The 72,089-nt window shown below is 43.0% G+C and overlaps 1 protein-coding gene across 1 annotated transcript; it reads left to right on the forward strand.

Annotated features, from left to right (window-relative positions):
• The first annotated feature begins 4,400 nt into the window (after positions 1 to 4,400).
• Positions 4,401 to 21,388, forward strand: LOC103006424 (carcinoembryonic antigen-related cell adhesion molecule 7-like). Its single transcript, XM_007168026.2, has 8 exons — positions 4,401 to 4,511; positions 5,462 to 5,821; positions 9,701 to 9,979; positions 10,854 to 11,132; positions 18,157 to 18,286; positions 19,006 to 19,058; positions 19,746 to 19,777; positions 20,800 to 21,388. The coding sequence occupies exons 1-8, from the start codon at positions 4,448 to 4,450 to the stop codon at positions 20,911 to 20,913; spliced, it is 1,311 nt and encodes a 436-aa protein (XP_007168088.2). The 5' UTR covers positions 4,401 to 4,447; the 3' UTR covers positions 20,914 to 21,388.
• Positions 21,389 to 72,089: the final 50,701 nt, after the last annotated feature.

The raw sequence follows: 72,089 nt of genomic DNA on the forward strand, positions 1-72,089 counted from the left end.
GACTGCATCTAAAGATGAGGGCTGGTGGCTAGTGGACCCAAAGGAGTGATTAGAGGGTTGGAACGTTCAGTCCCATCCTGCCACTGGACAGCCACATGCAAAAGAGTAAAACTGGATGACTATCTTACACCATAAAGAAAAATTAACTCAAAATGGATTAAAGACTTGAATGTAAGACCTGAAACCATAAAAATCCTAGAAGAAAAACATAGGCAGTAAGTTCCTTGACATTGCTCTTGGTGATGATTTTTTGGATTTGACACCACAAGCAAAGGCAACAAAAGCAAAAATCAAAAGTAGGACTACATCAAACTAAAAGGCTTCTGCGCAGTATAGGAAACAAACCATCAACAAAATGAAAAGGCAACCTACTGAATGGGAGATAATATTTGCAGTCATATACCTGATAAGGGGTAAATACCCCAAATGTATAAAGAACTGATACAACTCAGTAGCACAGAACCAAACGATCTGATTAAAAAATGGGCAGAGGATCTGAGTAAGTATTTTTCCAAAGAAGACATACAGATGGCCAACAGGTACAGGAAACAGTGCTCAACACCACTAATCATCAGGGAAATGCAGATCAAAACCACATGAGATATTACCTCACACCTTTTAGAATGGCTACTATCCAAAGGACAAGAAATAACAAGTGTTGGTGAGGGTGTGGAGAAAAGGAAACCCTTGTGCGCTGTTGGTGGGAACGTAAATTGGTGCAGCCACTAGGGAAAACAGTATGGAGGTTACTCAAAAAGTTAAAAATAGAACTACCATATGATCTAGCAATTCCACTTCTGGGAATTTATCTGAAGAAAATGAAAACACTAACTTGAAAAGATTTATGAACCCTCATGTTCATTGCAGCATTATTTACATTAGTCAAGGTATGAAGCGAACCTAAGTGTCCATCGACGGGTGAATGGATGAAGATAATGTGGTGTACATATATATAATGGAATATTATTCAGCCATTAAAAACATGAAATCTTGCCATTTACTACAAACATGTATGGACCTTGAAGAGATTATGTTAAGTGAAATGTCAGAGAAAGACGAATACTGTATAATCTCACTTATATGTGGAATTTAAAACAAATCAAAAAACCCCAAGCTCAAAAACAGAGAACAGATTGGTGGTTGCCAGAGGTGAGGAGTGGGGTGTGTGTGAAATGGGTGAATGGAGTCAAAAGGTATATATTCCGGTTTAAAATAAATAAACCATGGGGATGTAATGTACAGCATGGTGACTATAGTTAGTAATACTGTATTGCATATTTGAAAGTTGCTAAGAGAGTAGATCTTAAAAGTTCTCATCACAGGAATAAGATTCTATAACTATGTATGGTGACAGACGTTAACTAGACCTCTCATGGTGATCATTTTTGCAGCATATACAAATATTGAATCATTGCGTTGTACACTTGAAAGTAATATATGTCAATTATACCTCAATTTAAAATAATTTAAATTTTTAAAAAATAAAGCACTCACTAAAAAAAGGACAGGGTTCAGAGAGCTTCCAGACTGGTGAACACATGGAGACGTGGGAAGAGCAGAACACTCACAGAGCATGGAAGCTCTGTGCCTTTTCCCCATACTTTGTCCTACGCATCTCTTCCATCTGGCTGTTCCTGAATTACATCTTTTAATAATAATCCCATAATCTGGTAAGTAAAATGTTTTTCCGAGTTCTGTGAGCTGCTCTAGCAAATTAATCAAACCCAAGGAGAGGGCTGTTGGACACTCTGATCTGTAGCCTCTCTGTCAGAAGCACAGGTGACAACCTGGACTTGTGATTGGCATCTGAACCATCCTCCAGCATGGTTCTCCACACAGCATTGCTTCTGATCATAGCAAATGAAATGCAGCAGTGGGCCCATGCTCATGGAATTCACTAGTCTTACCATCCTGAAACAGCTGGCTTGACAGAAGAGTAGAGTGGTCTTTCGGAAACTCAATTTCAGCACCAGCTAGGTGGCAGTACCTTGCAGGGCCAGGGGAAGGTACTCCAGGAGGCTGGATATGCTCAGAATCAGTCCACTATGTGGGGCTGTTTCTCCCACAGCCAGGATTCTCAGGTCCGGGAATCAAGAGGTGGAAATGGAAGTGATGCCACTCACTTACCTCTAATGATCCACTAGCAAAATTTACACTTCCTGTTCCCGTGACTTTATGCTCTGCTGGCCTAGAGGTCTTAGTTCCCAAGGGAGGAATGCTTCCACCGGGAGACACAAAAATGATTCCACTGACGCATCAGGGTTCCTAGCTTTCAAGCTGTCCAAAAAGTGTAGAACCTGGAGAGTACCAATCTCAGCTTCAACCCCCTTTCCTCACAGGGATCAGGGGTCAGAAAAAATGAGAGAGACTAGTGAGGCCCAGAGATTGTGAGGGGGCAGAGATCACAGGGATAGCTGCCTAGAACGGAAGCAGGTGAGGTCACTGGCTGAGGCTGTCCACAGAGACCCAGGGAGAAGGTGGTACAGGAAAGAAACCCCAGGAATGGGGGAGGGAGAAGCAGAGGATCACAGGCGCTGTGGGAGCTACCCTGAGGCCCTGGGTGGGACTGTGTGTGTGAAGCCGCCTCAAGACCAGGGGCCTCTCCATTCATAGCCTATGTGTACAGAGAGCGCCAACAACAACCCTGGATAAAAGTGAACTTAACACTTGAGAGTTCAGCCGTGGGCATAGGGCACACATGAGGCCCAGCTCTTGATGAACAAGAGGGAACCAGCTCCCTTCTCACCTGACCCAGGTCCCAGGAGTGAGAGGGGAAGTTGACTGTCCATCCCTTCCCCCTCTGCTCCCCTGACACAGACCTTCCCCTCCTGACATGCCTGGTTCCCTGCTCCTCCCTCTTCTTCCCATAGACCCATCACCTAGTGCTCCAGCCACATACACTACTGTCTCCCAGGGATGCACACAGTATAACTTACTGGAGACAAACACAAACTCATATACATTCCTGGAAATCTGAGCTTGGTGACATCTCATTAAGGAACGGGGCTGGAGTTCTTGGAGCAACAGAGACTGTGACTCACAGAGCTGGAACATGATGGAGCATTAACATGATACGTAACCCATGTGAAAAGTTCATGGTGTTGAACAAACATGCAGAGCAGCACAGCACGGTAACTGCTGCACTTCCCTCCTTGTCCACCAGAGAGCGGCAGAGTTACTCCACAGGCTAGAGCTTCCCCAAGGGCCACAGACCTCCCTCAGCCCAGCAGAATCGCACCCTCACCAGTGTCACCTTAGTCCATAGCTCTCCTCGCGCTCTCCAAGCTCCCCACAATGGACAGTTCCTCCATCCAGCCAGGAGCTGGCCCACTTCACACCTTTAGGAAGTACTATTCCTTCAGGTCATCAGTGTGTGTCCCAGGAAGCTGTGGCCCAGCTAGACCCCCATGGAGAGAGAAGGAGCGTCCCTCTCACCAGGCATCACTCACTTTGCACCCTTTCCAGCCCCTCAATCCTTTCCTGGAGCCTTCTGGCAGGAACAGAACGAAACCTTCTCAGAGCATTTGAGAACATTGGAAAGACCCTCTGTGTCACAAAGGGAAATAATATCCTGGTTTGGGGACCTCTAGGTGTCTGTGTGGTGCTGACAGACCCCAGGCCAGAACGCAGCAGAGGCCAACACTGGGGCGGGTGGGTCGGCCTCTGGGGGGACAGGAGCCCCCATCAGCCTTGCTACTGACACTGTGCTCCGCAGCCCAGTATGACCAGCATCACCTGAGAGCTAGTTAGATACAGACTCCCGGGTCCACCCCACACCTGCTGAGGCAGACTCTGCGCTTTAACAGGATCTGCAGACCCTCTGTGCACAAGAGAGGGGGAGAGTCTACCCCAGCCCACATTATGGGGTCTCAGCCTGGCTGGGCATACATGTTACCTGGGCAGCTGCTGACACAGCATTTCTAAGGTGTCATGTGTGCATTCACAGTCTTTATAAAGTTCCACAGTGATTCCAGTGCACAGTGTGGGTGACATTCCTGTGACAAGGGTTCGTGATGTAGCCGCAGGGCTCCTGCTCTAAAGGGAAAACCCAGAAGGGGAAGGGGAGGCTGTGGGGGAGAGGCTGTGCACCCCAACTGCGAACTGTGGGGGACGCCCAGGACACTGAGCCCCAGGCTTGTGCTCCCCCAGCCAATGGCAAACTGTGTGTGTGTGTTTCTAGGCTGAGAGGTCAAGCTGAAAAAGGCAGAAAGAAGAGGGAAGAAGAGAGAAGGCAGGCAGGAATGAGAGGGGAGGGAGAGGGAGGGTTCTGGGCAGAGACCCCGCCCCCGGCCCATGTGACCCAGCGAAGTGCTCCTGCCCCAGGAGGAGGCCCAGCACAGAGGGAGGAAGGACAGCAGAGCTCACACATCAGACGGCAGTGCTTGTGAGCGGTTCGGGAGCTGAAGCTCTTCTCACAGAGAGAGGGACACAGCAGACAGCAGACACCATGAAGCCCCCCTCAGCCCATGCCCGCAGAGGGTGCATCCCCTGGAACGGGCTCCTGCTGGCAGGTGAGAGGGGACAGTTTTCAGGGTGTGGGCAGAGGTGGGAGAACAGAGACTGGCTGAGGTCTCTGGGGGAGACAGGGCTCTGAGAGGGGACAGAGGGCTTCTGTTTGGACCTGAGGAGAGAGGACATGGGAGCAGGGGAGGGTGGGGGGAGGGACTGAGCAACAGGAAAATCTCAATGAACTGGAATTGGTGAGGGGCAGGAAAACCTCAATTACAGTATATTTTCCAAATTATTCATCACTGAGCAGTAATTTTTCAAAACTGGTGACAATAACAATTTATGTCAGGGTGTCAATCCAGAAAAGAACGCAACCAGGAAGCTAAACACTGTCCTTACCCACCACCCTTAGAAACTGACAAATAAACACCAGGTGGTGGAGGCCCTGGGAACACTCATTCCTTCCTCACCAGGTATTTGGAGCCTGGTCCAGGCCCTGGGTTACAACCAGGATCAGACAAGTCCCTGCCATCCCACAGCTCACACTCTATGGGGAGGAAGATAGACAAGCAAAGAGATCTAGAATGTGCTGTCAGGTGCTGACAAGTGTCATGAAGGAAACGGAGCAGGGAAAGGTCAGAAAGTGAAGACGGAGGGTCTTTAGAGCAGGTGTCAGGGAGGGCAGCTCCCAACAGGCCCCTGAGTGTGAGCAAGCGTGTGAGGGCAGTGAGGGAGTGAGCCAGGCAGACATCTGGGGAAACAGAGGAAATAACAAGCTCAGAGGGGCTGAATTAATGGGGGTCATGCTGCTGACCCTGAACCAGTAGCAAACACACAGACACACACAGACACACAGACACACACACACACACACACACACACACACACACACATGCACTACAAAAACACACACCAAGGCTGAGGGATGAAGAGACCTGCTCAGGGCCCAGGGCCCCATTTTTCCATCCCAACACATAGGTCAGAATATTAATTTCTCTCTCTTCCCTCCTAGTCTCACTCGTAACCTTCTGGAACCTGCCCACCACTGTGCAACTCACTATTGAATCGGTGCCCTTCAACGCTGCAGAAGGGACGGATGTTCTTCTACTGGTCCACAATGTGACAGGGGATCTTCTAGGCTACAGTTGGTACAGAGGAGAAAGGGTAGAGAACAACCAACTAATTGCAACATTTAGAATAGACGTTAGTACAAATGTCACTGGGCCTGCACACAGCGGTCGAGAGACAATATACCCCAATGGATCCCTGCTGTTCCAGACCGTCACCCAGGACGACACAGGATACTACACCCTGCTGGCCACAAGGAATGATTTACAGACTGAAAGACTAGCTGGACAACTCCGCGTATACCGTGAGTGATTCCTCTCTGACCTCTGGGTGTTGGGTGGGGTGATTCTATTCACACGCAGAGGACTGACAGGCCGGGACTGTGTCTGCATCCCCCTCTGTATTACATCCCAGGTTGGGGTTGAACATTTAGTGCAGGACACACACACAGTGGAGACAATCTTCAAAGGATCAGAATTCTTTCGCAGAATCCGGACCCTGAAGACATTCTGTGCAGAAAGAAGGACCGGGCTGATGGGAGTAACACAGCAGAGGAAGATCAGTCTCAGTTCAACCCCCTGGGCCCCTGCCTGTGACCATGACGCTGAGGAAGACCCTGTAAGACTCAGTATGGGCCTGGCCTGAGGGCCCCCTGGGATCCCCACAGAATCTCAGCCTCGGGAAGCCCCTCCCCAGCTCCTCAGCTCCTGCCTCCAGTGACCCCGGAGAACATTTGCCACTGTTGGGTTTTAGCCTCCTGGACGGGGTTGACTGGGAGCAATGATTTCCCAGCTGCCTGAGTCCCAAGGCTTCAGAGCTGGTCACCAGCCAGGGCTCAGCCCCAAGAGCCACATTTGAGCAGGGGTGGAGTCTGGGCCTTCACCTGAGACTCAGCATGGAGAGCAAGACAGGCTAGATCCCCAGGTTATTAGCCGACCACCTGGGGGACTAAGGAGACTGCAGGGGAAGGTCAGCATCCTTAGGGAGGAACAGAGGAGAGAAGATGCTCCTGGCAGCTCCTTGACCACCAGGGCACAGCCCAGGGAGCCCTCTCCTGTGGATGCAACTAACAGTAGATGCAGTTTTTATGGTCAACTCCTCTTTGCTAAGCTTTAGGTCAGTTAATTATTAATGATTCAAGGTTAATACACAGGCAACATGGCAATCCTGAGACAATTTACCATTTTTTCTATTTTAATGAGGAGAAACTGAGTTAAAGGGAATTACGCTCACTGAATCAGAGTCACACAGACCACAACTGGCCAATCAGAGTCATGCCAAGATAACAGCCCCATCCTCTCCTCCATCCCAGGGGCCTTGTGCATCTTTGGACCCAGAAACCAGCTGTTGGTTCAGATCCTTTCTTCTTGGGCATCCCCAGCTCAGAGGGAGACTCTGGCATGGAAAGTGAAAAGAAATGGAGGGCTTCCCTGGTGGCGCAGTGGTTGAGAATCTGCCTGCCGATGCAGGGGACACGGGTTCGAGCCCTGGTCTGGGAAGATCCCACATGCCGCGGAGCAACTGGGCCCGTGAGCCACAATTACTGAGCCTGCGCGTCTGGAGCCTGTGCTCCACAACAAGAGAGGCCGCGATAGTGAGAGGCCCGTGCACCGCGATGAAGAGTGGCCCCCGCTTGCCACAACTAGAGAAAGCCCTCGCACAGAAACGAAGACCCAACACAGCCATAAATAATAAATTAATTAATTAATTAATTAATTTTAAAAAAAAAAGAAATGGAAAATTAATCCTGTTTACTCTAGAACTAAATTACCTGCATCAATGATCATAGTCAGTGACAGGAATGTCCAGGCCTTCCCTCTTCAGGTAGCCAATGCACAAGCTCCTTGCACTGGATGAGAAATCATTTATTTGTTTGTTTCCTAATGTGCTGGGTGTCACTCCCGCTGGAATAACATGGAAAGGACTCGGTTTCCTCACTCTCCAACCTACACCTGCAACCAGCACAGGGCCCAACAGGTAAACTCTCAATCTTTCTTTGATGAAGGAAGGATGGAAGGAATACGAATGAATGAATGACCTATAATCTCTTCAGGCACTGGACTCTGGATGCAGAATCCTAGGAGGTACTGGCCACACCTATTGCCTGTCTCTCCAGGGATGGGACCCATGTTCCATCCTCTGACCACCTGCCCCTAAAGCACGTTGGGAGCCAGGTCTCACGGTGACTGTGGGGCTGCTCGGCCAGGGGAGGGTTTTCCAGGGCTGCAGGGGTCCTGCCTCTGGGCAGCAGTGGGGCTCTTGGATCTTTGATCTTTGAAGGCACTTGTAATCCCCACTTTGAAGTCACTTGTAAATGGACATTTTTTGCTCTCTCTGCTGCTTCCGTGTCTCTCATCTTCCTCCTCCTTCTTTCCAGCCGGGACTGGCCCTGCTCCGGACAACTCCCCTACCCTTAAGCCTTCCACAAATACTCCCGCAAATGGCTGACTGCCCTGTTCCCGTCCTGCTAACACCTGTGGCCAGGCCCACCCTCCCGGGCAATAGTAAAGGACACAGAAATCAGTGGGAGCAGCAGCCTCTGCGAGGCTCCAACATGAGCCAGTTTCCCCAGGTCACCAGGAGAATGAGCTCCCACTTTGCCCTGGTCCAGGGCTCTTTCCCTCCATGATGCCAACAAGTGGAACATACCACGTAACAGGGTTATGCAACCCCTGAATCTAAGCCTTACATGACTCAACCAGGGGGTCAAAGGCAGAAAGACAGGTCTGCAGTCCCCAGTGGCTCACTTCACCTCTTTGATTTGTGACTCACATTCTCGTCCTTCTGTGGGCCTCCCGTTCCTCTCAGGGGTTCCCGAGACCTTCCCAGGGTGGGGCTGACAGACCCTCTGCCATCTGACTGCTCTACTGCCTACTTCGTTGTCCGTGTGTCCTCATGATAGCACCTGTATCATAGGGTGGGACACTCTCCGACGATGAGGTGCCCAAGCCACTGTCCTTTCACTTAGACTTGGCCCAACTCGGACAAATTTGATCCAGCTCTAGCTGTGTGTCCTGAGGTAGAAAGAAAAGAAAAGATGCCACATGCCAGTGGGGCCTCCTCCCCATTTGCTTGACTGTCCACAGAAATTGGTGACAGGGACCTCTTCTCCTAAAGTTATTAACATAACACAGAACGTTTCTACTAATTTAAATCATTCCTCTCTTTATAAAACAGAGACTCAGACCTCTCCCCGATCAATTCTGTCCAAGACTAAGGGCAGAGACATTGGTTCTGCTGCCAAAGCCAGCCAGCTCCTGCATGTCCCCCTCACTCTTTTTTTTAATATTTATTTATTTATTTATTTATTTATTTTGGCTGGGTCTTAGTTGCGGCATGCAGGATCTTTTAGTTGTGGCAGGTGGGCTTCTTAGTTGCGGCATGCGAACTCTTAGTTGGGGCATACATGCAGGATCTAGTTCCCCGACCAGGGATCGAAGCCGGGCCCCCTGCATGGGGAGCGCAGAGTCTTACCCACTGGACCACCAGTGAAGTCCCTCCCCCTCACTCTTTTCTAATCATTCCTTGGACTCGCCTAGCCTTTATGGGGTCACTGTCTTGTCAATCACCTTTAACACCTGTGCAGAACTGCCCCACCTCATGGCCCTGCAGCCTGAATAATGGACTGACCACCAGGCTTGCTCTGGGTCGTCCCGTGGGTTATTTCTGCTCAAACACCCAGTTCCAGGCCATGCTGCCCAGTTTTCTTGGGGTTTAAGGACTATGGCATGGCCCATCATTACCTATCTCTAGGGAACCTTGGAAATCGAGGACTCAGTGAAAACATATCTCCACCAGGCAATGTAGGTCTGTGCAGCTTGAAGGGTCTCGGGACCTGCATGTTCCAGGTGAACACCCCAAGGTCAGTCAGGTAGTGACCTGGTCAGTAAAAAACTAAATGAGGAAGCAAGGGGTCTCTGATTTCCAGGCCTATGTTACTGCTATCAAACCTTGATACATGACAGACACTTGAGGAAGTCTGTGCTTTCTCTCAGACATAGATCAGGTGGCCTTATATTCTCTGAGTTCAGATGTTCATGCATTTGTCTTGTGATACACAGACCTGCCTTATTCTTTAAGGACTCAGTTTGGCTCAAAGGTGAGAAATGCCAACTCTGATTGAAGATGACATTGGAGGAATCAAGGTATAAAAGGGGCAATGTTCTCTCTGTTGTCTTCACAGCGGTGTTACCCAAACCCGTCATCACCAGCAACAACTCCAACCCCAAGGAGCTGGAGGACACTGTAGTGTTAACATGTGGCCCTGAGACTCCGAACACCTCCCACGTGTGGTGGATCAACAATCAGAGCCTCCCCAACAGCACCAGGCTGGAACTGTCTGAGGACAACAGGACTCTCACTTTATTCCATGTCACAAGGAATGACACAGGACCCTATATGTGTGAAACTCGGAACCCAGTGAGTGTCAGCCGCAGTGACCCATTCACCCTGAATGTCATCTGTGAGTAACCTCTGTTCCTATGTGCCCCAGGCAGCCCGACTGAATCTCCACTGCCGGAGGCCAGACCACACCCATCCCTCTCAGGTCCAAGTACATGGACCCTCACCCCTGGATATCAGGCTGGCCATGACTTCCTGTCCCAGGCAAATCTGGGCAGGCCCAGCCTTGAGCCAAGACTGGGAGGCAACAGCTGCTCCTGTCTTGAGAGGCTCAGGGTCACCACCCTCTGATGGGAGAAAAAGTTAATGTCTCAGACTCAGGATGAGTGAAAATGAGGGGCAGTTATTGTTGGGGAATTTTAAAACAAGACTGTCCTTGGCTCAGAGGGATACTTAACCCTTCTACAGTCCAGGAGACTATGTTGGGCCAGTCTAAGAAATTATTTAACAGGAAGTAGATGCCTCCCCTACTTTATGGAAAGTTCCCTTGGCCCCAGAGATGCACAGAGCTGGCAAGCCTGCCTTCCCCAGTGTACTCGGAAGTGTATATAAGGAATGGGACCTGAATTATTTTAAAGTTAAAGAAAATTGTGGAAAAAGGTCAATGAAAGTTGATGAAAAATCCTACTTGATGTTGAAGATGCTAGACATATGGGCTGAGAAGACGCTCCTGGTGCCGATACTACAGAGCTGTCCGGGGAGACTGGTCAGGGGTCATCCTGGGGTATCTGGGTTTCAGAGAGGAGGTGCAGTCCTCTCCTTACAGATCATCAATGAAGAGAGCCCCATGACCTTGATCACAGGGTCAGGGCCATCCTCTGGGTCACCTTTACAGAGCTCACTGGGCCCCGGGGGTGGCTGAGACCTCTGAGGAAGGAGCGTGGCCCCAGGCTCCTGACCTATTCTTAGTCAGTCACCCCTCTGTCTCTCCACAGACCCAGTGGCACAGCCCTCCATCGAAGCCAGCAACACCACAGTCACAGAACATGAGAATACCGTGGTCCTGACCTGCCGCACAAATGACACTGGGATCTCCATATGCTGGTTCTTCAATGGCCAGAGGCTACTGCTCACAGAGAGGATGAAGCTGTCCCCAGACAACAGCACCCTCACCATCAACCCCGTCAGAAGGGAGGATGCCGGGGATTATCAGTGTGAGGTCTCCAACCCGGGCAATTCGAGGAAAAGTGACCCCCTCAGGCTGGATGTGAAATGTAAGTGACCACTCGCCCCCGTGCTACCTCTTCCCGGGAGAATTACTCTACAAACGGTGTGCAAAATGGATAGAGGTCACAGGGGGCAGAATAGCAGTTAAGAGACCATTATAGTAAACAGATAGCAAAATAGATAAAAGCTTAATCTCTAAAGCAAATATACTTAAGTTTCTTATCCTGGGTTTGGCATTTTAGTGTCTTTCACAAGATTCTTCTTGTTTTTTTTTTTTTCTGTTACCATTTTTAATGTGGTAAAATATACATAAGATATATGATTTTAGCCATTTTTAAGACTGCAGCTCAGTAGCAATAAGTACATTCATATTCTCGTGCAATCATTACCACTATCCATCTAGAACTTACCATACTAAAACTCTGTACCCATTAAACAATAACTCCCCAGTCCCCCAACCCAAACCCTGGCAACCACCATTCTACTTTCTTTGTCTCTATGAATTTGACTATTCTAGTTATTTTGTATAAGTGGAATCATATAATAATTATCCTTTTGGGTCTGATTTATTTCACTTAGCATTATGTCTTCAAGGTTCCATGCATGTTATAGCATATATCTGAATTTCATTCCTTTTAAAGACTGAATTATATTCCCTTCTATGTATATACCACATTTTGTTTATCATTCATAAGTTGATTGTCTTTTAAATTGTTTCCACCTTTTGGCTATTGTGAATACGCCACTGTGAACATGGGTGTACAAATATCTGTTCAATCCCTGCATTCAGTCTTTTGAGCACACACCCAGAAGTGGATTTGCTGGGTCAAATGGCAATTCTTTGTTCGACTGTTTGATGAACTGACATACCATCTTCCACACTGGTTGCACCATTTACGTTCCCACCAGCAATGCACAGAAGTTCCAATTTCTCCACATCCTTGCAAACACTTGTTGTTTTCTGTTGTTGCTGTTGTTGTTGTTTTATAAAATTTTTTTTTAAACTTTGGGTTTATTTACTTATTTATTTATTTATGGCTGTGTTGGGTCTTCGTTTCTGTGCGAGGGCTTTCTCTAGTTGCGGCAAGTGGGGGCCACTCTTCATCGCGGTGCGCGGGCCTCTCATTATCGCGGCCTCTCTTGTTGCGGAGCACAGGCTCCAGACGCGCAGGCTCAGTAATTGTGGCTCACGGGCCTAGTTGCTCCGCGGCATGTGGGATCCTCCCAGACCAGGGCTCGAACCCGTGTCCCCTGCATTGGCAGGCAGATTCTCAACCACTGCGCCACCAGGGAAGCCCTGTTTTTTCTTTTTTTAATAGCCATTCTAAAGGGTGTGAAGTGATATCTCACTGTGGTTTTGATTTGCATTCCCCTAATTATTGGTGATGTTGAGCATCTTTTCATGTGCTTATTGGCCATTTGTACATCTTTTAAAAAATTTTATTGGAGTATAGTTGATTTACAATGTTGTGTCAGTTTCAGGTGTACAGCAAAGCGATTCAGTTATACATATTCATATATTCATTCTTTTTCAGATTCTTTACTCATATAGGTTATTACAGAATATTGAATAGAGTTCCCTGTGCTATACAGTAGGTCCTTGTTGGTTATCTATTTTATATATAGTAGTGTGTATATGTTAATCCCATGCTCCTAATTTTTCCCTCCCCCCTGGACGTTTCCCCTTTGTTTTGTTTGTTTGTTTGTTAGGTTTGTTTTCGAAATCTGTGAGTCTGTTCCGGTATTGTAAATAAGTTCACTTGTATCATTTTTTTTAAATTACATTCCACTTACGAGTGATATCATATTTGTCCTTCTCTGTTGACTTACTTCACTTAGCATGAGAATCTCGAGGTCCATCCATGTTTTTGCAAATGGCATTATTTCATTCCTTTTTTTACAGCTGAGTAATATTCCATTGTATATATATGTACAACATCTTCTTTATCCATTCCTCTGTCAATGGACATTTAGGTTGCTTCCATATCTTGGCTATTGTAAATAGTGCTGCAGTGAATATTGGGGTGCATGTATCTTTTCGAATTATGGTTTTCTCCAAATATATGTCCAGGAGTGGGATTGCTGGATCATATGGTAATTCTATTTTTGTTTTTTAAAGAACCTCCATACTCTTCTCCATAGTGGTTGTACCAATTTACATTCCCACCAACAGTGTAGGAGGGTTCCCTTTTCTCCACACTCAATCCAGCATTTATTGTTTGTAGACTTTTTTCTTTTTAATTATTATTTTATTTATTTATTTATTTTATTTTTGGTTGAGTTGGGTCTTTGTTGCTGCGCATGGGCTTTCTCTAGTTGCGGTGAGGGGGGGCTACTCTTCATTGCGGTGCGCGGCCTTCTCATTGCGGTGGCTTCTTTTGTTGCGGAGCACAGGCTCTAGGTGTGTGGGCTTCAGTAGTTGTGGCTCACTGGCTCGAGAGCGCAGCTCAGTAGCTGTGGCACACACGGGCTTAGTTGCTCCATGGCATGTGGGATCTTCCCAGACCAGGGCTCAAACCCGTGTCCCCTGCGTTGGCAGAAGGATTCGTAACCACTACACCACCAGGGAAGCCCCTGTTTGTAGACTTTTTGATGATGGATGGCCATTCTGATCAGTGTAAGGTGATACCTCATTGTGGTTTTGATTCGCATTTCTCTGATAATTAGTGATGTTGAGCATCTTTTCATGTGCTTTTTGCCCATCTGTATGTCTTCTTTGGAGAAATGTCTATTTAGATCTTCTGCCCATTTTTTGAGTGTGTTGTTTGTTTTTTTGACATAGAGCTGCATGAGCTGTTTGTATATTTTGGAGATTAATCCCTTGTCGGTCACTTCGACTGCAAATTTTTTCTCCCATTCTGTGGGTTGTCTTTCATTTTGTTATGTTGCCTTTGCTGTGCAAAAGTTTTTAAGTTTAATTAGGTCCCATTTGCCAATTTTTGTTTTTATTTTCATTACTCTAGGAGCTGGATCAAAAGAGATATTGCTGCAATTTATGTCAAAGAGTGTTCAGCCTATGTTCTCCTCTAAGAGTTTTATAGTGCCCAGCCTTACATTTAAGTCTTTGATCGATTTTGAGTTTATTTTTGTGGATGGTGTTAGGGAGTGTTCTAATTTCATTCTTTTACATGTAGCTGTCCAGTCTTCCCAGCACCATTTATTGAAGAGACTGTTTCTTTGGAGAAATGTCTCTTCAGTTCCTCTGCCCATTTTTTTAAAATTTATTTATTTAATTTATTTATTTTTGGCTGCCTTGGGTCTTCATTGCTGCATGCGGGCTTTCTCTAGTTGCGGCGAGCGGGGGCTACTCTTTGTTGCGGTGCATGGGCTTCTCATTGCGGTGGCTTCTCTTGTTGCGGAGCACGGGCTCTAGGCTCGCGGGCTCAGTAGTTGTGGTGCATGGGTTTAGTTGCTCCACGGCATGTGGGATCTTCCCGGACCAGGGCTCGAACCCGTGTCCCCTGCATTGGCAGGCGTATTCTTAACCACTGTGCCGCCAGGGAAGCCCTCCTCTGCCCATTTTTACATTGGGTTGTTGTTGTTGAGTTGTAATAATTCTTTGCATATTCTGGATGTTAATCCATTAACAGATATATATGTTTTGCAAATATGTTCTCCCATTCTGTGGGTTGTCTTTTCACTTTGATGCATAAAAGTTTTTAAATTTGATGAAGTCCAATTTACTGATTTTTGTTTTTTATTCCTTGCTTGTGTTTTTGGTTTCCTATCCAAGAAATCATTGCCAAATCCAGTGTAATGAAGCTTTCAGCCTATGTTTTTCTTCTAGTTTTAGCTCTCACGTTTAGATTTTTTTTATGCATTGTGAGTTAATTTTTTTGTATATGGTGTTAGGTAAGGGTTCAACTTCATTCTGTTGTATAAATATCTGGTTTTCCCAGTTCCATTTGTTGAAAAGACTCTCCCATATAATCATCTTGACACCCTTGTCAATGTCATCTGACCATATATACGAAGGTTTATTTCTGGGCTTACTATTCCATTATTGTGCATGTCTGTCTTTATTCTAGTACCACACTTTTGATTATGTAGCTTTGCAACAAATTTTGAAATCAGGAAATGCGAGTCCTCCAACTCTGTTCTTCTTTTTCCAGATTTTTTTGGCTTTTAGGGGTCTCCTGAAATGCCATATAAATTTTAGGGCTGATTTTCTATTCCAGCAAAAGAAAAAACAAAGTTATTGGGGAATTTTGATAGGGATTGCAATGAACCTTAGATCACTTTGGGTAGTACTGTCATCTTAACCATGTTAAGTCTTCCAATCCATGGACATGGAATGTCTTTCCATTTATTTATGTCTTCTTTAATTTCTTTCAGCAGTGTTTATTTATAGTTTCTCAGTGTATAAATCTTTCACCTCCCTGGTTAATTCCTGAATATTTCATTATTTTTGATAGTATTGTAAATAAAATTTTCTTAATTTCCTTTTTGAATGTTTCATTGTCTGTGTATAGAAACAACTGATTTTTTTAATAGTATTTATTTATTTATTTTTGTTTTTGGCTGCATTGGGTCTTCGTTGCTGTGCGCGGGCTTTCTCTAGTTGCGGCGAACAGGGGCTACTCTTCATTGTGGTGCATGGGCTTCTCATTGCGGTGGCTTCTCTTGCTGCGGAGCATGGGCTCTATGTGCGTGGGCTTCAGTAGTTGTGGCTCGTGGGCACAGTAGTTGTGGCTCGCGGGCTCTAAAGCACAGGATGAGTAGTTGTGGTGCATGGGCTTAGTTGCTCTGCAGCATGTGGGATCTTCCTGGACCAGGGATCGAACCCATGTCCCCTGCATTGGCAGGAGGATTCTTAACCACTGCGCCACCAGGGAAGTCCTGAAACAACTGATTTTTACATGTTGATTTAGTATTCTGCAGCTTTGATGAATTTGTTTATTAGTTCTAACAGTTTTCTGGGGGATCTTTATGGTTTTCTACATATAAGGTCATGTTATCTGCAAACAGAGATAATTTTACTCTTCTTTTCCAATTTGGATGTCCTTTATTTCTTTTTCTTGCCTAATTGCTCTGGCTAATACATCCAGTACTATTTTGAATAGATGTGGAAAAAACAGGCATTGTTGTCTTGTTCCTGACCTTAGAGGAAGAACTTTCAATCTTTCACCATTCAGGATGATGTTAGCTGTGGGTTTTTTATATATGGCCTTTATTATGTTGAGGTGGTTTCCTTCTTTTCCTAGTTTGAGTGTTTTCATCATGAAAGGTTAGTGGATTTTTGTCAAGTGTTTTTTATTGATTTAACCTCCTTACTTTATATGTCTATTCATAGCCTCTATTTCTTTGTGATTTTACCTTGGTAGCTTTCATGTTTCTAGGAATCTGTCCATTTTGTAGAAGTTATCCAATTTGTTGCCAAATGCTTATTCATAGTACTCATATTTTGTAGAATTGGTAGTAATGTTCCCACATTCATTTCTGATTTTAGTAATTTGAATCTTCTCTTCTTTTCTTAGTCAATCTAGTTAAAGATTTGTCAATTTTGTTAATATTTTTGAAGAACCAAATATTGGTTTTATTGATTCTCTCTACTGTTTTTCCATTCTCTAATTTATTTATCTCCATTCTAACTGTTATTGTTTCCTTCATTCTGCTAGCTTTGGTTTGTTTGGTTTTTTTCCTTGTTTTTTTTTTCGTGTCCCTTAACTTGTAAATTTAGGTTGCTGATTTGAGATCTACTTTTTTAATGTAAGCATTTACAATTATAAATTCTTGCACAGGATTCTTGACTTCTCTGAGCCTCAGATTCCTCAACTGAAAATTGCAATAAAAGTACCTGCTTCATGGTTTTGTTTCAGATTTAATGTAATATTCAATTAAACCCACAGCAAAATACACACAAAGGAAAAATTTTCCAAAAATGTTAGCTACTATAATTACTACTATTATCATTAGGCTATGTGAAATTGGGTACTCCTAGAGTCAAGGACTACCTAACTCTAGATCCACCTCTTATTAGCCATATGACTTTGGGTTTTTCACTACTGGAAGCCTCAGATTTTCCATCTGTAAAATGGAAATAATGTCTATCTGACAGGGTTATTATATGAATTAAATGAGATACATGGGAAATATTATATATAGCACAGAACCTGGCACATAGTAAGTACATCATAACAATAGCTAACATTAGGATTAATTTTCAGTTTTGAGTTGAATGGTGAGGAAAACTGAAATAAAAAAGAACAAAGAGGCAAAAGGTAGGAAGGCATAACACAAAAGACCCATAGGAACATGTTACTGAGTAAATATGGAAGAGAGAAAAAAAGGAGTTGAGTGCAAAGTTTCATGTCTAGTATGTTAGTTTTCACCCCGTGAGATGCAGCCCAGATGGGATTAGACATACAAGACATTCATTGGGAAAAATGCCTGTGAAGGAAAGTGGGGCAGGAGTGGGAGGAGCCTGGGAGGGTCCTCAGACCATGATGCATATTGGATCCCTGAGAAGGAGAAAGGGAAGGAGGAAGTTTTAGGCTGCAGTGCAGTTCTAAGAGAGTGTCTGCAAATCTGGTGAGGAGTCCTTGAACTAAAGTCATCCATCACAAAAAAATCATTTCTCGCAGAATTGGGATTGATTTCATATTTCTGCTGGGAACCTGTGTGAAGGGTGGTCTCTGTGCAGAGGGGCAGTGAATTCAGAGGGCCTTCCATCAATAAATCCCCACCAAGACACCTAACAGGCACATATTCATGGTGGCCACACCTGGGCCACACCCAGAGAAAGATGTAATCATGAAAAGATGGGAAGCTATGACATAGAAAAATACCCATCAGCGCTTCTTCCATTTCCAAAGCCTTCAAAAATATCTGAGTGCAGAAAGGCTGCACTAGAATTGAGGCATGTCCAACCACCAACCTAGAAATACAGTCAGAGAGAAAAAAATTACAAAAATATAGTCGGCTAGTCACCTCACAGCAACCTTCCACAGAAATTTTATTCCTTGAAGGAACAAGTTGAGACTATTTCATATTGAGAGTTATTTTCCAGAGCACCCCCCACTGTAAAATAATGTCACCTTCATTGACTCTTCGTTTTTCTTTCGATGACAGTTGATTCAACACAAGGAAGTTCTTCTGGCCTCTCAGGTGGTGCTATTGCCGGCATCGTGATTGCAGTCCTGGCTGGGATAGCTCTGACAAAAGCCTTGGTGTATTTTCTGTACCTCAGAAAAACTGCAGGGTATGATGCCTTTCCTCTTGTTCTGCTTTCTCCGAGGCTAACTGCCATGCTCGGGAGAGAGAAGGAGACTTCATCTCTGTCTCTGGACCTGGATCTGCTCCTCATTCTTCCTAAAGTCTTTCTTCTTGGCATTAATTCCTGTGGGTCTCTTCTTCCCTGGTCTTCATGCTTCCTGTGCCCTACTCTCTCTTGGACATAGTTATTCCCATCCCCATCTGGTTTAGAGGGGGCAGAACCAATTATGTTCCTCTGTCCCCAGTCAGGGAAGCTAAGGTCCAAGAAGGAAAACTAATGAGGATATGAAAGAAGCAGGAGGAAGGGAGTCCTGTGCTCTGTCGACAACAGTAGCAGGAGGAGAGAGGGACAGGACAGGAAGAGAACCTAAGAAAAGCAGAAACAACCAAAGGCCTCCTGGGCAATAAATAAAGTGACAAAAAAACAGCATCTATCTATAAAAGGGGAAAGGTGTCAGGGTAGAAATAGAAGCAGTTGGCATGAATGGCCCTAAATGTGAACAGCCAGTAAGCAGGAGAGGAGTAAACACTAGAAGGGATGATAGGTAGATTGAAGAAGGAGGTCCTCAGAGGAAAGAGGACCAACCAAGGTATACATGAACATTGAGGAGCCCCAAGGCATCATGCTGACAGTGTCCTTCCTAATTCAAGGAGCAAAGACCCTGTGCCTGGGAATAGCAGTCACAGTGTCTGATATTTATTTAGGGCAAGTGACCAGCGAGACCTCATGGAGCACAAATCCTCAGACCACAACCAGAGTAAGTAAACCTGCTCACTTAGTGAGAGCTCGTATGTTCTACTATATACCCTGCCCTAGCAGGGAATCCCGGATTTCCAAGTGAATCCCTACCTTCTGAATTATTAGAGGGGATCTCAGTTTCCCAGTCTTACAACTGGCATAGGTCCTCATACCCTTCCTGCTGCAAAAGATTCCCCTGAGACACAGCTGGGGGAGAGGTACTCGCCCCTCCTAGGCCAGGCAAGCCAAGCAGGCCATGAGATGGACATGTTTCCAGGAGCCATTTCCTCATCCTACCTCCTTCCCCCTCCTGCCTCTATTACGGATGCGGGCATCTCCTTTGGTGAGGCTTTCCCTGCCTTTGGTGCTCTGGGTACTGTGGGCCCCAATGCCCCTCCTTGCCGCTGGAGCCTGCGGCTGAGACACACACCTGGGCAAAACTCAGGCCTTGTGAACTGGAAGAAATCTTCAGAAGTGCACTGAGGCCTCTCCCCACCCCTCCTTGGTCTAATGCCCTGGGGTCTGGACCACAGACTGAGGGAAGCGAATTCCTTAAGTCTTAATCATGGGCCACCTTCCCACCCCACCCTCTCACCACCTGCCACCTCCTTCAGCTAGAAGTACAACAGCTTAGGAACACCACGTTCTGAGGCAATAAGTCAGTTCTGCATTTTCATGGGTTGATAACTCTCCTTTGTTTCCCTAGGTGAGGGCCACTCTGACAATTCACCTAACAAGGTAAGCACAGCCAGTTTCACTGGCTCCTTTTCTCATGGAAATATCTCTATGTAGAATGGGTTATTCTTGAAGATACAAAAGTGACATCAAGTTTGGGTCAAAGTTCCTCACTTCAGCAACAAACAAAGAAGTATTGCCCCCACCAGTCTACCTCACTGCAAGATGTGAACTTGAATCCTGGCTGGGACCTTGGGCTGGTAACTTAACCTCTTTGATCCCCGGCTTTTTCATGTGTAAAATGGACATGCTGCCTCCTTCAAAGAGAAGTTCAAGGAATTAAATGACATAACAAAGGTGAAGCACCTGACACAATGCCCAGCTCAAGGAAGGCACTAGATCATTCTCCTTCTTCTGCCTCCAATCTGACCCTGCTCTTACTATCAAATGATAATTTCCAATCTAATAGATCTGAGGTCTTAGTTCCTTTACTTTCTAATAATTGTACTGAATTTTTCTCATCTTAACCTTCAATAGAATATACATTTATATTGAAAAATGCTTCAATCATAAGTATATTTTAACAATGTGTAAGTTTCTACGAGTTGTACATACCTATGTAAACAGCGCCCAAATCATTTTAAAAAAATCAACCCCCCCAACAAACACACACAAAAAACGCTCCAGTTACTTCCCTCCAAAGAGTAATGACTATCCTTATTTCCAGTGCATTAGATTAGTTTTACCTGATTATGCACTTACATAAATGAAAAATACAGTGTATATATGTGTCTGGCTTCTTTGATTCAAAATTGTTTTGTGAGATTCATTCATATTGTTGTGTGCCTTTGTCATTTATTTATTCTCATTGTTGTATCATCATATTCCATTGTAGCATTCCATAATCTATCTCTTCTAATGAACATTCAATAGGATGTTAATAAGCAGATAAAATGGGTAATAAAAGTACTTCTTTGAACTAAAAGTTTCAAAGTGGTGAAAGCACGTGGTGCTGAATCACACTGGACAAGGTGAGGGCCTGGCCTATGACACTGATTTAATTGACTGCTGTTCATTCCTTTCAGATTGACGAAGTTGCATATTCTGCCCTGAACTTCAATGCCCAGGAATCAAAGAAACCAACTTCAGCCTCCCCATCAGCCACAGAAACAGTTTATTCAGAAGTGAAAAATAAGTAATGCAACCAGTCGTGCTCGCTGCACTTATTCCAAGCTTCTCATCCCCATCCCTAGGAGATCCCTTTGCCCTCCGGGGAAAATGGGAAGTGTGTCTTCCCCCCCCACCTTTTCATCCCTAATGAGGCACATCCTGGCTGCCGGGTCACAGCCCCTTCCTTCAGTGTCAGTAGATGAAAAGGTACATCCAGGAGGAGGTCTGGAGGAAACCCAACCTTCCTTGTCATTGAACTTTGGCAAAGCAGACCTTGGGAGAGAGTTGCCAGAACGTCCACGCCTCCCCATTTCCTGACCTAAACTGGTTTTAAACTTGCCTATTCAGAGCACACTCATTCCTTCCCACCCCAGTCCTTTCACATTGGAGTTTAACTTGAATTTGCCATAACCTGGAAAATTATGTCCTTGATCCACTGAAACGCATGTGCCAGAAAAGGAGAGGAAAAGGAAAAACTTCTGCTCTCTGAAGCCCGGTGTGAACCCACCATTCACAGGAAAACACATACATAACCAATTCTGAACTGGGAAATTCTATACCTTTGTCCACTTTCAGGGTCGTCTACCTGCAGGACCAGGGCTAAACAACTTACTACTTAGCTAGAATACCACCTAAACCTTTGAAAGCCTGTCTCCAGAGAACCTACTAGAAGCAACTAGAAAACAACTTCTCAAAGTCCATAAGTGAATCCTAATGGAAACTGCAAAAAATGCACATACTGTTTTAATAACTTTATGGGCTTCATTAAAGGAAATGCTCAGAGATGGAGGGATTATTGCTTTAGAGGATAATCAGCTCTTAACAGAGACAATCTGCTGGGATTTTGGAAAGGAATCAGAAAGTTACCCTGCAGAGATTATTTAAATAATGGTTAAAGAATGTACAGTTTGGGGTATTGGGTTTTTTCCTTCCTTCTGAGACATTCGCCATTTAAATTTTTGTAATTGTTTGCTTATGTGAAAGGGGTTATGTTTACTTAATTTGCTGTGTAAGCCAATCTGACTGCCTTAGGTGAAAGAAGCCACCAAAACCCCTCAAGTCCCTCTGGCCAGAAGCTCCTCAAGCCTTTTATGTCAGGGGCTCCAAAAAGAAGATAAGAAGAAGCAGTTTTCTACATTCATGGCCAGAAATGGATCTCGCTCAGTTTCTAGGCATCTCAGGCCAACCATCAGCACCATTCTACTCCGTGTTTCTGCCTGTGCACATTCCATCTGCCCCACTCACCTTCTCAGGAAACCTTGGCCTCTGCTAAGGTGTGTTTGGTTCTTGAGAATCAGGAGCACCTGAAGGGGACGCGACCACCCACGCAGTTGGCATCGTTTACAACCTAGAACGCTGCACTGGTGCGGATGCTCCTTAGGACACAAGGGGAGGATTGTAACTCAGCTCTCGGCTCCGTGAAAGCCTCTGAAACTTGTTTTCTCCCATGGGGTCTCTGAGACCCAACGTGTCAGCATAAAAAGGAAGGGCAGGAGAAGGAGAGGCACGTCTACTTCCCACCCAGCCTCCTTCTGCATGGATGGAACCTCCTTGAGGCTGTTGAGAGAAAGGTTTCATTCCATATTCATTACTTGATCTAATGCTGTATGGAACTGGCCCCCTCAGAGAGGGTTGGTTGGGAGTTCTCTGTACTCAGGAACCTCTTTCAGGGTTTTTTAACCCTGACACAGACTGTATATACCTCCCCTCATCCACGCTATTCTGTGTAATTTAATTTTGCCTGGCTAAGGCCGCTTCTGAATTATTTGTAAAATTTGCTCTATATTTATAATAAAAATTATATATCAGGCATCAACATGCTGCCTCACAGTTGGTACTATTTTCTACAATGTTTTCTTTACAGGCAGAAGAAACAGAAATTGCTTAACAGGGAGTCAGCGTGAGCCTGTTTCTAAGTCCACATGGTATCTGATCTAGTGATCAGAGAATTCGCTAAATTCATTTGCACATCTGCTAACAAAGTGAGTCCATCTAGAGCAACAAGCCACAGCTCCAACCTGCCTGGAAGAAACTGCCTGTCTTCCTCTGGGACAGAAGGTGATTTCGTGAGTAGAAGATCTCCTGGCCTCTTGACTAGGGACAAATCACACTTCCCACGCAGACGGCTCCAGTGAATCAGATGCAGCGATACAGCTTTCACTCCAACAGTCTCCACGGCTTCAGGGGTATAGAAATCTCTCTAGCACCCTCCCTCCTCCTTGTACCCTGTTCCTTTCTTTCTGCCCCTCAGAGGGTCAGAGCTCTTCTAACCTGGATAACCTTCATTCCTTAATTAGCCTGTTATCTCATTTCCTTCACTTCCAAGCAATTGAAACGTGTGCTGTCTTTCTCCTTCCTCATGCCCTGGTTTCTCCTGGCCCTCTGCAGTGCTGGCCCCCTTCCCAAGACCCCTGGAAGCGGCAGAAAATCAGCACCCATCTCTCGGCCAATTCAAAGGTACTTTCACTGTCCTCACACTGTTCACTTTTACAGCATCTGAGACCACACACAACTTCTTCCTTCTGGACACTCTCCTCCTACCAGCCCCCCCGTGCATTGCACCCCGACGTCAGATTTCCTACTCAGACCTGCTTGTCTCGCTCCACACCACCCTCCTTCCACAGCTTCCATGACCTCTCTGCAGGTGGCTTCTTCATCTACATCTCTAGCCGGTTCTACTTCCCAGAACTCATGACACTCACATCCAAATACCTTCTGAAATTGCTCCCCATCTGAACTGGCTTTCCCCCACAGGTCACTCATTCCTCTCAGTGACGCCACTGCTTCCTCAGCCCTTGCTCTTTCGTTTTCTAAATTCAATACCTCGTCGAAACCTGTTGATTCCTTGTTTAACATCTCTCAGTTGTGTCATTCTCTCCACTCCCATACACCTAAAGGACCCAGGCCCTCAACACCTCTACTGGAAGTGCTGCTTCCAGCACTGAAGTTAGCGGAGTTAGCATCTCCCCACAACTGGGGCGCCTGCCGGCCACTGGTGGGGAACTATGACCCCCAAGGAGACAGGAGGAACCCCAGAGTGAACCGGTAGGATGTAGGGGGACCGAGGGGGGAGGAGAAGTGAAGGCCAGACAAGATCAGCACCCCTGAGGCCGGGGAGATCAGGAGAGGCAGGTGGGAGGGACTCTCCGGGAAGAGCGGGAGAGGAGCGGAGGTCGTTTGCCCCGCCCACTTGGGCCCTGGGGAGCCTGCTGAGTTCGCAGGCGGATCCCCTGCCCTCCAAAACACTCTCCAGGCCACGTGGGTCCTTGGGGGCATAGGAGAGAGACGGGGGACATCAGGAGAGGCAGGCAGGAGGGGCCCTCTGGGAGGAGCAGGAGACGAGCAGAGGGCGATTGCCCCGCCCACTCAAGCCCAGGAAGCCTGCTGGGCTCCCAGGTGAGGTCCCCCACCCTCTGATACCAGGGGTGGGGGGCACGCCTGGGCCCCTTCTGTTCTGTTGAGACTAAGCCCCACCCCCCCACAGCCCCCAGGGCCTATTCCAGCCTTATGGGTCCTAAGCATAGGCCCCGCCCACTGCCCAAACCTCACCCTTGCCTAGGTCCCGCCCTCCACAGCCAAGGCCTTTTCCCCCTTTGTTTTTTCTTTTTTTCTTTTCCCTCCTCCTCTTTTTTACTACTGTGGTACTGTTGCACCTTCTGGTTGTTGATTCATCTATATTTCTATATTTTTATTTTTATATTCTTTCTAACATATCTGTTATTTTCCTAGTTTAATTTTATTTTGTACTTTGCTATTGTTCTCTCTTTTTTTTTTTTTGCTAACCCCATCCCCATCCCCATCCCCCGCTGCTTGCAGGATCTTGGTTCACAAGCTGGGGGTCGGGCTGAAGCTCCTGTGGTGGGAGCTCCCTGTTGGAAGCCCTGGACTAACAGAGAACCTCAGAGCCCAGGGAATATTCATCAGAGTGAGGTTTCACGGAGGTCCTCATCTCAGCACCAAGACCCAGCTCTCCCCAACAGCCTACAAACTCCAGTGTTGGAAGCCTCAGGCCAAGCAACCAGTAAGACAAGAACACAATCCCACTCATTAAAAAAAAAAAAAAAAAAAAAAAGAGAGACGGCAAAAAAATACATCACAGATGAAGGAGCAAGGTAAAAATCTACAAGACCAAATAAATGAAGAGGAAATAGGCAATCTACCTGAAAAAGAATTCAGAGTAATGATAATAAAGATGATCCAGAATCTCGGAAATAGAATGGAAGCACGGATTGAAAAAATACAAGAAATGTTTAACAAAGATCTAGAAGAACTAAAGAACAAACAGAGATGAACAACACAATAAGTGAAATGAAAAATACACTAGAAGGAATAAATAACAGAATAACGGAGGCAAAAGAACGAATAAGTGAGCTGGAAGACAAAATGGTGGAAATAACTGCCGAGGAGCAGAATAAAGAAAAAAGAATGAAAAGAATTGAAGACAATCTCAGAGACCTTTGGGACAACACTAAATGCACCAACATTCGAATTATAGGGGTCCCAGACAAAGAAGAGTAAAAGAAAGGGTCTGAGAAAATATTTGAAGAGATCATAGTGGAAAACTTCCCTAACATGGGAAAGGTAATAGTCACCCAAGTCCAGGAAGCACAGAGAGTCCCATACAGGATAAACCCTAGGAGAAACACACCAAGATACATATTAATCAAACTAACAAAAATTAAATTCAAAGAAAAAATATTCAAAGCAGCAAGGGAAAAACCAAAAATAACATACAAAGGAATCCCCATAAGGTTATCAGCTGATTTTTCACTGGAAACTCTGCAGGTCAGAAGGGAGTGGCAGGATATACTTAAAGTGATGAAAGAGAAAAATCTACAACCAAGGTTACTCTACCCAGCAAGGATCTCATTCAGATTCAATAGAGAAGTCAAAAGCTTTTCAAACAAACAAAAGCTAAGAGAATTCAGCACCACCAAACCAGCTTTACAACAAATGCTAAAGAAACTTCTCTAAGCAGGAAACACAAGAGAAGAAAAAGACCCACAAAAACAAACCCAAAACAATTAAGAAAATGGTAATAGGAACATACAAACTGATAATAACCTTGAATATAAATGGATTAAATGCCCCAACCAAAAGACACAGACTGGCTGAATGTATACAAAAACATGACCATTTATATGCTGTCTACAAGAGACCCACTTCAGACCTAGGGACACATACAGACTGAAAGTGAAGAGATGGAAAAAGATATTCCATGCAAATGGAAATCAAAAGAAAGCTGGAGTAGCAATACTCATATCAGATAAAATAGACTTTAAAATAAAGAAAGTTACAAGAGATAAGGAGGGACACTACATAATGATCAAAGGATCAATCCAAGAAGAAGGTATAACAATTATAAATGTTTATGCACCCAACATAGGAGCACCTCAATACATAAGGCAAATGCTAACAACCATGAAAGGAGAAATAGACAGTAACACAATAATAGTAGGGGAGTATAACACCCCACTTACACCAATGGACAGATCATCCAAACAGAAAATAAATAAGGAAACACAAGCCTTAAATGACACATTAGAACAGATGGACTTAATTGATATTTATAGGGCATTCCACCCAAAAGTGGCAGAATACACTTTCTTCTCAAGTGCACATGGAACATTCTCCAGGATAGATCATATCTTGGGTCACAAATCAAGCCTCAAAATTTAAGAAAATTGAAATCGTGTCAAGCATCTTTTCCGACCACAACCCTATGAGATTGGAAATCAATTACAGGAAAAAAACTGTAAAAAACACAAATACATGGAGGCTAAACAGTGCGCTACTAAATAACCAAGAGATCACTGAAGAAATCAAAGAAGAAATTAAAAAATACATAGAAACAAATGACAACAAAAACACGATGACCCTGGGCTTCCCCGGTGGCGCAGCGGTTGAGAATCTGCCTGCCAATGCAGGGGACACGGGTTCGAGCCCTGGTCTGGGAAGATCCCACATGCCGCAGAGCAACTGGGCCCGTGAGCCACAACTACTGAGCCTGCGCGTCTGGAGCCTGTGCTCTGCAACAAGAGAGGCCGCGATAGTGAGAGGCCCGCGCACCACGATGAAGAGTGGCCCCTGCTTGCCGCAGCTAGAGAAAGCCCTCGCACAGAAACGAAGACCCAACACAACCAAAAATAAAAAATATATAAATAAATACAAATTAAAAAAAAACCAAAACACGATGACCCAAAACCCATGGGACGAAGCAAAAGCAGTTCTATGAGGGAAGTTTACAGCAATTCAATCTCACGTCAAGAAACAAGAAAATCTCAAATAAAAAATCTAACCCTACACTTAAAACAACTAGAGAAAGAACAACGTAAATGAAATAGAAATAAATGAAATAGAAATGAAGAAAACTATAGCAAAGATCAATAAAACTAAAAGCTGGTTCTTTGAGAAGATAAACAAAATTGATAAACCCTTAGCCAGACTCATCAATGGGAGAGGATGCAAATCAATAAAATTAGAAATGAAAAAGGAGAAATCACAAATGACACTGCAGAAATATAAAGGATTATAAGATACTACTAAAACAACTATATGCCAATAAAATGGACAACCATGAAGAAATGGACAAATTCTTGGAAAGGTACAATTTTCCAAGCCTGAAACTGGAAGAATTAGGAAATATAAACAGACCTACCACAAGTAGTGAAATTGAAACCATAATTAAAAATCTTCCAAAAAACAAAAGTCCAGGACCAGATGGCTTCACAGGTGAATTCTATCAAACATTTAGAGAAGAGCTAACACTGATCCTTCTCAAACTCTTTCAAAAAATTGCAGAGGGAGAAATACTCCCAAATTCATTCTACGAAGCCACCATCACTCTGATACCAAAACCAGAAAAAGATATCACAAAAAAAAGAAACTTATAGACCAATATCACTGATGAACATAGATGCAAAAATCCTGAACAAATACTAGCAAACAGAATCCAACAGCACATTAAAAGATCATACACCATGATCAAGTGGGATTTATCCCAGGGATGCAAGGATTCTTCAATATATGCAAATCAATCAATGTGATACATCACATTAACAAATTAAGGAATAAAAACCATATGATCATCTCAATAGATGCAGAAAAGCTTCTGACAAAATTCAACACCGATTTATGATAAAAACTCTCCAGAAAACGGGCATAGAGGGAACCTACCTCAACATAATAAAGGCCATATATGACAAACCCACAGCAAGCATCATACTCAGTGGTGAAAAACTGATCCACTAGGATCAGGAACAAGACAAGGATGTCCACTCTTGCCGCTCTTATTCAACATAGTTTTGGAAGTCCTAGCCACGGCAATCAGAGAAGAAAAAGAAATAAAAGGAACACAAATTGGAAAAGAAGAAGTAAAACTGTCACTGTTTGCCGATGACAGGATACTATACATAGAAAACCCTAAAGATGCCACCAGAAAACTACTATAACTAATCAATGAATTTGGTAAGGTTGCAGGATACAAAATTAAGGCACAGAAATCTCTGGCATTCCTATACACCAACAATGAAAAATCAGAAAGAGAAATTAAGGAAACACTCCCATTTACCATTGCAACAAAAAGAATAAAATACCTAGGAATAAACCTGCCTAAGGAGGCGAAAGACTTTTACTCAGAAAACTATAAAACACTGATGAAAGAAATCAAAGATGACATAAACAGATGGAAAAATATACCATGTTCTTAGATTGGAAGAATCAATATTGTGAAAATGACTATACTGCCCAATGCAATCTACAGATTCAATGCAATTCCTATCAAACTACCAATGGCATTCTTCACAGAATTAGAACAAAAAATCTTACAATTCGTATGGAAACACAAAAGACCCCGAATAGCCAAAGCAATCTTGAGAAAGAAAAATGGAGTTGGAGGAATCAGGCTCCCTGACTTCAAACTATACCACAAAGGTACAGTAATCAAGACAGTATGGTACTGGTACAAAAACAGAAATACAGATCAATGGTACAGGATAGAATGCCCAGAGATAAACCCACACACATATGGGCACCTAATTTATGACAAAGGAGGCAAGAACATAAAACAGAGAAAAGACAGCCTCTTCAATAAGTGGTGCTGGGAAAATTGGACAGCTACATGTAAAAGAATGAGATTAAAACACTACCTAACACCATACACAGAAATAAACTCCAAATGGATTAAAGCCTTAAATGTAAGAACAGACATTATAAAACTTTTAGAGGAAAACATAAGACAAACATTCTTTGACATAAACCACAGCAAGATCTTTCTTGACCCATCTCTTAGCATAACAGAAATAAAAAAAATAAATAAACAAATGGGACTTAATTAAACTTAAAAGCTTTTGCACAGCCAAGGAAACTATAAATAAGACAAAAAGACAACCTTCAGAATGGGAGAAAATATTTGCAAATGAAATAACAGACAAAAGATTAATCTCCAAAATATACAAACATCTCATGGAGCTCAATATTAAAAAAAACAAACAATCCAGTCAAAAAATGAGCAGAAAAAAAAAAAAAGAAAAAAAAAAAATGAGCAGAAGACCTAAGTAGATATTTCACCAAGGAAGACATACAGATGGCCAAGAAGCACATGAAAAGATGCTCAACATCACTAATTATTAGAGAAATGCAAATCAAAACTACAATGAGGTATCACCTCACACCAGTCAGAATGCCCATTATCAAAAAAGCTAGAAACAATAAATGCTGGAAAGGGTGTGGTGAAAAGGGAACCCTCCTACACGTTGGTGGGAATGTAAATTGATACAACCACTATGGAAAACAGTATGGAAGTTCCTTAAAAAACTAAAAATAGAACTACCATATGACCCAGCAATCCCACTACTGGACATACACCCTGAGAAAACCATAATTCAAAAAGAGACATGCACCACAATGTTCACTGCAGCACTATTTACAATAGCCAGGACATGGAACCAACCTAAATGTCCATCGACAGATGAATGGGTAAAGAAGATGTGGCACATATATACAATGGAATATTACTCAGCCATAAAAAGAAACTAAATTGAGTTATTTGTAGTGAGGTGGATGGACCTAGAGTCTGTCATACAGAGTGAAGTAAGTCAGAAAGAAAAACAAATACTGTATGCTAACGCATATATATGGAATCCAAAAAGAAGAAACAAGAAAAACAAATACTGTATGATAACGCATATATACGGAATCCAAAAAAGAAAAAAATGCCCCGCAACTAGGTTCATCAATCAACTGATGAACCTAGTTGCGGGGCAGGAATAAAGAGGTAGACATAGAGAATGGACTTGATGCCATGGGATGGGAGGGCGAAGCTGGGGCAAAGTGAGAGTAGAATCGACGTATATACACTACCGAACGTAAAATAGTTGGCTGGTGGGAAGCAGCAGCATAGCAGAGGGAGATTGGCTCGGTGCTTTGCGATGACCTAGAGGGGTGGGATAGGGAGGACGGGAGGGAGGCTCAAGAGGGAGGGGATATGGGGACATATGTACGCATATGGCTGATTCTCTTTGTTGTGCAACAGAAACTAACATGGTATTGTGAAGCAATTATACTCCAATAAAGATGTATTAAAAATAAAAATAAATAAATAAATGAAAGACTGATGATACCAAGTGTTGTTGAGGATGGGAAACAACGGGTATTCTTACAGACTGCTGGTAGAAACATAAAATGGCACAACCACTCTGGAAAAGAGTTTGGCATTGTCTTATACATTTAAATGCACTTATACAGTCCAGCAATGCAACACCCAGGTATTTACCCAAGAGAAATGAAAACAGATAACCACACAAAGAGTTATACATGAACGTTCATAGCAGCATTATTCATAATAGCCAAAAAGTGGAAACAACTCAAATATCCATCAACGTGTGCATGGATAAGCAGACTGGTATATCCATACAATGGAATATTAAATAGGAATTTTAAAAAAGGGGAGGGGGCACAAATGACTACTAATATAAGATGAATGCATTTCTAAAACATTCTGCTATGCAAAAGAAGCCAGACACAAAGGAGCACATGCTCTATGATGTCATCTTAATGAAGTTCAAAACTAAGCAATAGTAATTAATGGTGTTAGAATTCACCGTAGTGGGGTAGAATTAACTATAAAGGTGCACACAAGAGCTTTTTGGGCTGATGGAAAGATTCTACACCTCAGTTCAGGCGGTGATCACATGGGTGTGTACAGTTACCCCAAATCAAACTGTACACTTAAGATCTGTGTGCTTTTTAATGGATTTTAATTTTATCTGAATTTTTAAAAATAAAATAAACAAAGGAGCAGCTAATTCAACCTATCAGGTACAAGCACCCGTATTCATTTTCTACTTTTGCAAAACAAATTACCACAAATTTAGTGGCTTAAAACAACACCCATTTTTTTAGCTCACAAAATTCAGTTCCTTGAAGTTTTAAGACCGAGGTCCTCACTGTCCTGTTACAAACACTCTCAGCTACTACAGGACCTTTTCAGGTCCTAGGCATGAGGCCCCCTCTATCTCAGTGATGGAGAACATCCCTTAAATCCAATCCCTCTTACACTTCTAATCTCTCTGATTTCCCCTTCTGAGACCAGCTGGAAAAAACTGCCCACTTTTAAAGGGCTCCTGTGATTACACTAAGCCCACTTAGATCATCTCTTTTTGTTAAACTTAAAGTCAACTGATTAGTAACCCTATTTACATCTGCAAAATCCCTTTTGCCACATAAGGTAACACAATCACATGCATGATTACTCATCGTATATTCACAGTCCAGGGGTTAGGAGTAAATCTTGGGGTACCATCCTAGAATGCTGCCTACCACAGCACCATATGAAAGTTGTTCATGCTCTCAGGGAGCTCCTTCAGGGTCCCTGTTCTGAAGAAATGGCAAAAAAGCCAAACGGGGTCGGTCCAAACTCAATTTGATATTACAAGAGACTAAAGACAAAAAACAGAGACAAGAAAGCAATGGCCCATTTCCTGCTAGCCTATAAATCTGAGTCACAGGTGCATTCATTGTCCTCAAACCTTTAGTAATGTTCACAGGCACTGATAGGAGCTAGCACCGAAGTTAACCCCTAACTAAAGTTATCAGAAACCAAAAGCCATCCCAATAAACCAACCAAAAGTTACAGTAAGGCTGCACTAATTCAACCAGGACATTTTATAGACTTCCGATGATTCATTTATTCAACATCATTTATTGAGGATGTACTATATGTCAAGCACTAAGCCACTTGCTGAGAACACATGATGATTATAAAATAAAGCCCTTATTTGGATTGTTATTCAAAAAATTCTACTGTAAAAAAAGGGGGAGACAAAAAAGAAATGAAGGAGTAACAAAAAATGGGAAGGGAAGGAAAGGGGAAAATTCTGAGGTAATTGCAGAAATTCAAATACTGAAAATTTTATGGTACTGAGGAAGTACTACTTTTTAGTGTGACAATGGTACTTTGATGATGTTTTTCAAAAAGCCCTTATATTTTAGTAACACAACTGAAATATTTACAGATGATATGATATGATATCTGGGATTTGCTTCAAAACAATCCAGATTTGGAGAAGGGAGTATAGATGCAACAAGACTGGTCATGAAGGGGACTTCCCTGGTGGTCCAGTGACTAAGATTCTGCGCTCCCAATGCAGGGGGCCTGGGTTCAATCCCTGGTCAGGAAACTAGATCCCACATGCTGCAACTAAGAGTTCGCACGCCGCAACTAAAGATCCCACATGCTGCAACGAAGATCCCGCATGTGGCAATGAAGATCCCACATGCCTCAATTAAGACCCTATGCAGCCAAATAAATAAATAAGTATTTTTTAAAAAAGGTTGAGCATGAAATGATAATTGCTGAAGCTGCGTGATGAGTACACATAGATTCATTGTATTATTAGCTTTACTTTTGCAACTATTTGAAATTTTCAAGACAAAAAATCCTTGCTCTCCAGAAGCTTATAACACAAGAGTCAGATATTCCAACAAATAGACTGCTAAGTAGTTTAACAAAATTTACACAAATTGCTAGTCCAGCTCTGAGGACAGTGACTGCCCTGGAATAGGCAGAAGGAGTCAGACAAGATGTCAAATGAGTGGCTCCCTTGATCAGAGTCTACAAGGAAGAGTCTTCCAGGCAGAAGGGCAGGCAAGCAGGTACAAAGGCATGCGGATGTGAAGCCACAGAGCTTCCGCACACTCTTCGGATGACCTACTAGAGGCTATGTTACTTAAGAGCACATGTTCTAGAGCCAGACCAGCTGTGCTGGAGTGCCTGCTCCTGAGTCCCTACTGTGAGACCTCAGGCAAGCTGTCTGTCATGTCTCTGTGCCTCAGATTGTTCACGTTTAAAATGCAGATTATAACAATACCTACTTCACAGGGCTGTTGTCAGGAGTCAATGAGTTAAACCATGTGCAAAGAGTTAAGAAAAAAATGAGTGAAGAATAAACATTAGCTGTTAGTGATGGAAGCAGTATCCCAGCCCACAATACCACACATCTTGAAAATCTCATCTAATTTCTATTTGTTACTTATCTTCTTTGATTAGACTGTATATTTGCAAATTAGGGACTATGTCTATTGATCTCTACAGCCCAGAACGTAGCCTAAGGTCATGGCCATAACAGGCACCAATCAGGCAACTCTTCTTTCAGGCAGCAGGGCTGGGACCACCCAAAGGCTCTGTCTAGGCCCCTATTTATTCTTCTCTGGATTAGACCCTGAATTCTTACAGTTCTTTGGTTTCCTTTCACTTCCCTTCCTTGTTTGCACCTTGTCCCTTACTCTGGTCCAGAGATGTTCATTCACTAATGGTGCTCTCTGGTCCACCCCCTAGCAGGTGATCCAACGCTTCCTTTATCTCTCTCCCCACCGCTGTATTATCTAAACAGACACTGCAACACTTATTCTGCAACTAATGAAGGGTGAAAGGAGGATGAATTTATAGACCATTGGCCTCACACCTATTTGTGAGAAGTAGATGTCTCTGGAAAAGAGAAAAGCAAGTAAGATGGTAGCCAGAACATAAAGCCTTCAAACATAGCCCCACTACTGAGGAGAACCCATAGACATATTAGTAATAATCAGCTAACACCTCACTAGGGTTTGGGGGTAGTCAGAAACTTCTGGGGAGGAGAGAGAGGCACAATGGGCCGGGAGTCCAGTTTTATGTTAATTTTTGCTGGGCAAAATAATTTCTTTCTCCCCCACTAGTAGACATCCTCAATTACCCTCCAAAGCAGAGACTTAGAGAGGAAGATCCAGAGTCTGAGAACTCAGAAGACACAAGACAACAGACATATAGACTCTAAAGATGAAGTATGAAGCTCAGATGCAGGTCTCCCTTGAATCGTTAACTGTCTGTACAAAGTGCCCTCTGCCCTGAGCAGCAATCTGGGGCTGGAACATGATCCTGGTCTCCCCATGAGTGGGAAGTGCTGGTAGAACATTAACTAACTACCTGAGAGCAGAAGGAAATGGGGCTCTCTGAAGGGTCTCTCCCTACATATTCTCCCCAAGTTACCACTAAGAGTTGGACAATTCAAGGCCATGTCCCAGCCCTAGGATTTGATGGTTCTTTTCTTTTATAACGTTTGGGGAGGGATCACAGAGCAGAAATGGGACGCTGGAAAGGACAGACTAAAAAGAACTGGGTAAGCATGCTTTGTTTAAAGGTCAAAGTCTTGTGAACCATGCCAACCTCCCTTCCCTGCCTGGGCTCTCTATGATGATGAGCCTTGCCCTGTGCTTTGAGCCCCACTGAACCTAGAACTCTTCTTGCTAGAGGACTAGAGAAGTCAAGGAAAAGGGGAACTGGGAACAGGAAGACAAAGGAAAAAAGCAGAGTGGCAGGACTCTTAAAATACTCAGTGTGATTATAAGAAGTGAAACTGGTCTTCTTGTAGGGCTCAGACTAGTTTTGAGAGCAACTCTACATAAGTGACTAAAATATTTTGAGTAATGACAGAACTTTTGGAATAAAAAGGTAGCCAACTAGGACAACTACTTTTAAGGTACCCATACTTATTTGGATATGATATACTTGTAAAAGGAATCCTATAACTCACTTGAGTCTCATAACTTTGTCTTAACATAGGACTGAACAACAATTTGATACAACTAGGAGTTTAAGGAGAAAGGGAAGATTAGGGGGGGAAAAGGAGTGTAAATGGTGGCAGAGATTTGTAGATAAGAAAAAAGAAGACCCAAAGGAAAGAGTAATACAAAGGGAACAATAAATTCCAGAGATGTAAGCACTGTGTTAATTATGACTAAAATCAGCTAATAGACCCCCTTCCCCAGCTGAAGCTTTTCTGGGTAACGCTGTCACCCAGCCCTGTGTGGTCCAGGATGAAGTGAAGTAGGAGTGGAAATGGGCAGAAACAGACATTAAAGTCTCCCAATTCCATTTAAACCCAAGAAGGGCTTTATTACCCTACACTGGAGTGTTAGACTTTGTGCATTTTTTGGTTAGCTTACATTAGACAGAGAAATTTGTTTACGTCAATTCCTCAGTGATAAAGAATTGGTAAAGAATCAACCATGGGACACAGAGGCAACCTAGTCCCAGGGCAGAGTCTGTGTGGGGTGGTGGTGGCCATTGTTGGCGCTTACTCAAATAGTTCCGCAGAAGCAGCCCAGATCTCTGAGGGCAGCTACTCCACCACAGCTCACCCTGATACATGCTGAGATCCCACATAGGCCCCACCTGCCTTGCAGCGTGGTTCTACAACACAGCAGGGGTAGCAGAGGCTGGGGACAGTGACCAGCTGTGAGGGACAAAGAGGACTTGCAACCAAAGCTATGACAGGGCAGAACCACAGGCGTCTGCACAGGCAGTGCATTGGACCTCTGTCTGTGGCCAATGCAAACCAAGAGCTCACAAGAGCCCCACTTGCTTTGGCCCTCCCCTGCTCTGGGGCAGGGGTCTCAGTGTGGGGAGAGTGAAAAACATACACTTAAAGGGAACAGAGCCAGTTCAGGCCAACCCTCACAGCTTCTTCTCCAGCAACTTGGTATCAGACCCCACCTCCAATAGGGCAGTGATGGCCACTGAGCAGAGGGGAAGTCCCACCAGACACCCGGCTCCAGTTCTAGCCCCTCCATCTCCAGCCCCATACCCTACAAAGGTTATAGATACCAGCACACTCAGAGGCAAGACATGACTTATGTCCATGTCAAATCCAGTTTTCCCACCAAAGGCACTGGGTACATGCAGTCTATAGAGGGATGCTCCCACACAAGAACACCATTTCAAGACCACAGTAGGTATCTATTTCACCTAAACTCATAGAGGTAGAGAAAGTTAAGCAAAATGAAAAGGCAGAGGAACTACTCTCAATTGAAAGAATAAGAGAAAACCCCTGAAAAACTAAATAAATCAGAAAGAAACAATTTATCAGATAAAGAATTCAAAGAATTGGTAATAAAAATGTTAACTGAATTAGAGAAAAGAATTGATGTACACAGTGAATACTTTAACAAGGAAGTAGAAAATATAAAAAAGACCTAATCAGAAATGAAGAATTCAATAGATGAAATTAAAAACACATTAGTAGGAATGAATAGCAGGGACTTCCCTGGTGGTACACTGGCTAACACTCCATGCTCCCAATGCAGGAGGCCCAGGTTCGATCCCTGGTCAGGGAACTAGATCTCATATGCTGCAACTAAGAGTTTGCATGCCACAACTAAAGATTCCGTATGCCACAACTAAAGATTCCACATGCCACAACTAAAGATCACACATGCTGCAACAAAGAGCCTGTGTACCACAACTAAGACCTGGCACAGCCAAATAAATAAATAAATAAATAAAGGAATGAATAGCAGACTAAGTGATACCAAAGAACACATAAGTCATTTGGGAAATAAAGGAAATCACCCAATCAGAACAGCAAAAAGAAAAACAAATTTTGAGAAATGAAAACAATTTAAGAGATTTCTGGTATTACATTAAGGATACCAACATTCACATTATAGGGATCCCAAAAAGAGAAGAGAGAGGGGGAAGGGGATCAAAAATGTATTTGAGAAAATGATGGCTGAAAATTCCCAAACCTGAAGAACAGTACAGATATCCAGGTACAAGAAGCACAGAGGGTGGCAAACAAGATGAACCCAAATAGATCCACATCAATACATATCATAATTAAAATGGCAAAAGTTAAAGATAAAGAGAGAACTCTAAAGGTAGCAAGAGAAAAACAAAGAGTCATATACAAGGGAATTCCCATAAGGCTATTAGCTAATTTATCTGCAGGCACTTTGCAGGCCTGAAGGAATGGCACAATATTTTCAAAGTGCTGAAAGGGAAAAACCTACAACCTAGGATACTCTACCCAGAAAGATTATCATTTAGAATAGACGGAAAGATAAAGTATTTCTCAGATAAGCAAAAACTAAAAGAGTTCATCAATACTAAACTTACTCTAAAAGAAATTTTAAGGGTCTTCTCTAAGTGGAAAAGAAGTAAGAATCTATAGGAAAGGAAAAATCCCACTAGGAAAGGAAACTATATCATAAGGACTGAGGATCAATCACTTAAATAAGTCAGTACAGAGATTAAAAGACAAAAATATTGTAAAAAGCAACTACAACTAGAATAAATAGTTAAGGGATAAGCATGAAGATGTAAAATATGACATCAAAAAACACAAAATGTTGGGGAGGGGAGTAAAACACTGTAGATCTTTAAGAATGTGTTTGAACTTAAATGACTACCAGATTGAAACAAATAGATATAGTTATAGGTTGACATTTGTGAACCCCATGGTAACCACAAATCAAAAACCTACAATAGGGCTTCCCTGGTGGCCCAGTGGTTGAGAATCTGCCTGCCAATGCAGGGGACACGGGTTCGAGCCCTGGTCTGGGAAGATCCCACATGCTGCGGAGCAGCTAGGCCCGTGAGCCACAACTACTGAGCCTGCGCGTCTGGAGCTTGTGCTCCACAACAAGACAGGCTGCGACAGTGAGAGGCCCGCGCACTACGACGAAGAGTGGCCCCTGCTCGCCGCAACTGGAGAAAGCCCATGCACAGAAACGAGGACCCAACACAGCCAAAAATAAATAAATAAATAAATAAATCAGTCAGGCAGTCTGACTCCAGGCAGTCTAAATTAAAAAAAAAAAAAAGCCTACAATAATACACAAAAACTAAAAAGAAAGGAACACAAGCATACTACTAAAGAAAATCATCACACTACAAGTGAAGAAACAAAAAGAATAAATGAACAGAGAACTACAAAAACAACCAGAAAACGAGTAGTAAAATGGTAATAAGTACATACCTATCAATAATTACTTTAAATGTCAAATGGACTAAATGCTCCAATCAAAAGATATAGAGTGGCTGATTGGATTTAAAAAAAAAAAGACCTGTCTATATGTTGCCTACTAGAGATAGACTTCAGAGCTAAAGGCACACACAGGCTGAAAGTGAGGGGATACTAATGTAAATGATTAGAAAGTGGGGGTAGCAATACTCATATCAGACAAAACAGATTTTAAAAGAAAGGCTATAACAAAAGACAAACAAGGGCACTATATAATGATAAAGGGATCAATACAAGAGGAGGATATTACACTCATTAACATATATGTATGCAATACAGGAGCACCTAGACATATAAAGCAAAAACTAACATACATAAAAAGAGGAATTGACAATAAAACAATAATAATAGGAGACTTTAACACCCCTTACGTCAATGGACAGATCATCCAGACAGAAAATCAATAAGGCAATAGTGGCCTTTTTTTCCTTTTTTTGGCCATGCCCTGAAACATGTGGAATCTTAGTTCCCTGACCAGGGATTGAACCCATGCCCCCTGCACTGGGAATGTGGAGTCTTAACCATTTGACCACCAGGGAAGTCCCAATAGTGGTCTTAAGTGACACAATAGTCCAGTCGGACTCAATAGATATCTACAGGACATTCTATCCAAAACCAGCAGAATATAAATTATTTTCAAGTGCACATGGAATGTTCTCCAGGATAGATTACATGCTAGATCACAAAACAAGTTTCAACAAATTTAAGAGGATAGAATTGATATCAAGCATTTTTTCCACCACAATGGTATGAAACTAGAAATCAATTACAGGAAAAAAAATGTGAAAAGAACAAACACGTATAAACAAGCTACTAAGAAACCAATGGACCAAAAGAATTTGAAAAATAATAGATACATGTATATGTATAAGGAAATCACTTTGTTGTACAACTGAAACTAACATAACATTGTTAATCAACTATCCTCCAAAATAAAATTAAAAGTTTAAAAAAAAACAATGGGACAATGAGAAATAAAAGAGGAAATGAGAAAATACCTTGAGACAAATGAAAATGGAATCACAACTATTCAAAATCTATGGAATGCAGAAAAAGAAATTCAAAGAGAGAGTTTATAGTGATGCAGGCCTTCCTGAAGAAATGAGAAAAATCTCAAATAAGCAACCTAACCTACCACCAAAAGGAATTAGAAAAAGAAGAACAAACAAAGCCCAAAGTCAGCAGAAGGAAGGAAATAGTAAAGATCAGACAGGAAATAAATAAAATAGAGACCACCCCCATAATAGAAAAGATAAAGTAAGCCAAGAGCTGGGGCTTTTTTTAAAATAAATAAAATTGATAAAAATTTAGCCATGGGGCTTCCCTGGTGGCGCAGTGGTTGAGAGTCTGCCTGCCAATGCAGGGGACGCGGGTTCGAGCCCTGGTCTGGGAGGATCCCACATGCCGTGGAGCAGCTGGGCCCGTGGGCCACAACTGCTGAGCCTGCGCGTCTGGAGTCTGTTCTCTGCAACAAGAGAGGCCGCAATAGTGAGAGGCCCGCGCACGACGATGAAGAGTGGCCCCCTGCTTGCCGCAACTGGAGAGGGCCCTCGCACGGAGGCGAAGACCCAACACAGCCAAAAATAAATAAATAAATAAATAATTTTAAAAAAAAATTTAGCCATGCTCACCAAGAAGAAAAGAGAGAGAAGCAAAATTAACAAAATAAGAAATGAAAGAGGAGAAATAACAATTGATACCACAGAGATACAAAAATCATAAGACAATACTATAAACAGTTATATGCCAACAAATTAGACAACCTAGAAGAAATGGACACATTTCTAGAAACATACAGCCTGCCCAGATGGAATCAAGAAGAAATAAACACTTTGAACTGACCAATCACTAGTAGTGAAATTGAACTGGTAATTTAAAAAACCCCCAGCAAACAAAAGTCTAGAAGCAGATAGCTTCAGAGGTAAATTCTACCAAACATACAAAGAAGAGCTAATACCTATCTTTCTCAAACTATACTAAAAAATTAAAGAAAACAGAACACTCCCAAAATCATTCTATAAGGCTACCATTACCCTGATACCAAAACCAGCAAAGACGCTACAAAAAAAAAAAAGAAAGAAAGAAAGAAAGAAAGTAAATTAAAGGCCAATATCGTTGATGATTATAGATACAAACATTCTCAACAAAATATTAGCAAACTGAATCCAACAGTATATTAAAAGGATCATACACCATGATCCAGTTGGGTTTATTCCAGGGATGCAAGGATGGTTCAATATTCAGAACTCAATCAATGTGATACACCATGTTAACTAAAGGAAGGATAAAAATCACATGATCATCTCAATAGATGCAGAAAAAGCATTTCACAAAATTCAAAACCATTCATGATAAAACAGTCATCAGGGAAGAAACATACCTCAACATAATAAAGGCCATTTATGACAAACCCACAGCTAACATTACACTCAATGGTGAAAAGCTGAAAGTCTTTTCTCTAAATTCAGGAACAAGAGAAGAATGCTCACTCTTGCAACTTCTATTTAACATAGTGTTGGAAGTCCTAGTCATAGCAATCAGACAAGAAAAAGAAATAAAGGCATTCAAATTGGAAGGGAAGAGTTAAAGCTATCACTATTTGCAGATGAAATTATACATTATGTAGATAACCCTAAAGTCTCCACCAAAAAACTATTAGAACCAATAAATGAATTCAGCAAAGTTGCAGGATACAAGATTAAGATACAGAAATCTGTTGCTTTTCTATACACTAATAAAGAGCAATCAGAAAGGGAAAGAAAAAAAATCCCATTTAAAATCACATCAAGGGCTTCCCTGGTGGCGCAGTGGTTGAGAGTCTGCCTGCCAATGCAGGGGACACGGGTTCGAGCCCTGGTCTGGGAAGATCCCACATGCCGCGGAGCAACTGGGCCCGTGAGCCACAATTGCTGAGCCTGCGCGTCTGGAGCCTGTGCTCCGCAACGGGAGAGGCCACGATGGTGAGAGGCCCGCGCACCGCGATGAAGAGTGGCCCCCACTTGCCACAACTAGAGAAAGCCCTCGCACGGAAACGAAGACTCAACACAGCCATAAATAAAAAATAAAAAAAAAAAAAAAGGCAGACCTAAAATCACATCAAAAAAAAAAAAAAACCAAGGAATAAACTTAACAAGGAGGTGAAACACCTATAATCTGAAAACCATGAAACAATAATGAAGGAAATTAAAATGATACAAAAAAATGGAAAGATATCTTGTGCTATTGGATTGGGAGAATTAATATTGTTAAAATGGCCACACTGCCCAAAGTAATCTACAGATTTAATGTAACCTCAATCAAAATACCCATGACATTTTCCACAGAACTTTAAACAATCCCAAAATTCATATGGAACCACAAAAGATCCTGAATTGCAAAGCAATTTTGAGAAAAAAGGAACAAAGCTGAAGGAATCACCCTCTCAGACTTCAGATTATACTACAAAGCTACAATAATCAAAACAGAATGGTAGCAGAACAAAAACAGACACATAGATCAATGGAACAGAACAGAGAGACCAGAAATAAACCCATGCACCTGTATGGTCAATTAATCTACCACAAAGGAGGCAAGAATATACAATGGACAAAAGACAGTCTCTTCAATAGGTGGTGCTGGGAAAACTGGACATCTATATGTAAAACAATGATATTAGAACATTTCCTCACACCTTCCACCAAAATAAACTGAAAATGGACTAAAGACCTAAATGTAATATCTGAAACCATAAGATCCCTAGAAGAGAACATAGGCAGAACACTCTTTGACATAAATCGTAGTTATAGTTTTTTGGGTCTGTCACATAAGGCAAAAGAAATAGAAGAAAAAGAAACAAATGGAACCTTGTTAAACTTAAAAGTTTTGCACATCAAAGGAAACAATCACAAAACGAAAAGACAACCTACAGAGTGGGAGAAAATATTTGCAAATTACATAACTGACAAGGGGTTAGTATCCAAAAATATACAAACAAGTCATACAACTCAATATCAAAAAAACAAACAACCCAATCTAAAAAAGGGCAGAAGACCTGAATATACATTTTTCCAAAGAAGACAAATAGATGGCTAACAGGCATATGAAAAGATGCTCAATGTTGCTAATTATTAGAGAAATGCAAATAAAAACCTGGATGAGGTATCACCTCACACAGGTCAAAATGGCTATCATTGGGACTTCCCTGGCAGTCTAGTAGTTAAGCCTCTGTGCTTCCACTACAGGGGGCATGGGTTCGATTCCCTGGTTGGGGAACTAAGATCCTGCATGTCATGTGACATGGTCAAAAATAAAATTAAAATAAAAGCAAGCAGTACAAAAAAAAAAAAAAGAATGGCTATCATTAAAAAGGCTACAAAAACAAATATTGGTGAGGATGTGGAGAAAAGGGAACACTTGTACACTGGTGGGAATGTGAATTGGTGCAACCACTGTGGAAAACAGTATAGAGGTTCCTCAAACAACTAAAAATAGAACTATTATATGAGACAATAATTCCACTCCTGGGTATATATCCAAAAAAACAAAAACACTAATTCAAAAAGATACATGCGGGGACTTCCCTGGTGGTGCAGTGGTTAAGAATCTGCCTGCCAATGCAGGGGACACAGGTTCAAGCCCTGGTCCGGGAAAATCCCACATGCCACAGAGCAACTAAGCCCGTGTGCTGAGCCTGTGCTCTAGAGCCCGTGAGTCACAACTACGGAGCCCACGTGCCACAACTACTGAAGCCTGAGCACCTAGAGCCCATGCTCTGCAACAAGAGAAGCCACCGCAATGAGAAGCCTGCACACCATAACGAAGAGTAGCCCCCACTCGCCACAACTAGAGAAAGCCCGCATGCAGCAACGAAGACCCAACGCAGGCAAAAATAAATATATATATATATATATATATATTTTTTAAAAGATACGTGCACCCCAATGTTCATAGTGGCACTATTTATAATAGCCAAGATATGGACACAATCCAACTGTCCAGCAATAGAAGAACGGACACAGAATATGCGGGGGTGTGTGTGTGTGTGTGTGTGTGTGTGTGTGTGTGTGTGTATACACACACAAATATATATGCATACACACACAATGGAGTATTAGTGAACTATAAAAAGAATGAAATTCTGCCATATGCAGCAACATGGATGATCCCAGAGACTATTACGCTTAGTGAAATATGTCAGAGAGAAAAATACTACATGATATCACTTACTTGCAGAATCTAAAATTAATACAAATGAAGGTATATAGTAAAACAGAAAGAGATTCACTGATACAGAAAACAAACTAGTGGTCACTAGAGGGGATAGGGAAATGAGGAGGAACACATTAGGAGTATGGGATTAAGAAATACAAACTACTCTGTATGAAACAGAAAAGCAACAAGGAAATTATAGCAATTATCTTACAATAACTTTTAATGGAGTATAATTTGTAAAAATACTTAACATTATGCTGTACAAACAAAACTAATATAATATTGTAACTCAACTATACTTCAATTTAAAAAAATCATAAAGAGTATGAGGAAAATCGAAAGCCATTTGTATAAGGGTAGCTGGTAAAGGGAACACAGAGCTTCCCTATCTCCCCATTAGGACTTTGTAAGAACCTACCTCTGGCCCAGCACCTTTCTGAAACTGTTTCAGTTCAACTGCTAAATATTTCTGAGAAGTAACTTACTTTCCATTCTGCTAAATTCTCCCACCTCCTAGAGTTGCTCTCTTTCTCAGGCCTTCAATATGCACAATTACCCCTGTTAGGCTATAGATGTAAAAGGCTTCTGAGGGGGAATCACCACCTAATCAACATTTATAACATATTTCATGGGGCTTCCCTGGTGGCGCAGCGGTTGAGAATCTGCCTGCCAATGCAGGGGACACGGGTTCGAGCCCTGGTCTGGGAGGATCCCACATGCCGCGGAGCAACTAGGCCCGTGAGCCACAGCTACTGAGCCTGCGCGTCTGGAGCCTGTGCTCCGCAACAAGAGAGGCCGCGACGGTGAGAGGCCTGCGCACTGCAATGAAGCGTGGCCCCCGCTTGCCGCAACTAGAGAAAGCCCTCGCACAGAAACGAACACCCAACACAGCCAAAACTAAATAAATAAATTAATTTAAAAAACAAAAACAAAAAACATATTTCATGAAACATATTTCAAGTTCAAAACAATTAATTTCAAATTCATGCAACAAATTTCTATCACAACCTACTATGTATCATACACTGTGATTAAGTCAGGGGAAGAAAAAATCAATTAAAAAAACACACATTTCCTATCTTAAAGGACCCACTCTCTGTTATCAACCCAGATTCTTGGACTCTTTTTATTTTATTTTATTTTATTTATTTTTTTCTACAGCAGGTTCTTATTAGTTAACCATTTTATACATATTACTGTATACATGTCAATCCCAACCTCCCAATTCATCACAACACCACCACCACCTCCTGCCCCACCACTTTCCTCCCTTGGTGTCCATACGTTTCTTCTCTACATCTGTGTCTCTATTTCTGCCCTGCAAACTGGTTCATGTGTACCATATTTCTAGGTTCAACATATATGCATTAATATATGATATTTGTTATTCTCTTTCTGACTTACTTCACTCTGTATGACAGTCTCTAGATCCATCCACGTCTCTATAAATGACCCAATTTTGTTCATTTTTATGGCTGAGTAATATTCCATTGTATATATGTACCACAACTTCTTTATCCATTTGTCTGTTGATGGACATTTAGGTTGCTTCCATGACCTGGCTATTGTAAATAGTGCTGCAATGAACATTGGGGTGCATGTGTCTTTTTGAATTATGGTTTTCTCTGGGTATATGCCCAAAGTGGGATTGCTGGATCATATGGTAATTCTATTTTTAGTTTTTTAAGGAACCTCTATACTGTTCTCCATAGTGGCTGTATCAACTTACATTCCCACCAACAGTGCAAGAGGGTTTCCTTTTCTCCACACCCTCTCCAGCATTTGTTGTTTGTAGATTTTCTGATGATGCCCATTCTAACTGGTGTGAGGTGATACCTCATTGTAGTTTTGATTTGCATTTCTCTAATAATTAGTGATGTTGAGCAGCTTTTCATGTGCTTCTTGGCCATCTGTATGTCTTCTTTGGAGAAATGTCTGTTTAGGTCTTCTGCCCATTTTTGGATTGGGTTGTTTGTTTTTTTAATACTGAGCTGCATGAGCTGTTTATACATTTTGGAGATTAATCCTTTGCCTGTTGATTCATTTGCAAATATTTTCTCCCATTCTGAGGGTTGTCTTTTTGTCTTGTTTATGGTTTCCTTTGCTGTGCAAAAGCTTTGAAGTTTCATTAGGTCCCATTTGTTTATTTTTGTTTTTATTTCCATTACTCTAGGAGGTGGATCAAAAAATATCTTGCTGTGATTTATGTCAAAGAGTGTTCTTCCTATGTTTTCCTCTAAGAGTTTCATAGTGTTCGGTCTTACATTTAGGTCTCTAATCCATTTTGAGTTTATTTTTGTGTATGGTGTTAGGGAGTGTTCTAATTTCATTCTTTTATATGTAGCTGTTCAGTTTTCCCAGCACCACTTATTGAAGAGACTGTCTTTTCTCCATTGTATATCCGTGCCTCCTTTGTCATAGATTAGCTGACCTTAGGTGCGTGGGTTTATCTCTGGGCTTTCTATCTTGTTCCATTGATCTATATTTCTGTTTTTGTGCCAGTACCATATTGTCTTGATTACTGTAGCTTTGTAGTATAGTCTGAAGTCAGGGAGTCTGATTCCTCCAGCTCCACCTTTTTCCCTCAAGACTGCTTTGGCTATTCGGGGTCTTTCGTGTCTCGATACAAATTTTAAGATTTTTTGTTCTAGTTCTGTAAAAAATGCCATTGGTAATTTGATAGGGATTGCATTGAATCTGTAGATTGCTTTGGGTAGTATACTCATTTTCACAATATTGATTCTTCCAATCCAAGAACATGGTATACATCTCCACCTGTTTGTGTCATCTTTGATTTCTTTCATCAGTGTCTTACAGTTTTCTGCATACAGGTCTTTTGTCTCCCTAGGTAGGTTTATTCCTAGGTATTTTATTCTTTTTGCTGCAATGGTAAATGGGAGTGTTACCTTAATTTCTCTTTCAGATTTTTCATCATTAGTATATAGGAATGCAAGAGATTTCTGTGCATTAATTTTGTATCCTGCAACTTTACCAAATTCATTGATTAACTCTAGTAGTTTTCTGGTGGCATCTTTAGGATTCTCTATGTATAGTATCATGTCATTTGCAAACAGTGACAGTTTTACTTCTTCTTTTCCAATTTGGATTCCTTTAATAATAGTGGCGAGAGTGGACATCCTTGTCTTGTTCATGATCTTAGAGGAAATGCTTTCAGTTTTTCGCCATTGAGAATGATGTCTGCTGTGGGTTTGTCGTATATGGCCTTTATTATGTTGAGGTAGGTTCCCTCTATGCCCACTTTCTGGAGAGTTTTTATCATAAATGGGTGTTGAATGTCATCAAAAGCTTTTTCTGCATCTATTGAGACGATCATGTGGTTTTTATTCTTCAATTTGTTAATATGGTGTATCACATTGATTGATTTGCATGTATTGAAGAATCCTTGCATCCCTGGGATAAGTCCCACTTGATCATGGTGTGTGATCCTTTTAATGTGTTGTTGGATTCTGTTTGCTAGTATTTTCTTGAGGATTTTTGCATCTATATTCATCAGTGATATTGGTCTGTAATTTTCTTTTTTTGTAGTATCTTTGTCTGGTTTTGGTATCAGGGTGATGGTGGCTCATAGAATGAGTTTGGGAGTGTTCCTTCCTCTGCAAGTTTTTGGAAGAGTTTGAGAAGGATGGGTGTTAGCTCTTCTCTAAATGTTTGACAGAATTCACCTGTGAAGCCATCTGGTCCTGGACTTTGTTTGTTGGAAGATTTTTAGTCACAGTTTCAATTTCATTACTTGTGATTGGTCTGTTCATATTTTCTATTTCTTCCTGGTTCAGACTTGGAAGGTTATACCTTTCTAAGAATTTGTCCATTTCTTCCAGGTTGTCCATTTTATTGGCATAGAGTTGCCTGTAGTAGTCTCTTAGGATGCTTTGTATTTCTGCCATGTCTGTTGTAACTTCTCCTTTTTCATTTCTAATATTATTGATTTGAGTCCTCTCCCTCTTTTTCTTGAGTCTGGCTAATGGTTTATCAATTTTGTTTATCTTCTCAAAGAACCAGCTTTTAGTTTTATTGATCTTTGCTATTGTTTTCTTTGTTTCTATTTCATTTATTTCTGCTCTGATCTTTATGATTTCTTTCCTTCTACTAACTTTGGGTATTGTTTGTTCTTCTTTCTCTAATTCCTTTAGGTGTAAGGTTAGATTGTTTATTTGAGATTTTTCTTGTTTCTTGAGGTAGGCTTGTATTGCTATAAACTTGCCTCTTAGAACTGCTTTTGTTGCATCCCATAGGTTTTGGATTGTCGTGTTTTTCTTGTAATTTTTCTCTAGGTATTTTTTGATTTCCTCTTTGATTTCTTCAGTGATCTCTTGGTTATTTAGTAACGTATTGTTTAGCCTCCATGTGTTTTTGTTTTTTAAGTTTTTTTCCCCATAATTGATGTCTAATCTCACAGCATTATGGTCAGAAAAGATGCTTGATATGATTTCAATTTTCTTAAATTTACTGAGCCTTGATTTGTGACCCAAGATGTGATCTATCTTGGAGAATGTTCCATATGCACTTGAGAAGACAGTGTGATCTGCTGTTTTTGGATGGAATGTCCTATAAATATCAATTAAATCTACCTGGTCTATTGTGTCATTTAAAGCTTGCATTTCCTTATTAATTTTCTCTTTGGATGATCTGTCCATTGCTGTAAGTGAGGTGTTAAAGTTCCTCACTATTATTGTGTTACTGTTGACTTCCTCTTTTATAGCTTTCAGCAGTTGCCTTTGTATTGTGGTGCTCCTATGTTGGGTGCATATGTATTTATAATTGTTATATCTTCTTCTTGGATTGATCCCTTGATCATTATGTAGTGTCCTTCCTTGTCTCTTGTAACATTCTTGATTTTAAAGTCTATTTTATCTGATATGAGTACTGCTACTCCAGCTTTTTTTTTTATTTCCATTTGCATGGAATATCTTTTTCCATCCCCTCACTTTCAGTCTGTATGTGTCTCTAGGTCTGAAGTGGGTCTCTTGTAGACAGCATATATATGGGTCTTGTTTTTGTATACATTCAGCCAGCCTGTGTCTTTTGGTTGGAGCATTTAATCCATTCACGTTTAAGGTAATTATCGATATGTATGTTCCTATTATCATTTTCTTAATTGTTATGGTTTTGTATTTGTTGGTCCTTTTCTTCTCTTGTGTTTCCTGCTTAGAGAAGTTCCTTTAGCATTTGTTGTAGAGCTGGTTTGGTGGTGCTGAATTCTCTTAGCTTTTGTTTGTCTGTAAAGCTTTTGATTTCTCCATCGAATCTGAATGAGATCCTTGCCGGGTAGAGTAATCTTGATTCTATGTTCTTCCCTTTCATCACTTTAAATATATCATGCCACTCCCTTCTGGCCTATAGAGTTTCTGCTGAGAAATCAGCTGTTAACCTTATGGGAGTTCCCTTGTACATTATTTGTCGTTTTTCCCTTGTTGCTTTCAATAATTTTTCTTTGTCTTTAATTTTTGTCAGTTTGATTACTATGTGTCTTGGCGTGTTTCTCCTTGGCTTTATCCTGCCTGGGACCCTCTGTGCTTCATGGACTTGGATGGCTATTTCCTTTCCCATGTTAGGGAATTTTTCAACTATAATCTCTTCAAATATTTTCTCGGGTCCTTTCTCTCTCTCTTCTCCTTCTGGGACCCCTATAATGTGAATGTTGTTGCATTTAATGTTGTCTTAGGCTGTCTTCATTTCTTTTCATTCTTTTTTCTTTATTCTGTTCCATGGCAGTGGATTCTACCATTCTGTCTTCCAGGTCACTTATTTGTTTTTCTGCCTCAGTTATTCTGCTATTGATTCCTTCTAGTGTATTTTTCATTTCAGTTCTTGTATTGTTCATCTCTGTTTGTTTGTTCTTTAATTCTTCCAGGTGTTTGTTCTTTAATTCTTCTAGGTCTTTGTTAAGCATTTCTTGTGTCTTCTCGATCTTTGCCTCCATTCTTTTTCTGAGGTCCTGGATCATCTTCACTCTCATTATTCTGAATTCTTTTTCTGGAAGGCTGCCTATCTCCACTTCATTTAGTTGTTTTCCTGGGGTTTTATCTTGTTCCTTCATCTGGTACAAAGTCCTCTGCCTTTTCATTTTGTTTATCTTTCTGTGAATGTGGTTTTCCTTCCACAGGCTGCAGAATTGTAGTTCTTCTTGCTTCTGCTGTCTGCTCTCCAAATCAAAAGTGATCAATTGTTAGAATGAATTTAGAAGCAGGGTACAACTGTATGCTGCTAGCTTGGAGGGTCTCCTGCAGAGGCGAGGGGTGGCTGTCGCTCACCGTGGGGACAAGGACACTGGCAGCAGAAATTCTGGGAAGTACTCCTTGGCGTGAGCCCTCTCAGAGTCTGCCATTAGCCCCACCAAATAACTCCACTCTCTTGGACTCTTTAATCAATGGAAATTGATAAGAGGCCAGACAAGAAATTCAGGCAAGGCTTTACTGGGAATTGCACAAGGGAGCGAGAACAAGTAACCAGTTCCCTTGCTCGCTCCCTGGTGTGGGGGGCAGGGGCAAGCTCATCCCTTAAATGGGGTGAGAGTAGGGGCAGAACCATGGGTCAGGCCTGAAGGGTGGCTTAGGTGGTCTGCCCACCCCCTTGGTGGTGCTGTGTGCAGGGATCTTGCACTGTACTCTGCTTTTGCTCCCGGCACCTCAGAAGTGGCAGTTAGGTTTTGGTCTTTTTGGATCTTGTTGTTGCTTATCTGCTCCAGCTGTGCATGCATGCAGTTATTGTTGGTCCCTTATAGTTTCTTTGTATTCTGTTGCTTGAGGAGACATTTGTCCAGGTGCAAGCTCTGCAGCAAAGGGTTCCAAGTCTTAGGTCCCAGCCTCTCTCATGTCTACTTTGGAACGAAAACTCATCACAAGATGGAGAATGTCTTTGGAGACATCTTGAGAAGGGTCTTGCAAAATATATCTTCCAGGTCAGTTCTAACCTGCAAGGCAAATTTGCCTGGTTTGTGACCACAGGAAAAAGGGTGCCCAAAAAAAAAAAAAAAGGGTGCCCACCTACACTCAAATCAGGGCTCTGTAGCTGCTAGCACAAGCTACAGCAGTGGAGCTACCTAACACGAACCAAGCACCTCCCTGTGTCAGCCATCATGTTATGCTTGAGAGATACAAAGAGGAGTGAGCTATCTAAGAAGCATTTATTAAATGCCTCCTGTTTACCGGGTGCTATAGCAGGTACTGAAGACCTAGTCCCTACAGGTGGAAAAGAGTAGTCTAGAGAAGAAGGAAGCAGCAATCACAGCTAACTCGACCTACCCTGTTCCTGGGGTTTCCCTTGCTAAATTGTCCCAGCTTTAGCTCATCTTCCCGCAGCTCATTGACTCAATCTGTTAGCCACTTTGGTATTCAGAGTGATCTCCCTAAATCACAAATCTTATCACGTCAATGTCCTGCCTCAAATCTAGATGCAGCTCTCCATCACCTTGAGGATAAAATCCAAAATCTACACCCAGCATGCCAGGCTTTTCATAGTCTGCTCCTTGCTTATTTCCAGCCACCACCCTCTGTACTCTGTTACAACATACTCAACCACCTGCATTCCCTGAATAGAGGTACTCTCCCACATCACTGACTTTACACAGGATATTCCCTCTGCCTGAAAAGCTCTTCCCTCATTTTTTACTTCTCCTTTAGAGCTTAGCTCTTGAAAAAAGGAGAAAGAAAAAAAAAAGCCTTCTCTTACTGGACTCAACACCTCCACCCTCATCCCAGGATGATTTCGGAGACCCTCCTCTGTTTTCCTATAACATCTCATCTGTCCCTCAATCACAACACTCTGTTCTGTAATTGTTTAGTGACTCTTTCTCTCACAAGACTATGAGCTCCTTAAGGGCCACTAGAAGCCTTAGTTTTTATTCCAATTAGTATACCCAGTACTTTATATATGCTTAGTATCTAGCAGACATTCAGGAAACTAAATACTTATTAAGGGATTGAATGAATGACTGAATGAATGAAAAGTACCAAGCATTGGCTAGAATCCAAGTGTGAGACACATGGAAAAATCTTCAATGTAATAAATATTCATTGGTTACCTAAAGTGTAAGTAGAATCTTGCCAAATACTTAAAAAATCAGAAACAAAGACGTAGTTTCTATCCTTAAGCTGCTTTCAGAAGAGGGTAAGTAAATATGTGCTCAGATAAAGAACAAGGCATAATGACAATGCAAAAGGTGCCATTAAAGTTTAAAAAAAGGGCTGTGGGATGGCCATGGGACCACCATCTGTTTTCTAGAGTTGCTCTTTCAACCACCCTAGTTATGGTGTCTAGGTAAGAATGAATCTTTTCTACTTAGTTCAGCCAAGTCTGACTAACTTTTCAGTAGGCACTAACAACAGGAACAAGAAAAGGAAAAGTACGAAAGAATTTTTTTTAAAGATAGAAATTGTCAGCCAAGTATAACTGAAGGCTAGCTAGAGAATTTTCACTGGATACCTCGTGCCTTGTCTGAACTTCCTTGGAAAACAGATCTGGCTGCTCAGGCCCCTGACCAGCTCCCCAAGGGATTGGCCTGACTTACTTTTCCCTCCTTTTCATTAACCCCTGGGTGATGCTGTACGTAAACTCTGCTGGTCCTGATCACTGGGGGAGAAGAGCCCTCCTCTCTGTACTCTAGGCTCCTCTCCTGTACTGTAGCCTCACCTGAGGCTACCCGGCAGCAGCTTCCTTTGCCCTACCCCGAAATCACTCTAATTTTGAGGTCTTGGAATTTCTTCTGCTGCCTGAAACACACCTTTTCTCCTCTTTTTTGTGAAAATAACCTCTGTGGAACATATGCCTTAGCCTGATCTTTGTCAAGGATGGTTCTATCCTTTAGGGCAGCGGTTCCCAACCTTTTTGGCACCAGGGACCGGTTTCATGGAAGACAATTTTTCCACGGGCCGGGACGGAGGGGAATGGTTTCAGGATGATTCAAGTGCATTACATTTATTGTGCACTTTATTTCTATTATTATTACATTGTAATATATAATGAAATAATTATACAACTCACCATAATGCAGAATCAGTGGGAGTCCTGAGCTTGTTTTCACTTGCCACTCACTGACAGAGTTTCGATATGACTCTGTAAGCAATTGATTTATTATGGTCTCTGTGCGGTCAGACCTCTCTGCTAATGATTATCTGTATTTGCAGCCACTCCCCAGCGCTAGCATCACCGGCTCAACTCCACCTCAGATCATCAGGCATTAGATTCTCATAAGGAGCGCGCAACCTAGATCCCTCGCACGCGCAGTTCACAGTAGGGTTCGCGCTCCTATGAGAATCTAATGCCGCCGCGGATCTGACAAGAGGCGGAGCTCAGGCGGTAATGCGAGCGACGGGGAGAGGCTGTAAATACAGATGGAGCTTCGCTCGCTTGCCCGCCGCCCACCTCCTGCCGTGTGGCCGGGTTCCTAACAGGCCACGGACCAGTGGGGGTCCGTGGCCCCGGGGTTGGGGACCCCTGCTTTAGGGTGTCTTAATATTTTTCACCAAGGGCAGTATTGGGGCCAGGCTCCAATGACAAGTTCATCTTCCAGAGGTCTTCCTCATGTCCACCCTTGCCAAAACAATAGAAAACAGCTTCTTTTCCTACTTCAAAACTCACCTTCACTCATATAATGCCAATGCAATTACAGATAATTCTAACAAGTTTTGGGAAACAATGTGGCAATATCTGTCAAGAGCCCAAGTAACTCCTTTGACCAAATTATCTGTTCATGTTCAGAAATAAAGCCTAGGGAAATAACTAGAATGCAAAACAAACTTAATGCAAAGAAGTTTACCATAGCAATATTTAAAAGAGAAAAAAATTGGAAATAACCCAGATGTCCAACAATAGGGAGATTATTATGTTGTGAATCATTCATTAATATAATGTTATACACTCATTTTTAAATGTTTGTTAAAATTTAAATAACATGAAAAAAAATCATAACAAGTGAAAAAAAAATCAGTAAAGTTATATACCTAGTGTGATCTCAGTAAATAGAAAAATGGGCAAAGAAAAGTCTAAACACATCCATGTCTCCAGGTGGTGTGATGAGGAAAATCTTTACCTTTACAAAGTTTCTATAATAAACATGTATTGCTTTTACAATCAGCAAAAAAAAGTATTTTTTCTTAAATATATGCTCTCTTGTGGACTCAAATTAGTACAGTACCCGATACCTACTGGGCACTTAACACATATGAGGTGAATTAATTAATTAATGGAAGAAGTGAGCTCCTATTTGCTGCCTGAGGAACATGGAGCAGGGAAACGTAACTCCACGTAGAATGAGGATGCCTAGTTTCGAGACACTGAGAAATTATGGCCTCTCCTCCCCCAGAAAATGGAGGGAGCACTGCCTAACTCCCCTCAGGAGACTCTGGTGCAAAGGAAAGGAGAAAATGCCTGTGACATTATTTTGTAAACTCTACACAACATCTAAAGACAAACAATAAGGGACTACTGTTACTTTGCCCTTCTCGGTTTACTGCAGAAGGGGAATGATATAAACCTGAAGCCCACCAAATAATCACTCCTTTCCCAGAACAGTTTACCAGTTTCCCCACTTCCCCAGGTGCCCCAAGAGTGGGTGTCTCCGGGGGAGGCATCTTGCAGGACTCAAATTGGTACAGAGTTAGAATGTCAAGGTACCTAAAACGTACAGTAAAGACCTTCCCTACCTACACCTGGAGTCTCTTTCAAGAGGCAACAACAAGCTTCATGCCTGGTACTGCACTGGCTTCCTAAATAATACCTCTACCTCCAGTTTTCCCTTCCAACCAATTCTGCACTTTATCACCAAAATAATCTTCCTGTATCATTGAATCATGGACTCCTTTACAATCACATGGTCCAAACTCCTTCCTTTAAAGATGAGGGGTCTAAGGCCCAGAGAGGTTAAAAGAATAAGTCACTGAATCAAGGTCCTAATATCAATGTCACTGCCGTCCTCAAAAGCCTTCAGATACACTACGGAAACAATGGAGGTTCCTTTAAAAACTAAAAATAGAACTACCATATGACCCAGCAATCCCACTACTGGGCATATATCCTGAGAAAACCAGAATTCAAAAAGAGTCATGTACCAAAATGTTCATTGCAGCTCTCTTTACAATAGCCAGGACATGGAAGCAACCTAAGTGTCCATCAACAGATGAATGGATAAAGAAGATGTGGCACATATACACAATGGAATATTACTCAGCCATAAAAAGAAACGAAATTGAGTTATTTGTAGAGAGGTGGATGGACCTAGAGTCTGTCATACAGAGTAAAGTAAGTCAGAAAGAGAAAAAGAAATACCGTATGCTAACACATATATATGGAATCTAAGAAAAAAAAAAAGGTCATGAAGAACCTAGGGGCAAGACAGGAATGAAGACACAGACCTACTAGAGAATGGACTTGAGGATATGGGGAGGGGGAAGGGTAAGCTGTGACAAAGTGAGAGAGTGGCATGGACATATACACACTACCAAACGTAAAATAGATAGCTAGTGGGAAGCAGCCGCATAGCACAGGGAGATCAGCTCAGTGCTTTGTGACCACCTACAGGGGTAGGATAGGGAGGGTGGGAGGGAGGGAGATGCAAGAGGGAAGAGATATGGGAACATATGTATATGTATAACTGATTCACTTTGTTATAAAGCAGAAACTAACACACCACTGTAAAGCAATTATACCCCAATAAAGATGTTTTAAAATTTTATTAATTAATTTAAAAAAAAAGCCTTCAGATAAATTCCAAACTCCTTAGCATAACATTCAAAGCCTTCACACCCCACTCCAACCTACCTATTGAACCTCCTCCCCCTCTAATCTCCCCCACAGACCCTTGAATCCAACTGGTTTCTTCTCCATCCCTTGCACTTACGCTACCTGGCCTCATCTCAGATATTTCCCTGGAATGTCCCTCCACCTCCCTCTCCAACCTTTCCACACATGTAAGGTTCACTTGCTCAGGAAGACTTCCCTGACCAGCTTAGCCCATGGGGCAGCTCTCCTACCTTTGAACTCCCAAAGCGATTCACCGTCCATTACACCTGTTGGCCTGTGTTTAATTACATGCAGTCCTGACACTCTGGTTTCTATGTTCACCTGTCTTATTACCCTTCCCTCCACCCAGACTAAAACCTTCTTAAAGGCAAGGGTTGTGTTTTATGTTTCTCCACATTCCCAGTCACTATACCTACCTGTGACTGAGAACATTTACTGAGCACCTACTGTATGGAAGCTGCTATTCTAGGTTCTTTGTTTAATGGTATTTCATTTGATCCTCACAATTTTTCTAAAAATGTGAAAACTGAGGCTCAGAGAACATGAATAAACAGCCAAGGTCACACAACTAAGAAGTGGCAGAGCCATGAAGGGAATCCAGGTCCCCCAGCCTCGAAAAGTCCTTAGTCATAAGCCACGTTGCCCCTAAGCCGGCTGGCACTTTGCGAGGATGGGTGGGCTGGAACCGCTCACTGCTGACCGAGCTGGTCTCAGGCCAGGTGGGGAGCCAAGGTACACATGACAAGAAACATAGCAAGCTTGATACACCCCTCCTCTGAGCGCACACTGCGTTTGCCAGGGTCCTTGCAGGGTCCCCTGAGCTTCATGGTATTAACCCTTCACCCTGTGCCCATCCAGGCAGTAGCCCCACTCTGTTTCACAGGTAGTTCATCTGGGAGCCCTGACCAAATGCGTAAGATGGCAGGAAATGAAAAGCCAAATTCCTCGGAAAGCAGAGTCAGAAAAGTGACTCTTGAGCAGCTGGTTCCCTGGGAGGGAGCCCCTCCCCATGGCCACCTAGTCTCAGCTCCTGTGTTTTCCTTTCGGGGCCTGTCAGACAACTTTGGGATTGCAGGGACAAGACTTTGCCAAAAGCCCTGTCTAACAGAGTGGGTTGGAAGAAGCCCTGACACTGTGCAAACCCCAGATTGGCAGGAAGCCCTGTGTCTCTCCTGCCTCGCCCTGACCCAGGACCACATCTTCCACATGCCGACGTGGAAGCAGGTTTCTCCCCTGCGGTGGTAACAGCTATCATTTACTGAGTGCCTACTGTGTGGCAAGCACTATACCCAGGGCTTTAACTGTTCTTCTCAATTAATTCTTGTTAATGTTCTGTGAGCTACACAGTCTACTGCAGTAGTTAAACACAGGCCCTGGGGTCGGACTGTCCAAACTCAGAATCCCAGCTCCACCACTTACAAGTTACATTAACTTGGACCTGGTAACTTTCCTGTGCCTCAATTTCTTACCTGACAAATGACAGCTACCCTACTAACTAATTCCTAGAAACGTATGAGGATTAACTCAATTAAGTGTAAAGTGCTCAATACATATTGGCTACTATAATAACTATTATGTGGGCATCCTCTGCATTTTACGGATGTAGCAACTGATTCTTAGAGCTTAAGTCACTTGCCAAGGGCACACAGTTAATGAAGGACAAAGCATGGATTTAAATCCAGGCCTGGTCTACCTGTTTCCAGAGGCACATGGACACCTGACACATCCCAGTGTGTGAAACCTCTCTCTGTCTCTCTCCCTGTCTGTGTCTCTATCCCTGTCTCTGTCTCTTGGTAAACTGTCCTTAGGGAGCAGCTGGGTGGTGAAAGAGACACAGTAGGACCCAGGTTTTAATTAAGTTCCTAGAGTCACCCTGGAGAAGTAGAAATGTGCAAGGCCCAGAGCCAATCCTAGGAACGTGGGGTCTGGAAAACTTTCACTCACCCTACGCCAGTGATTTTACACAAGTACATCAGGCTAAAGTGAATATCCAAGACAGTATTGAAGGGGAAAAGAAGTCACATGAGGGCATCATGAAGCCTTAGCAGAATGGATTTTCAGTGGAGAGGGGAAGTCCTACCCAAGTTGACTTGGTGCCTTGGTATGGTCGAGGGGATATGAGCTTAGTATGGGAGCCTCAGGAAAACAAATTGGCACCAGTTCCTCTGAGCATTTTGTGCCTCTTTCTCTCTACCCCACCCTTAGCTACAGCCCATCCTCCTGTTCTGAACAGGTAAAGAAAGTGTGGTTCCCTAGAGACAATTCCACAAGGCCTCACACTGCCCTGACTTCTCACTGCTATTGCTCTTTTTTAATTTTTTTAATATTTATTTTATTTATTGAGTTATTTGTTTACATTTTATTTATTTATTTATCTGGTTGCACCGGGTCTTAGTTGCGTCAGGCAGGCTCCTTAGTTGCGGCTTGCCAGCTCCTTAGTTGTGGCATGCGAACTCAGCTGTGGCATGCAAACTCTTAGTTGCAGCAGGCAAACTCTTAGTTGCAGCATGCATGTGGGATCAGTTCCCTGACCGGGGATTGAACCCAGGCCCCTGCAATTGGGAGTGCGGAGTCTTAACCACTGTGCCACCGGGGAAGTCCCACTGCTATTGTTCTTAACAGTGGCTAACAAACCCTGTTTCCAAGTCCCCAAGGAAAATACACTCATTCTCCATCTCTGGCAATGCTTGTGGCAGGCTCTCGTGTCTCGAGGAGCCGAGAGACAAGCTGAGGGACAATCGAGTTGCCATCCCCACCGCATTACCTATCACAGCATCTCGTGAGGAGTCCAGTTTCCTACTTCCTGTGGTCACCGTGCTGCTGAAAAGGAGGGTTAGAAAGGACAAGGAGCTGGGCTCCTGCTCCATGAGAATGGTCTCCTCCATCAGCCGCTCCAGCATTTGACCTCATCAGTCTGGTCCTGAGAGTCCCCAAAGGCTTCCTAGTGAGACACATTTGGGAACCGTGGCAACTAGGCCCAGAAAGCCTTGGTTCAAGAAAAGACCAACTACTAGCTCCTGAGGACAGGGACTGAATTACATTTAGCTTGGAATATTCAGCACCTAGCAGTTGGTAGGTAGGTGACAGTATCAGTGAAATTAAGTTGTTTTAAAGGTCGGAATGCCTCAATATAGGTTAGAAACACGCCACAAATGTGGCCTGTTTCCTGCTTGTCAGTGTGCCTCTAACCTTCCCAGAACAGGATGACTCCTCGGTCACAGAAGCTCTCAAATCCTCTGGGTCCTACTCACAAATCCATGGGTGGTAATGGCTAAATACTCAACATCTTATTTCTGAGAGCCGACCTCAGACTGTTCAGGAAGGCCTGGTGTTTCATCCTCCACTCCCCACACCCTCACACATTACACAACCAAGAATAAAACAAAGTGAATTTCAGACCACATTCAGGAAATTTCTGACACCTTTTTAATCAGTCCTCTGACAACACAAGTGACCAGTATGTTGAGTAAAAAGCAGAAACATAAAGAGCAAACCCAGCTCCTGAATCACTTCTTCTCACCATCACTGCCATTGACCCCACACTCTGCCCCACATGCACACACCCAGGTACCTGTAATACTCTGCTGCTCATTCGTAGTCCCCACCCTCAGCTCTTAAGTGGCAGCAACAGAGAAGACATTAGGACTCCTCACGGGTTCACGTATGTGATATGCAGGCCCCCAGACAACATTAAGAATATTGATTCACCGTACACGAATGCTGGGAGCTGGAGCACGCACGTGTGTCCCTCTGACCCATGTGTGTTCTGTCAGGTTCTATGGGGAAAGAGAAAAACATGAAGTAGAGAAGCTGGTGGCTGTGAAATGAATTTCCTGCTATATGTTTCAGGGAACCACAGGCAGGAAAGAAACAGCCAGGAAAGTTAGCAGTCATAGCCCACTCCAGAAACTGAATGTCATGCTCAGGGGTAGGTTGAGGAGGCGATGCGAGAACAGGAAGGGAAGTCGTATCACCCCAAAACAGGAGAACTCTCAGAAATGGCAGGAAACCCACCGACTAGACCCTGCTTCCCCAGGGCCAGGGTGGCTCCTGGCTCCACAAACTCTACTCACCACACCCACAGTGGACATCTTCAGGCCACTGAGACACAGGGCTGTGCAAGAAGAGGCACAGACAGAACTCACAACCTGCTCGTTTGGTGGGGGCGCAGGCACGTGAGACCAAAAGAAAAGAAGCGTTCAGGGCTCTGCCACACTTGCCCTGGCCTCCCTGCTACTAATCACAGAAACAGAACTTGAGAGCAAAGATGATCTCACCCAAATCCAACAATTTCCAGATAAGAAACTCAAGTCCAGAGTGAGCAAGTGACTTTCTCATGGTAACAAAGGAAATTGGTCACTTAGCTGACTCAGAACCAGCTCTCCTCACTCCCAGCCCAGGGCCCTGCCCCACCTCTGGATGTCCCCAAGGACCCAGTGTGTGAACATCCCCCAAACTGAACTCTATAAACTCTCAGTTGTCCTCACTCAAGGCAGGCAGTGTAACTGGATCAGCCCTCCAAACATGTAGTGGATGGTTCATATTTCCTCCTGTTTATCTGCACTGCCCGGCTCAGGGCCCTGAGGGAGACTAACCCTCCATTTCAGAAAAGATGGGGAGCACGCAGACCTCTGTGTGGGTGACAGGATTTCCACTTCACATGCCAGGCTTCAACTCCACCATCCCCAACCCTCAGCATGTGCCCGCTCCTCGTGGGGTGAAGCAGCTGAACCTCATGGAAAGCACCACCTCCACATCGAGGGCGGTCGGGCCTGAGAGGAACCACAGTGAAACTGCTCCTGTCCCAGCGCTCGTCCCCCCAGCACCAAACCACACAGATGGTACCCCGCCCTCCCCCAGTCTGGTCCCACACAGGTGGTAAGCCACCCGGGACAGATGGCTGAGGGGGAGTGGGTGGGGAGGGGCTATAAGTGAGGAGAGAAGCAAATGAAGGGTGAAAGGAAAATGGGAATAAAAGCCACTGTCTCCAAACGCCTCCTCTAGCATAAGCATCAGCACGATTTCACTCATTCTCCGAACGGAATGTACCCCTCCAACGGCCCAGAGAAAGAAAGAAAGCAGAGATTACAGTGTCGACCTCACAGAGGGACGAGACCCAAACTGCAGGTGGCTGGAGAAGGCAGGATTCCATTGCCTTCCAGAACCAGACAGCCAGCCCCAACTCAGTTAGTCTCAAATATCAGTGTTTGAGGTCCTGCTTTTGGTTGCTCCAAGGTGAGGCCTATACATCTGAATTTTTAACAAACATCCCAGGTAACTCTGATGCAGATGATCTGAGGACCACCCCATGAGAAGTCCCGCCTCATCACTGCCCCACAGGACTGCTGAGTGGTTAGAGCACAAGTAGAAAGTCCCCCAGGCAACCTGGCTTCAAGTTCTGGCTCAAGCACTGCAGCTCCAAGGCCCTGGGCAACAGACTGCACCTTAGTCCCCTCATCTGTAAAAAAGGGCTAATAAAGTACCCACTGCATGTGCCCTTGTGAAGATCAAGTAAGGTCATCTCACTGAACCTCACGGAAAGCTCCACCTCCACATCGAGTGTGGCCGGGCCTGAGAGAAACCACCGTGCAACTGCGGTTAAAGTGTTTGTAGCACACTGCCTGGCCTGCAGTAAGCACACAATGTTTGATGACTATTAGTTGTTCTGTTAGTACATGACTAGTGGTACTAGTTGTCAATTGTACTGTAATTATTAGCAAGCAGGCTGAATTTGTTGGCTGTTAGGAGTTCATATTGTAATATGTACATATAAAACTCATTACTCCCAAGAAATTGACAGGTCAAGTAATTTTTCAGCAAAAAGTAGCCTTCCAAGGAGGTTTCTAGACCTAGTAGCCTAGATACTAGCTTCATCCTTCTAAGATACTTCTTCCCCTCTGCCCTCCCAATCTCACCCCTCCCTCTTCTGCCCATGGACATGGTGCTCTCAACAAAACCTTACATTCACGTTGTGCTCTGTGTTTCATAATGAATGTTACAGTGCTTTATAGTGTGTTTGGAGTGCCTGCCCTTCTCTCCCATCTTCTCCACAAGTCCTTCCTTTCCTCCTCCCCTCTCCACCTCCCCCCTCGTCGACTAACAGCTCCCATTTTCCACAAGACTTACAGGCGGTTAGGATGTGACCCCAGGTTAAGAATATCTGTCTGACCAAAACGCTGAAAAGTCACCCCTATCACAGAGAAAAGGTTGATGAAGAGTAGAAGTCAGCCCTGGACCCTTGACGAGGAGACCAGGACGAGCAGTACGGCACAGGCATAGACTCTGGGCTCGCTCCCTCTTCTCCACCTCGGCCTCCACCGCTCACTCGCTGCAGCCCCAGCCTCCCCGTAGACCTCTCCCCACTGCCCACACAGTATTTCCACCCGCACAGTCCACAGGCATCTTATCTAAACATATCCAAGTCTGAGTTAGCATCTCGGTCCCTAGGCAACCACCGCTCATACTTCTCTCCAGGCTCATGACATCTGATCACCCAAGAGCCCAAACTGGACGCAGCTGCCGCTCATCTTCCGGCCTCCTCCTCACCACCCTCTCCTCTCTGGTCACTCATCAAGGCCTGCCAATTCTTCACAAAGCTCTCCTGTCCCCTGATCTCCATGCCCTCTGCTCTCCCACTACAGATCTCAGACTCTCGTGGGGACTTCTCCACAGCCACAGTTCTCCCAACATAACAGCTGCCAGAGAGCAGGCCCCGAAACGCAGATCTGACCAGGTCGCTTCCACTTAAAAACTCTGGTAGCTGGCTTCCCTGGTGGCGCAGTGGTTAAGAATCTGCCTGCCAACGCAGGGGACACGGGTTCAATCCCTAGTCCAGGAAGATCCCACATGCCACAGAGCTACTAAGCCCATGCGCCACAACTACTGAGCCTGCACTCTGGAGCCCGCGAGCCAAAACTACTGAGCCCATGTGCCACAACTACTGAAGCCCTCGCGCCTAGAGCCCGTGCTCCGCAACAGGAGAGGCCACCGCAATGAGAGGCCCGCGCACCGCAGCAAAGAGTAGTCCCTGCTCACTGCAACTGCAGAGAGACCGCGCGCAGCAACGAAGACCCAATGTAGCCAAAAATAAATTAATTAAATTTTTAAAAAAACAACAAAAAAAAAACCTCTGGTAGCTCCTCACTCATGAGAGTCCAAACTCCTTGGCTGTTCCTCATCAAGACTTTCACTATTTCATACAACGCTACCCCTCCTGCCACCAAAAAGAGCCCCAAATAAGACCAGGCCAAAAACACACACCCCGTTCACTCCATCCTAAAAAACCAGCAACCGGTTACATGATATCTGGGAGTGGGTCCCCTCTCATACAGGCATTAGTCAAATTTATTTTATCTGATGGTAGATCCTTGGGCCCCGAAGGGATGATACAGATTTCAATGAGGAAGAGGAAAGAAAATGCATGGGAGGGCGTTCAAGCTGTAGGGCTTGAGTTCATCTAGTCAAATCTCCTCATTTTGCAGCAGGCAAAGGTAAGGCCTAGAAGAGTAAATCTACCAATTCAAAGTCAGAGCTTAGTCACCAGCCCCAGGGCGCAGGTTCCCTGGCCCACAATTCTGCTTCTCCTGCCAACAGGCCTAGAAATCTTTCCCAAGCACAGCTGTCTGGGATCCCCACAACCCTCCCCATTCCCTGGATGCAAATCAGGACCCCCTACCACACCACACAAGCCTGCAGATTCTAAGATGACCTGGAAGAAACAGAACAGGAAAGCTCAAACTGTGACACCAGTTCAGGGTGTAACTCCTGGGGACAAACACAAGGGCCTTTGACTATAGGGGAAAAATAGGCCTATTGTTTTGATGGGCAGAACCAAACCACAGCAGGATCAAGGAAACCAGTTCTATGCCCAGAGATCAGGACTTGGCCTGAAAATATCAGAGTGGAGAAGAAAGAAACACATACCTTAAGAAAATAAGGGCACTACAACAGTCCTTACTCACCCCTGGTTTTTGTTTTTTAGTGTTTTGTTTTTCTTTTCTCACATAGGCCTCTGAGTCTCCTAGGGTCTAGGAGGGCCAGGAAAAGGAGTGGTTCCCTGGAAGGCAGAGGGCTCAGGATGAGATTTGATGGCTCCATTATGACACTGTTAACAGAGAAGAAAGCTACTCCATCATCTCCCTAATTACAAGTAAAAGAAAACAAAAAACAAAAAACCAACTCTATCCCTCAACAAAGGAAACGTACCCTCCTGCAAAATACAGGGGACTCATTTGGAAACTTCCCACCTGCCCACCTCAGTAGTGCAAGAAACAGGAGGAGGGAAACGCAGAAAAGCCTGAGCCTTAAACAACAACTATTTCATGAGCACATCCTCCGCAGCCACCAAGTCTGAAGCTACTTGATATGATTTCAAATTGCCAGAATGTCTTGTTTCGCCCCCTAAGCCATCTCTGACCATATTCCTTGATGCCTAGGGATTCATTCCTTTGGGTCTGATCCTTTGAAGTGATTGAACATTTAGACTGAAGAACAAAGTCTCGTGCTCAGCCCCAGACAAAGTCTATCATTCCTCCCTTCCTGCCCTGGCGCAAGCTGTTCCTCTATGTGTAACATCCTTCCTTCTCCTGCCTTTGGCCTCAGCAAACTCAAATGTCATGCTCTCTCAGAGAGCGGGAAGGGGCTCCACAGGCAGATGAGTAGTGGTTCCCTCTCCGTGCTCCCACAGTTCGTTGAACGTACCCCTATTTATAACATCACAAAGTAATGATATTTAATTTTTTATTTTTGAAAATTAAGATACAGTATGAAAAGATAAAGCACCACCTATATTCCATTTTCTACCCATAATCTAGACTTAATCATTGTTTAACCATTTGGCATATTTCTTCCAGTCTCCTTTTCTGGGTGGCATACTGTAACCTCCTGGAATGCAATGATGATATACTCTTTCCCCTGTTCCTACAGTTCTGGAGGTTAGAAGTCCAAAATGGGTGTCACTGGACTAAAATCAAGGTGTTGGCAGGATGGCATTCCTTCTGGAGAGCCAAGGAATGAATCCACTCCCTTACCTGATTCAGTTTCTAGAAGCCACCCACATTCCTTGGTGCTCAGCCCCCTTCATCTGCAAAGCCAGTGATGGCTGGTGGAGTTTTTCTCACGCTGCATCATTCTGACCCTGACTCTCCTGCCTCCCTCTGTCACTTATGAGGATTCCTGTGATGACATCGGGCCCACCTGGATAATCCAGGATACTCTCCCCATCTCAAGATCCTGAACTTCATCACATCTGCAAAGTCCCTCCTCCCAAATAAAGTAACATTCACAGGTTCCAGGGATTAGGATGCGGACATTTGGGGAGGACCATTATCTGCCTAAACTTTACCCACACCCAAAACTTGCTTTGCCTTCCTCCTCTTTCACTTTTCTTCTTTTTTAAAAATTTAATTAAAAAAAATTTTTTTTCAGTTATACATATACATGTACCTATTCTTTTTCAAATTCTTTTCCCAATTAGGTTGTTACATAACACTGAGCAGAGTTCCCTGTGCTATACAGTTGGTACTTGTTGGTTATCCATTTTATTATTTTTTCTTCTTTTAATTTATTTATTTGGTGGCACTGTGTCTTTAGCTGCTGCAGGCAGCCTCCTTAGTTGCGGCTCGCAGGCTCCTTAGTTGTAGCATGCAAACTCTTAGTTGTGGCATGCGAGATCTAGTTCCCTGACCGGGGATCAAACCCGGTCCCCCTGCATTGGGAGCTCGGAGTCTTAATCACTGCACCACCAGGGAAATCCCTGGTTATCCATTTTAAATATAGCAGTGTATATATGACAATCCAAACTCCATAACTATACCCCCCAACCCTTCCCCCCTGGTAACCATAAGATCGTTCTCTAAGCCTGTGAGTCTGTGTCTGTTTTGTAAATAAGTTCATTTATATCATTTTTTTTAGATTCTTCATATAAGTGATATCATATGGTATTTCTTCCTCTGTCTGACTTACTTCACTCAATATGACAATCTCTAGCTCCATCCATGTTGCTGCAAATGGCATTATTTCATTCTTTTTAATGGCTGAGTAATATTCCATTGTATAAATGTACCACATCTTCTTTATCCCTTCTTCTGTCGATGGACATTTAGGTTGCTTCCACGTCTTGGCTATTGTAAATGGCGCTGCAATGGACATTGGGGTGCATGTATCCTTTTGGACCATGTTTTTCTCCGGGTATATGCCCAGGAGTGGGATTGCAGGATCATATGGTAGCTCTATTTTTAGTTCCTTAAGGAACCTCCATACTGTTCTCCATAGTGGCTGCACCAATTTACATTCCCACCAACAGTATAGGAGGGTTCCCTTCTCTCCACACCCTCTCCAGCATTGTTTGTGAATTTTTTGATGATAGCCATTCTGACTGGTGCGAGGTGATATCTCGTTGTAGTTTTGATTTGCATTTCTCTAATAATTAGCGATGTTGAACATCTTTTCATGTGCCTCTTGGCCATCTGTATATCTTCTTTGGAGAAATGTCTGTTTAGGTCTTCTGCCCATTTCTTGATTGGGTTGTTTGTTTTGATGATATTAAGCTGCATGAGCTGTTTGTAAATTTTGGAGATTAATCCCTTGTCAGAGACATCATTTGCAAATATTTTCTCCCATTCTGTGGGTTGTGTTTTCATTTTGTTTATGGTTTCCTTTGTTGTGCAAAAAGCTTTTGAGTTTAATTAGGTCCCATTTGTTTATTTTTATTTTTATTTCCATTATTCTGGGAGACAGATCAAAAAAGATATTGCTGCTATTTATGTCAGAGAGTGTTCTGCCTATGTTTTCCTCTAGGAGTTTTATAGTGACCAGTCTCACTTTTAGGTCGTTAATCCATTTTGAGTTTATTTTTGTGTATGGTGTTAAAGAATGTCCTAATTTCATTTTTTTACATGTAGCTGTCCAGTTTTCCCAGCACCATTTATTGAAGAGACTGTCTTTCCTCCATTATATAATGTTGCCTTCTTTGTCACAGATTAATTCATCGTAGGTGTGTGGTTTATTTCTGGGCTTTCTATCCTGTTGCATTGATCTATATTTCTATTTTTGTGCAGTACCATACTGTTTTTATTTTTTAAGATTTTTTTTTGATGTGAACCATTTTTAAAGTCTTTTATTGATTTTGCTACAATACTGCTTCTGTTCTATGACTTGGTTTTTTTGGCCACAAGGTCATGTGAGATCCTACTTCCAGGAACAGGGATCAAACCCGCACCCCCTGCATTGGAAGGTGAAGTCCTAACCACTGGACCGCCAGGGAAGTCCCAGTACCATACTCTTTTGATGACTATAGGTTTGTAGTATAGTCTGAAGTCAGGGAACCTGATTCCTCCAGCTCCATTTTTCTTCCTCAAGATTGCTTTGGCTCTTCAGGGTCTTTTGTGTCTCCATACAAATTTTAAGATTTTTTTGTTCTAGTTCTGTGAAAAATGCCATTGGTAATTTGATAGGGGTTGCATTGAATCTGTAGATTGCCTTGGGTAGTATAGTCATTTTGACAATATTGATTCTTCCAATCCAAGAACATGGTATATATTTCCATCTGTTTGTATCATCTTCAATTTGAAAAAGGAGAAGTTACAACTGACACCACAGAAATGCAAAGGATCATAAGAGACTACTACAAGCAACTGTATGCCAATAAAATGGACAACCTGGAAGAAATGGACAAATTCTTAGAAAGGTACAAATTCCCAAGACTGAACCAGGAAGAAATAGAAAATACAAATAGACCGATAACAAGTACTGAAATTGAAACTGTGATTAAAAATCTCCCAACAAACAAAAGTCCAGGACCAGATGGCTTCACAGGTGAATTCTGTCAAACATTTAGAGAAGATCTAACACCTGTCCTTCTGAAACTGTTCTAAAACATGGCAGAGGAAGGAAAACTCCCAAACTCATTCTACAAGGCCACCATCACACTGATACCAAAACCAGACAAAGATACCACAAAAAAAGAAAATTACAGGCCAATATCACTGATAAACATAAATGCAAAAATCCTCAACAAAATACTAGTAATCCAAATCCAACAATACATGAAAAGGATCATACACCATGATCAAGTGGGATTTATCCCAGGGATACAAGGATTTTTCGATATCCACAAATCAATCAATGTGATACACCACATCAACAAATTGAAGAATAAAAACCATATGATCATCTCAATAGATGCAAAAAAAACTTTTGACAAAATTGAGCACCCATTTATGATAAAAACTCTCCAGAAAGTGGGCATAGAGGGAACATACCTAAACATAATAAAGGCCGTATACGACAAACCTACAGCTAACATCATACAAAACGATGAAAAGCTAAAAACATTTCCTCTAAGATCAGGAACAAGACAAGGATGCCCTCTCGCCACTTTAATTCCACAAAGTTTTGGAAGTCCTAGCTATGGCAATCAGAGAAAAAAAAGAAATAAAAGGAATCCAAATTGGAAAAGAAGAAGTTAAACTGTCACTGTTTGCAGATGACATGATACTATACATAGAAAATCCTAAAAATGCTACCAGAAAACTACTAGAGCTCATCACTGAATTTGGTAAAGTTGCAGTTTACAAAATTAATACAAGGAAATCTTTTGCATCTCTATACACTAACAATGAAAGATCAGAAAAAAATTCAAGACACAATCCCATTTACCATTGCATCAAAAAGAATAAAATACCTAGGAATAAACATACCTAAAGAGACAAAAGACCTGTACTCCAAAAACTATAAGACGCTGATGAAAGAAATAACTTTTCTTCCGATGCTGAGGCAGGAGCACAAGCTTCGAGGTGAAACACACTAGCTCTGTCACTAACTGGCTGGATGACCCTGGACCAGTCACTTCACCTCCCTTAGCCTCTTCTTCCTCACCTGTAACACAAGGGTAACTCTTACTGCATTAGGAAATGACAGTAAAAGAGTAGGTGAGATATCTAAGGCATTAAACACTGAGCCTGGTACGTGATGAGCCCTCAGTAAACATTCCTTTCAACCCGTGCCTTTTTCCATCCCATTTTCTCTCACCCGCGTCCATTTTCTCCTTCATCTCCTTTCACTTCAGTGACGCAGTCTAACCATTTAGCTAAAATGGTCATACATCCGTTTCCTGTGGTTCTGCTTCAGTGCTTCTTTGGATGGAATCTGATATCACTCAAGATAGCTCACTATATTTATACGGAGAGATCTGTTTTTTAAAAAGTCCTTTTACGTTCACATGAAGCTTTTATATACGTCCTCGTAACTTACACCTGCCAGTCCTAATTCTGCCCTGTTAATTTATACATACATTTCTTTATTTTATCCTTTTTCAGTCTTTCCCTCACACCTTATGAATAAGGATAGTACACAGACAAAAGTAATGCCTGGCCACAACAAGGAACTCCTTAGGCAAATGAGTACATTTTGCAAGACATCCCCTGAAGCCTGTTTCTAGGCTTGGCTTTCAGTGAAACCATTTAACTCTAGGACACATTCCCAGACTCCCAGGGCCAATAACGGTGACCCAAGCCATACACCCTCCGGGTATTCCTGACATTTTGCTCTAAGACATTTTCCAGAACGTTGTTTATGAGTTACTGCTACCTAATCCTTCCATTCCTGGAAGGTAAACCTCCCTCTGCCATTTCTTTTCCAGCTGGCCTGCCAGGACCCTGGCTAGAAGATGCCTCCCCGCCCAGGTAACCAGGGTGGCATCTTTGCCTGTTCCCATAATTATTATAGCTCACACTCACTCACACTCACCACGTGCCAGGTACTATCCTAAGGACTTTATAGGTAGGTACAGTCTTCACTAAAAATCTCTGCTTTTACAGATTAAAAAAACTGAGACAGAGAAGTTAATATTTACCCAGCATCGTACAACTCCATAATTTAACTTCATCTCTCACTCAATTAAATATTAATTATTTAATCTGGGCAAAGGACACTCTAAGATTTCTGAGGTCTCCTGAATGAAATCCACCTTTCAGAATGATTTTGCCCCCTCTGTTTTCAGGATTCAACAAACACAGCATTTTGTTTTCTGTCTTGCCCTTGACTTACACATCTATTCCCTAACATTACACTCACAATTACACATCCCTTCATAAGAGCTAGCTTTTATGAATTTCAATCTCCTTGGGAAAGAAACAGGCTCAGGTTCGTCGTTCCCATGAAAAGTCATTTTTACTGAATTGTCAACTATTTGTGTTAGGAAACTGCTGACCGAAACCATTGACTGAGACCCCCGCCCCAGGCCTGCTTGCCTGAGTTGTCTCACAACAGGAGGTCCTGATAAGGAACATGGTGCTGCCTCTGAAAACTAACGGTGAGAATTCGGGAGGAGCCAAAAGAGGGAGGAGATGACCAACCTCCCAGAGTCCTTCTCGCTGGAATCCATCTTGGCTGAGAGATAGATGCGTGAGCCACCAGGAATGACCCTGAGTCAGACTATGGGCCAAGCAAGATGATTGGCCACAGACAACCTGGAAACTAACCCCATTACCATAAAACCCAAGACTGTGAGCCACATGACAGAGCAGTTCTCCTGGGTTCCCTTACCCTGACGCTCTCCGCCCAGGTGCCCCTTCCCAGTAAAGTCTCTTGCTTTAACAGCACGTGTGTCTCCTCAGACAATTCATTTCTGAGTGTTAGACAAGAGCCCACTCTCATGCCGTGGAAGGGGTCCCCCTTCCTGCAACATTTGCACAGCCATTCTCTGGCCATATAAGGGGTGCACTAAGAAAACCATGTGTAATGAGAAGGAAAAAGAGGACGGAGAGTCCCTGGAATGATCACAAAGGAGAGGAGACTCCAAATGCAAAAACAGTCATAAAACACACCCAGTTTGTGGCCTTTGAACAATGGCAGCCCCACCTGCCTCTTTCAGTGCCTGCTGGCCTCTGACTTCCTCCTCAGCCCCACGTCCTGGCCCTGACTTCTTAGACCCGTAGTAGGGGCCTGGGACCTGGGGCCAAACCACAGCACCCAACACTGAGCTGTGTGGGTAGAGGGAGCAGAAAAGGTGAAAGTATTCAACTCACAGGGGACGTGACACCTGTGTACGCATCACTTGGGCAAGGAATGGATTAGTGAAGGGTTGCTATGCAGGACTCATGGCTCAGGGAGTCTTATTAAGGAGTCTACTTCCTCAGTGCTGTCCTGCTGAGAGCAAAGGTGGGTGTGGGAGGCATCAGAGCTTTCTCCCAATGTTTCTAACCCATTCTCTACCTGCCCCCAGCCCGTTGGGTTACATTCCTCTATCCATAGGTCACTTATTTCTGAGTTGGCTTCCACGGGAAAAAATCTCAGTTGAATTGCTTGAAGACTCACGCACTCAATTCAGTTCAAGTGTGTCTGTCGTCTTAGTGCTGACCAGACACAAATATCTTTTACAGGCTCTGGAGGAAATTTTGACAAGAGCCTTTCACCACACACCACCTCTGTGAGGACAACTGAGCTACGAACAAGAGGAGGAAGGCGCCTCCTGTGTGCTGGGACCTTTATGTTTATACCTCATCTAAGGCTCACAACGACCCTTTAAAGTAGGTACTAGTATTATTCCTATTTGGCAATGAGAAACCAAAACTCCAAGAAGATCAGTTAACTTGTCCCTTATCCAAGAACTGGTAGAAGTGGATCCAGGATTCAGACTCACATATTTCTGAATCTAAAGCTCATGTTTTCACTCCACACCATCCTACCTACCAGAATTCAAGGAGAGGAAAGATGACTGCTTCTAACAGAAATACTCATAAAAGACTTCAGTGAAGGGACAGGATCTGAAATAGGCCTTAGGATGAAAAATAATTCAGGAGGCTGAGCAGGAAGAGAAGGGTATTATAGGAAGAAGGAAAAGAATTTGAATAAATGCAGACATGGGAATGTAAAATGTGGGTTCAGATCTTACTACATAGACCAAGGGAGCAGACAGGGTCATGCTTTGGGGATTTTTGAATGGCAGCTTCAAAATTTGAACTTCGTCTTAACAGATGACAGGAGTCACTAAAAAGTTTTGAGAAAGTCATAAACATGACAAAAAGCATTTTCAGCAAGATTACTCTGACAGTATTAGGCAAGATGACTTAGGAAAGTGGTTCTCAACTCTGGAAACTCATTAATTACCTGGAAGCTTCTTATTTTGCTTTTCTTTTCTTAACTTTTCATTTTAACATAATTTTAGACATTCAAAAATGTTTCAAAAATAGTCCGAGTTGCCATATATCCTTCACTCAACTTCCCCAAATATTAATGCTGTAGGTAAAACCACAGAGATTATCAAAATCAATAAATTATTATTGATATAATCAATTAACAAATCTACAGATTTTATTCAAATTTCATCATCTTTCCCACTAATACCCTTTCTCTGAACTAGGATCCAATCTAGGATACCACATTGCATTTAGTTGTTTTGTCTCCTAAATCCCCTTTAAGCTGGGCAAGTTCCTCAGAATTCCTTATACCTTCCTGACCTTCACATATTTAAGAGTATTAGCCAGTTATTTTGTAGAATGACCCTCAGTTTGAGATCATCTAATATTTCTTCATGATTAGACTTAGGTTATGCAACTTTGGCAAGAATACCACATAAGCAGTGCTATGCCTTCTCAGCCCATATCAGGCCCATGATATTATCTCATTACTGGTGATGTTAACTTTGAACACTTGGCTAATGTGGCTCAAAACTTTTTAGTGACTCCTGTCATCTGTTAAGACGAAGTTCAAATTTTGAAGCTGCCATTCAAAATTCCCCAGAGTATGACCCTGTCTGCTCCCTTGGTCTATGTAGTAAGATCTGAACCCACATTTTACATTCCCATGTCTGCATTTATTCAAATTCTTTTCCTTCTTCCTATGATACCCTTCCCTTCCTGCTCCCTCCACTCTGAAATGACTATTATTTTGCTTGGAAGCTTTTTAAAACTACCAGGGCCTGG

Source organism: Balaenoptera acutorostrata, chromosome 19, assembly GCF_949987535.1.
Source record: "Balaenoptera acutorostrata chromosome 19, mBalAcu1.1, whole genome shotgun sequence".
NCBI classification, from domain to species: domain Eukaryota; kingdom Metazoa; phylum Chordata; class Mammalia; order Artiodactyla; family Balaenopteridae; genus Balaenoptera; species Balaenoptera acutorostrata.

Coding starts and splice junctions, on each gene's coding strand:
- LOC103006424 (XM_007168026.2), top strand. CDS start 4,448: ATGAAGCCCCCCTCAGCCCATGCCCGCAGAGGGTGCATCCCCTGGAAC. Junction 5,822..9,700: donor TGGACAACTCCGCGTATACC/GTGAGTGATTCC, acceptor TTGTCTTCACAG/CGGTGTTACCCAAACCCGTC. Junction 19,778..20,799: donor CTGACAATTCACCTAACAAG/GTAAGCACAGCC, acceptor CATTCCTTTCAG/ATTGACGAAGTTGCATATTC.